The 72089-nt window shown below is 31.4% G+C and overlaps 1 protein-coding gene and 1 long non-coding RNA gene across 3 annotated transcripts; one reads left to right on the top strand and one right to left on the bottom strand.

Annotated features, from left to right (window-relative positions):
- Positions 1-29889: 29889 nt before the first annotated feature.
- LOC139522827 (uncharacterized) lies at positions 29890-32709 on the bottom strand. The gene is made up of 3 exons (XR_011664501.1): positions 31925-32709; positions 31214-31343; positions 29890-30820 (listed from the first exon to the last, which is right to left on the bottom strand). It is a non-coding gene; the product is annotated as an uncharacterized lncRNA (long non-coding RNA).
- Positions 32710-36373: 3664 nt separating this feature from the next.
- LOC139522814 (transcription factor AP-2-epsilon-like) lies at positions 36374-66875 on the top strand. Of its 2 annotated transcripts, none has more exons than XM_071316385.1 (7): positions 36374-36633; positions 54690-55154; positions 58632-58689; positions 62543-62744; positions 63753-63871; positions 64871-65018; positions 65824-66875. In XM_071316385.1, the coding sequence occupies exons 1-7, from the start codon at positions 36595-36597 to the stop codon at positions 66122-66124; spliced, it is 1332 nt and encodes a 443-aa protein (XP_071172486.1). In that variant the 5' UTR covers positions 36374-36594; the 3' UTR covers positions 66125-66875. The 2 variants fall into 2 exon arrangements, with proteins under 2 accessions (XP_071172486.1, XP_071172478.1); XM_071316377.1 differs by lacking the exon at positions 36374-36633 and adding an exon at positions 54235-54526 and having other exon boundaries at positions 65824-66263.
- Positions 66876-72089: the final 5214 nt, after the last annotated feature.

Below are 72089 nucleotides of genomic sequence, written 5' to 3'. Positions count from 1 at the left end.
ATTGGTTGCTCATTTTTAACCTGCTGGTTCTAAAGACAATATTAAAGGTATTTCCAGTTACTGAATGTTTTGGTTGATTTCTAAAAAAATAGTTTATGTATCAAATATGCATATTCAATTTACAATTTTCTGCATGTGTCATATACAAATATAGTGTCCATATTTGTCCCCAATATGTTACATACGAGGGGATGCCACGCTCGGCATTGCCTTGTTTGAACTGTAAAATCTGTGCACTAGTCTGAATAATCACCCATTATTATGCCCATGTTTACTGATCTATCTTAAAGGTAAGGTAATGGGTTCGTTGATCCCTTTTAAGAAGAAAAAAAGAGCTCTTTCCAGGAGAATATCATAATAATATAGACAAAAGGAAGGATGTGGGGAAAGCAACAAATGCGGCAAAATATGACATATAGAAAACAAAATGGTTATGGAGTAAACGTTCGTGTGACAACAACTCAGACGATACATAAAAAATCAGAAAAAGTTGGTTTCCCTATATACGTGTACCTGCAGTGTTGGTGTACGAGGCGCGTTTATGATTTTCATTATGTCACTTGATATGAAAAATTGACAAAAAATAATATTTTACTTGTAAAAGTAAATCCTGAGCCTGTAATAGCTGCTCTTCTTGTTCCATTTGAATTAATAGAATGTTCTTGTTCTCATAGAATCATATGATATGAGCTCCATATTTTGTGAACGTCTTTCTTAACTGTCGTATTAGACTGACCAGTGCATATCGCGCATGGCACTTTAAATGTATTTTAGCGCGAAAATTAACTTTTACATTTAGCTGGATTTATTGCCGTCGTAGTTCCATCTTGTCGCCTTCGTACTCTTATTCGATGGCAACACGACGGGATTACGAGGTCTTCACGAAGTCGTGTTGCCATCGTAAGACCTTCTGATATCTTCGTGATTCATTCGTGTAGACATCGCAATGTCAAAACTGCCCGATGGAAACGATGGAAACACGAATGCAATACGATGTGCAAAGATGCATTCCCGGTGACATTACGATGGTAAGGATGGGGATACGAACTCAATACGAACCCTCAACATCGGACGCACCTTCGGGGATTTTTTAACATGTTAAAAAATTTAGAACCCTTCCCGAAGTTGTCCCCGAAGGCTAGAAAAAGTGGCCGATGGTTAAAGATGGTTAAAGATGGCACTACGAATAGCCCGATCTGGATACGATCAGTCCCGATTTTGAAAATTTCCATTATCGTGTTGCCATCGGCGTAAAAATCGGGACAGTGTGACGCGGTCATTACAAAAACATTAATACAAACACACATCTTTTTAAAAGTATTTTAAACATTAAAGTATTCTAGCAAATATAGAAAGCACGATCAAAGTAGTGAACCTGTTGAAAGTAATCGTATTATAAACACTCTAATATCGGCGACTGTCTTTCTTGTGAGGTTTTATACAGTAACGTCATTAGCAGAACATGAAGACGAGATTTTGTCAATGCCATGAACAATCATGTACAGAATTCAGTACACAAAAAAACCTGGAATATTTAAGATTTGCTTAAAAATATGAATTAACGAATTGATGTTTATCCCTTAAAATGCCAGATACAATGGTTGAACAGCGATCTTATAATCATAACCTTAACCAAGAAGAGATACAATTAAAAGCAGCAAAAATTATACAAAAATGAACATGCATTTGTACTATCAAAATCATATCAACACAAACTCATATCTTTATATGGACATAAATTGAAAAGAATCATTTTACTAGATTTTAAAAGTGCTGTTTATGATAACTTTTCTTTGTAACTGAAATTTATAATTTCCTGCATCATTTAACTTTTTGTATCCTATTTTAAAGAAATACTAATAGTAACACATTTTATGCCACAATATTTTGTACCCTAAAGTCAAAAGATATTAAAACTGCTATTGTAGATCAAAACAAACACACTTAATATTATAGTATCATTAGCAAGCTCCTTAGGGACCACTTTAATCTTTTAGAACTATATCTTACTATCTTTCAACTTCTAAGCACTTTCGTCAATAGAAAATACAATTTTCATAACTACACTTCATATCTATAAAGCCATTAAAGGTGGATGGATATTATCGAGATTTTAAATAAATTAATAAATGAAAATATTTGCTTGCGATGGTCTTTCCATATTGTCTCCGTGAAGAAGTATTTAGAAACTTTGTATGTCAAATGTTGATTACTAATGATAAAATCTATTAAAATTCTGCCTTCAGCAAAGAGGCATATGGTGGCTAACTAATGTTTGTCATAAACTTTTATTATATTGTATATATTGTTATTAAATGTATTGAAATGAAATTCCCAGAGACAAATTTCATCACGTATTGTTTTACGCTGTGCTGACTATTTCAAAATGAATATTAGAAAAAAAAGAACTAATGATATAAAATGATAGAAATAAAATCCCTTCTTATATAAATATTGATAGCCTTGAATTTGTTTAGAATCACAGACGTAGCACGAAGTTCTTTGGTATGCAATCGTACGCTCAACACAAGAAAAGCTGATTTAACCACACACAAAAAAAATCATCGTATATGAATCAGTCTAATTATATTATAAGAAACTCTATTGTTACATCTGTCCGATCAAAGTTATTTAGTGATATACATTGATGTATATATGATGATTTTGATTTCTTTTAAACATTTTTTAAACAGTTGCACTGCAAGATTTTATGTCTGGTTTATTGATTTCTGTTGTTTGCTTAACGTTCAGTGACAATATTTCATGCATATTCTGAAAGACAACTAAGAAATATTTATACAATAGGCAGGTCCTGTAATGAAGGCCGAGTATGATAAATAGCGGGAAATTTGGACATATATTTGAAAGTTACGGGCCAAAGTTTTTGAATTCTACCGTTGTTTGGATTATTTTCAAATATTGTTTTAATGTCAAACTAATTAAATTGATGTATACAACAGTAAAATATATCTGAAATAATAAATGTGAGATAAAAACAAATGATAAGATACAAGCTTACCATAATGGGGTCATCTTACGAACTTGAAATTTAGGAAATCGAGAAGACTACATCATAAAAGCAATGATATGCCTTCTAACGAAAGTACATAACGGAAAATTCAGTTAATAGGCATTCTAAGATAATATTCTTAAAACTCCATTTTAAGTAAACCCTTTTGTCTGCTAATTTGAAATTTAGCATGAAGATCTGCGGAAGCAGTGAAAGTACTAGTAAAAAAGTGATGCATTGAAACCGTTTTTATCTTTTAATAATTTTCTTATATATATATATATATATATATATATATATATAACCATACGCCTCTGGGATGGAAAAGGAGGAAAGATGTATGTTACACGTTTTTCATTACAAAAAAAAAATACATATATATAGCTTTTACTAAACACCTATTTAAATGAAAGTGCTATTCTGTATTTTAGTCTCAACTGGCTTCCCGAGGCTGCAACTTGGATTTGATAACTATTAGTTTTTGGAGAAGAAACTCTTTACTATGCTCTTCAAAAAGGATTACAACAGTTAAGAGTTTATACAAGTTCGGGACGACCTTTAATTATAAAAAAAAAAAAGAAGATCTGGTATGATTGCCAATGAGACAACTCTTCACAAGAGATCAAATGAAACAGAAATTAGCAAATTAAGGTCATCATACGGCCTTCAATAATGAGCAAATCCCATTCCCCATAGTCACCTATAAAATGCCCCGAAAGACAAATGTAAAACAATTCAAACAACAAAAGTAACGGCCTAATTTATGTACAAAAGAATTAATGAACTTCAAATATGTAACACAGTATACCAAACGGCAACCTCAAATATGTAATAAAATTGAGAAAGGAAATGATGAATATGTCAAAGCGACAACCACCCGACCATAGAGCAAACAACAGCCGAAGGCAACCAATGGGTCTTCAATGTAGCGAGAATTCCCGCACCCGTAGGTGTCCTTCAGCTGGCCCCTAAAATATGCATAATAGTACAGTGATAATGGACGTCATACTTAACTCCGAATTATACACAAGAAACTAAAATTTAAAATCATACAAGACTAACAAAGGCCAGAGGCTCCTGACTTGGGACAGGCGCAAAATTGCGGCGGGGTTAAACATGTTTATGAGATCTCAACCCTCCCCCTATACCTCTAGCCAATGTAGAAAAGTAAAACAATAACAATACGCACATTAAAATTCAGTTCAAGAGAAGTCCGAGTCTGATGTCAAAAGATGTAACAAAAGAAAATAAATAAAATGACAATAATACATAAATAACAACAGACTACTAGCAGTTAACTGACATGCCAGCTCCAGACCTCAATTAAACTGATTGAAAGATTATGTCTTCATCATATGAATATCAGGTACAATCCCTCCCGTTAGGGGTTTAGTATCATACTATCATAAAATATATGAGAAGAACATAACCCGTGTCATGCCAACAACTGTTTTTTTTAGAAATAAATGTGTTTAGTTCCGATGCAAAGACCCTATCAGTGAATCAATGTTAAAGCCAAAATATGCAATCTTTAATGACCTGACAACAGTATCGTAACTATATCCCCTTTTAATAAGTCTATTTAAAGGTTTTGTTAGTTTCTGAGGAGAATACTGACATTTTTGTGCTTTATAAAGAATATTTCCATAAAATTTTGGATGTGAAATACCTGAACGTATAAGATGTCTGCATGTTGAGTTATATTTACGAATTATTTCCTTATACCGGTGATAAAATTTAGTAAATGTTTTGACCAGTTTGTGATATCGAAAACCCTGGTGTAATAATTTTTCAGTAATACATAAATTTCTCTCGCTAAAATCTAATACATTGTAACATACACGAGCGAATCGTACAAGTTGAGATATATAAACACCATAAGATGGTGACAAGGGAACGTCACCATCTAAAAATGGATAATTAACAATAGGAAATGAAAAATCATCTCTTTTATCATAAATTTTTGTATTAAGCTTCCCGTTTATGATATAGATATCAAGATCGAGGAAAGGGCAGTGGTCATTGTTATCATTAACTTTATTTAAAGTAAGTTCTACAGGATAAATTTCTTTAGTATACATACTGAAGTCGTCATTATTTAGAGCCAATATATCATCCAAATATCTAAAAGTATTGTTAAATTTTTGTATCAAATGTTGTTTTGATGGGTCTTTGCTAATTTTAGTCATAAATTGTAACTCATAACAATACAAAAACAGGTCCGCAATAAGTGGTGCACAGTTAGTCCCCATTGGAATTCCAATAACTTGACGATATACGGAATCTCCAAAGCGAACAAAAATGTTATCAAGTAAAAATTCAAGTGCATAAATAGTATCAAAGCATGTCCAATTGACATAGTTCTTTTGTTTATTGCTACTAAAAAATGATCTAAAAGAGTTTGAACATATGTACTCGCATTCCGACTTTTTAAATGCCCAGTTAATTAGGGATGTGAATTTTTTCTTAATAAGAATATGAGGCAAAGTGGTATATAGGGTAGAAAAATCAAAACTTTGAACACAATATACCAAACGACAACCTCTGATTTACACGATCCTGACTTGGGCCAGGAAAATACATACAGAATGTTGCGGGATTAAACTCGTTTGAAGACGCCCAACCCTCCCTTAACGAACTATGAGGATCAGTAGAACAAGACTATACTCATCAGATGGATACAATTAGAAAAACATCTAACAAAAACATAGGGTGGACGTAGCCGGGTACTTGTACATCCAAATAACATGCTTAAAAAGACACTTAGTATACAGTTTTGAGCGTACTCGCAGTATAACACTTGTTTGAGTAGCAGTTTTTGCCAGATACCGATAATAGATTTTAAATATATTTGTAAGTGCCTGTGCACTAGAGTACTATTATGATATATATTTAACATACGAACACAGAATATGATAGTTCTCTTTTTTGATGAACTCTCATTTTCTATGATCTATGCTGAGTTTAGTTCTTGATATATGATAGACAATTCTAATCCCACCATATCATATTCATTCGTGATGTTAATCTTATTACAGATATATTTTTTATATGATTGCTAGTTGTTTAATGTCCAGTGACCTATCCCAATTACGATGCTAATATGTTAATGTGAATTTAATATAATTATGCTTGAATGATTGATAGTTGGTCGACGCTACATTCAGCACTATTGGCAAAATCGTGGCGATCAGTTTTTATTGGTTGAGGAAGCCAATTTGCCCGAAGAGAATCAAAGATCTACGGTAGGAAAAATTATGTTCTTGGTCAATTATAATATTGGAGTCAAACTCACAGCCTCAGTGTTGACAGAAATCTATGAGTACGCAGAGGCGGTTAATCGTCGATAGGAAAAAAACGGATATTACCAAACAGTTTACAGTGGATTAATTCCTAATGTAACCAAAAATCTATTTTAGCTTGACGTTAGTTGCATGAATTTTTTTTGTGCATGGGAGTTGTTTTTTAAGTTTAAATAATAAGATGAAGTATGATCCTCAATAACTAAGTCAACTATCCACTACAGTACAAATGACTTGCATGTAAGCAACTATACGTCACCATTTGGCCTTCAACAATGATCAAACCTATTACCGTCTTTTTCCAATATATGTGTAGACTTGTGTTATACCTGGTTTCCATCTTTGTATTGGTAGATTGGTCTGTTTTGTTAGATTTTGTGTTCTAATTCATTTTTTTGTAATTTTTAATACTTGTTTTTTTCTCATATCTTTTCAAGAATACCATATTTACATATACGTTGTTAGGGGTTGAAACTTCAAAGTCCCTTCTATTATAGTAAAGGATGTTTATAAAAAATGTTTGCATTTTCATCTATTCCCACTTTCGAATTTTTAAAGACAATTAATAACAAACTGTCTCTTTATTTCTTTTATTTTAAAAAGAGACAGAATATACTAAGAGGGGAGATAAAAAACATATTTTGAACATACATCTCAAGCTTTATACCTTTTTTAACTTTGCTTCATTTCCCCTCAGTTTTCAATTCATTTCTCTCAATAAACAATCCAGTTGTATACTGTACCCGCCAAATATCATAGTTTTCGAAAGCTTATATCTAAAAATCAGCGAAGTATAAGCAATATTGTTCAATTTTGACTCAAGTCAAATTAACATTGCATATGTGCTTTGAGTTTCAAAGCCATTATGATTGATATAAACTGATAGACTATATATATATAGATTTGCCATACGAATATTTCAGACAGTTTGGACCATGTGAATAATATGAATAATGTTTTTGACAAAAAACAGTTTAATTTTATAGGGGAAAAACTACTGCCTACAGTTATATAATACCGATATATCCAGTAACAAAGTACAAAAACTGGGTATGGGAATCCATGGGAATGGGGTATACTTATAATAGATCCATTAAATGAGCATTTATTCGGAAAAATATCACGGTCGATGAATAAACAGTTGACCTATATACCGTTTCTCTGTAGAATGCTATTTAAGAATATCTAGAAAAGTTCTTGAACTTTTTTAATTCACGATTTTTGAACAAAATTTGATCAGGCAGCTACTGTGTGTACAAAGACATTGTTGAGTATATACAAAAATGATACGAATCAACGAGACAAAAAAATAAGGTCATCATCTAATAGAGCATTAAAACAAAAGACATGTCTATTCAATATTTTAAACCCTAAGGCAGCAACCATTTGATGATTTTCTGGGGGGGGGGGGGGGGGGGGGGGCTATGGTTTTTTTTTTCTGGACAAGGCGAAAAACAATTTATTTTTTTCACAAGTCAAAAACAATATTTTTCTTTCAATTTTAGCATTACATAAAATGGCAGTTGAGGGTGATACAAACAATTTTTTTTTCCTCAGAATCAAAAACAAATTATTTTTTTCTCCAAAAACTGGAAACAAACAACCCCCCCCCCCCCCCCCCCCCCCCCCCAGAAAATCAAATGGTTGCTGCCTAAATAGTTAAAATGTAGGGAGAAAAAAATCGAAAAAAACCACGAACACTTTTCAAAGAACTGCAATCAACAATAAACTCCATAAACAACAAAAAAGAACAGACATACACATGGACTTATAGCCAGACTAATTAGACTTTTAGCATTCAATGATCCCTCTTCTTTCGTCTGGGAAAACTATAAAAGTACAAAGGAAAATGTGCAATATATATATTTCAAAAAGCGAAAGAGTCAATAATATAGGTAGAAAAATAAAAAGCTGCAGGGGCCTGTTTTTATATTATGATTGTACATTTTAACTTTATTAAACAAAACATATGACAAAAAATAATAATATCTTTGTATATAAAATTGAACAAACTAATCGTAAATAGTTAAAATTAAATATGTAATCGGTAAAATCACTATATGCTAGAGTGAGCTGAATTCGAAGTGTCACGGTTTCATATTACTTAAAAAAATTCAAAGGCAAATCTCGTGCATCTTTCATATAAATCCTAATAGCGGAGAGCTTCGATAAACAGGCCCCTGGGTTGTTTTATTTTCGTTTTAAAATTGAAGATCGCAATTAAATAAGAATTAATCTTTTCTGTTTCATTTATTGGCTTCTATATGCAGAAGCTTTCAATTTCTATATATATACAATATTGTAGCTTTGAATATATATATACAAAAGCTGGGACTATAAGTATAATAGTCCCAGACAAAAGTAAGTTTAGGTAGAACTGTACTGGTTTTTTTTTTTGTTAAGAGAGGGGTTCGAGTTCTTTCAGTAAATTCATTAAGTGTTGTCTCTTTGGGTTTTTTTTCTCGACAAAAATAGAACATTGCATAAAAAAAATTAATTTTGAACATATAATAAATTTATTTTATGAAATCGGTATCTTATTAATTATCCCTGGTTTATTTGTTTCTTGGATTATATACTATTAGGTCTTAATCTAAATAAATAAATTATATACAAAGAGTAAAACGTTCAATTGTATGAAGTTATGTTCATATCCAAGTATCATTTCCTTGCAACAAAATAAATGCTCTCAATTTGCTATATATAGCCCCTTCATTTTATTTAAAGAAGAGATATTCAAGAACCTAAAAGAAAGTAAACAATATTGATATATAAATTGAACCAATTATTGAATTAACTTGTGGGTGATTTTCAGAAAATGTTTGTTATCTTCTTTAATCATTATAGATTGGGTTTTTTGGGGAATTTTTTTTAATTTTATATCAAAATATAAAGAGTAGAAAAAATGAAATGCAAACACTTTCCAATGATTTTATTCATTTACACTGATATAAACCACCATCAAAACATTAAAAAAATATCCATGTATATAATCGAAATTTGCATTTATGTACATTTTATAGTTTTTCATATTGTTTTACCCATTTTAGGAATTTTATCTCTGCGATATATACCTATTAAGAGACAGTGTGTATCCGGTGTCAAAGTACGAAACAGTGGCTATAAATCCTTATCGCAGCTTTTGCCTCCGGAAGTTCAGTTATGAGTTATCTCTCTAATGATTAAAACTAACAGATAATGATTGTTTTTACAGAAACAGAAGCAAGTATGCTTTGCCTGTGGACAAAAATGAGGTGTGTAACTGTTGTATGACATTTCTTCTAAAACTCCCTGCAGCTACATGATCTCTAATGACGGAGGTTTAGAAAAATGTTATTTTTCCAGTGTTTTTACATTTATTAAAACAATCATAACGCTAGATCAATTTTCTATTTTTTACAATATCAAAAGCTGCACCGGTAAATCATATGGAAAACTATTTTTAAGTTGTTTATTTGGTGCAAATCGCCAAAAAGATTATTTGGATATAATATATGTATTTCAGCCTATGCATTGCGATAACTATATTCAATTTATTACTTGATTTTTTAATTTTTTTATTATTCTGTAGTTGACCAAAAATTCGATTGCAATACATTTTTTTTTAATGTTAGCGGTTAATATTAATGTTCAAAGGCATAGTTTTATTGAACAGTTATTTTTCCAAAAGGTTTATACACATCTTACCTGCGAAAGCAGTTTATTACAAGAATATAAAAAAACTTTGTTTTCCTGTCCATCTGATAATCAAAGTCAAGCTTAAGGAATAAAACAATCTGATTATAGTATAATAAAACTTTACTAACAGTAAAGCACAGACGCGTGTGAAGCTTTGCATTTAAATGAAGTAAACCCCGTCCTTGATAAACTTATGTGTCTGTAAACTGTTGTTTTGATATTGGAAAAAAATACACCAACTGACAATAAGGGAGATGGTATACTCGCAGCTGAAATTGCATCAGTAGTTGTATCAAAATGTTAGAAATAGTTAAATTGAACCTAAATATTTCTTAACTTACACATGAACTTTTTATACTAACTTGTCCCGGACTTAAATTTGTAAATAATATCCCGGCTTTTGGCTTTAGTAGCTTTGGTCCTTTGCAGTTTCAATAGCTCTTCAACGTCTGTTTTAGGTTTTGGATTATAAACTATGTTATATCCTGGTACTTTTGATAACTATTTACACCACTGGGTCGATGCCACTGCTGGTGGACGTTTCGTCCCCGAGGGTATCACCAGCCCAGTAGTCAGCACTTCGGTGTTGACATGAATATCAATTATATGGTCATTTTTATAAATTTTCTGTTTACAAAACTTTGAATTTTTCGAAAAACTAAGGATTTTCTTACCCCAGGAGTAGATTACCTTAGCCGTATTTGGCACAACTTTTTGGAATTTTGGATCCTCAATGCTCTTCAACTTTGTATTTATTTGGCTTTTTAACTATTTGGATCTGAGCGTCACTGATGAGTCTTGTGTAGACGAAACGCGCGTCTGGCGTATAAAATTATAATCCTGGTACTTTTGATAACTATTTAGCCTCAAGCATCTGCAAGGGATATGTATTGGTGAAATGCTCATACCGGTATCAGGAACTATAGAATTGGTGACTTCAATTCCATACTACCATTGTTCTGACATCACTAAAGAAATATTTATTGTCGAAATGCGTAAATGGAACTGTTGTAGTGAACTAATGGGACATGATCTGCCTATCCTTCCGGGTAGGTGAGATCGCCCAGTTGATTTGTTGCTCAGTCTAAATTTATTTGGTACTGTGCTTTGTAAACTGTTCGTTTTCCGGTGATTCTTTTATTTATGCCATTGTATTTTTTTCAACCTATAAATTTTTATCATCTTGGTATCTTCTGTTTTGTTTTAACCGACATTTTCATATAATAACATCTCTCAAACTTCTTATATCATTGCATTTATTAATATTCAAAAATATATCAGCTACCCAATAATGCACTTTCCATTTCTATGAGCAATAAGCCAGCAGCATGCACCTGAAAACGGGGTACATATCTCCCATTTGATACGATATTCCAGGGTTTGTAATTCTTTGATAAAGGGTTGCTGCTCACACGTTAACTATTAAAGCAACAGTTCCAAGTGATGGATTTGAAATCATCCCTCTATAAATTTTCCGGACGCCACCACTAGTTGTTTTATTTTTTTTTTATGGAATATCTGTTTTACAGATAACGGATCTGTTTCAATCGGATTACGGATCTGTTTCAATTGTAACCACAATCCCCATCCGCTTTTGTACAAATGTGACACTACAGAGTTAGACTTATCACCGGGGTTTGTACTTACAGTTGGCAACATGATAGGTGTCACATGTGGAGCAGGATCCTTTCGGAGCACCTGAGATATCCCTTGTTTGTGGAGTTTGTGATGCTCAGTCGTTTGTTATCTATGTTGTGTGTTTTTTGGAGATGTTGTTTGTCTTTTTGTTATTTTTTTCTTTTTTTGCCATGGCGTTGTCAGTTTATTTTCGACCCATGAGTTCGATTATCCCTTTGGTATCTTTTGTCTCTCTTTTGAAATGAATCAAATCCCAAACATCTGATTGTGTTTCTCCTTTTCACATTCGTTATTGACTCACCTGGTCTAAATGGCAATGGACATACGGAATGGTAAGATAACATCTTCAATTTCACCACGGAAACAAGCGTTCAGTTAAACATCAAAATGTATCGAAATAAAAGATCATGTATAAATTCTGATCTGCTTGATATCGTTGCAGGTTTTGTTCTGACGGAATGTCTCTGTGTTTTTTTATTCGTTGTTGTTGATCAGTTCGCAAAATAAATATTGTGGTGTAATTCATTTTTTTTCAACATACCAAATTTAACACGATATAGATGCAATCTTTATAAACTGTTTGCCTTAAGACTGAGGAAAAGGTTTAATATATCATGAGAATATTGTGCATAAACACTCTTTCAAACAAAGGTTGCAAATTGTATCCTCGTTTTGGAGACACAATGTATGCGATATGTTCATTTGTAACCAGTCAAGTCGACAGAAACATCAGAATCTACTTTTACGTCACGTGTTTGTGGATCCATTTTCCCTGACAAATGTATGATACATTGTGAATCGATTAAAAAAAACAATCCCTGAATATCTATTATTATTTTTTCTTCTTGTTATTATTTTCGTATACACTTTTTGTAAAACAATATGCCTTTTCGATAGATTCTTGTTTTATACCAATGCTAAGTTTCTTATGGTTCTTTTTGTATCAATTTTATTGGGGACCTAAATAAGATAGAATTTATTTTTGTTTTCTATAATAGAATCTTACTGCTCTCAAAATCTGCATCACAAAGGAAATGGTATCTATGGTCAGAATTTTGATGGTTTTCAAAGTAATTCGGTTTATGGTTACAAATATCAAAAACTTTGATTAAAAGAGGTACTTGAATCTACAAAATAATCGAACGATATGATGCTTGAATTATAAACTCGTTAGGTATGTTCTTCTGATAAAATATTCAACGATAAACTGAATAGGTATGATCCATTGATATGATATACATCGATAAACTCGTTCGGTATGTTCTATCGATATGATATCTAACGAAGAATTAGGTCGCGCGACAACAGAAATAAGCGTCTCATACATCATTTTGTAGATGATTTCGTGTAGATTTACGACATATTAAACAAGTTTTAGTGAGCTAGACAACCGCGGAATTGAAATATTAAACAAAGTTCGCGACCGTGTGTCATTTCTCGATTTGGGTACCTTGTATGAAGGTATATAGGGTTTCAGAGACATTTTTGAATTAAAACGTACTCAAAAAATGAAATATTATTAACAAAAACATATGTAGAAAAGGCAATAAGAAAAACTTCGTGTAACATTTTATCTTGGAGATTTTGATTACCCTCTTTCGTTGAATTGACAAATAGGGGGAGGGGTATTTGTGCCAACATTTCTGATCAGTAGCGAACTTTCATAAATATGTCAACACCCCCAATGAAACTGGTTAACACCGTTATGCTGTAAATCTGTTACATTGCATTACCACTCTGTGAGAAATAGTTTACGGTTGACCTACTCGGAAAACCTGCTACGACTGATTCCGACAGCAGGAACGAGCGTGTCATACATCATTTTGTAGATGATTTCGTATAGATTTACGACATAACAAGTTTCGGTGAGCTAGACAACCGCGGAATTGATATATTAAACAAAGTTCGCGACCGTGTCTCATTTCTTAAAAATGAGAGTTGGTTACCTTGTGTGAAGTTAAGGTTTTATGTTTTCAGAGACATTATTGAATTAAAACGTACTCAAAAAAGGAAATACCATAAACAAAAATAAAAAAAATGCAATAAGAAAACTCATGTTGACAATTTTTTTTTTTTAATTTTAAGCAGACTTCGTGTAACATTTTATCTTGAAGATTTTGACCTCTTTCATTGGATTGACAAATAGGGGGAGGGGTATTTGTGTCAACATTTCTGATAATCTCCGTTAACAGACCATTTGGTATTATAAACAGCATTGACCGACAGCATCTGTTTTCTTTGTCTCCAGGAACATTTCAAGATTTTTATTTCATAATTTATTCATCTTTTTAATAATTACTTAAAAGGTTTAGTGACTTTCAAATCACTTTATCTAATATGAAGGAAAGAGTCTTTCCAAAACCTAGGGAAAAAATATAATTCATCAGAGGAATCTATTAAAAATTGAGTTCTTAGATTTTTATCATTTCTATTGAATGAGAAAGCTACAGACGCAGTCTCAAAAATCAAAGCTTATAATTAGAAGAAGTGGATGATATTTTCATGCCTACGGGATATGTGGTTCGGATTTGGTTGAATAATTCGTTGTCTTCGACACGAGAAACTTCCGTTCAATGTGGAGAATGAACCTCAAAACAGCACTAAACTAATATTCCCAATTATAGTGGTAAAACGTCTTATTAATTAAGCAAGGGATTACTATCGAAAGCTAAATTTCCCTCAAATTTGCACAATTACAGATGCTGAGAGAAGAAGTTCAATTAAAAATGACCAGCGGCAAAGACGGTATCACACCAAAGACGTGAGGAAAGAATGGACCATTTGTAAAAAATAAGGTTTAGAAGTATGTCTTTAAAGAAAAGGATAAAATTCCAACAATTTTAATCAGGCAGGGGTCCAATTTACAAGTGGAAGAAGTAATACAAAGGCTAAGGGCGTGAAATTCATACTAGTATCACTGCTATGTATAATAATCAGCCACACTTTTATTCCCTAAACCATATTTTATAGCGTTACAATAACGACTAATGGGGACACTTTCAAAAGATCAACAAAATGTTTTGTTCTTTGTGATCAAAACTTTTCTTTGTCTGTTTATAAAACGAAACTTTTCAAATTTTAAGGATTAAAATGTTGGACAAGGATATGTACTTGACAAATGATTTAAATGCTCAAGCGAACAATATTTATACATTTAAGCACTATATGTTGTATTCTTTTGATTATATACACTACGACAACTGTGTAGTGTCCACTTATCCTTGCTGAAGATCAGTGATAACGCATTCACTTCAAATATTCCTTTTTTCCTGTTTAAAACGTCTGAGGTCAATATGTACATGATGATTTGCAAAATAACATTGATGGCGGGTACTTATGTTAAGCTTTCATATAACGAGCATTGATACATTTTTGTTTAGTATCTTCGAATTTAGTAGATCACTCTCTCATGCATTTTTTATCCTTTTTGTAGCCGATTCTGCATTCATACTCGATGTAAAAATAATGACCAGTATGAACATGGAGATAAGATAAGACTTGAAGCTATGGTTAAACTGTAAAAAATGAAAAAGTATGAAAGTTATTGTGATTATCAATACAATTTAGTGTGAGCTTTCCATGTGGATACAATATTAAATAATTACATAAAGACTAACTTTTACATAATACATTATAATAACGGACATTACTGCAAAAAAATCTTTGTAAAGTCTCAAGATAACGAAAAGTATGAGTGGATAATGGTTTTTTTTTATTTATAATTTTTTTTTTTTCAACTTTCTTCATAAAAAATCTGTGTTGAAAATAAATATTTCAAAGGTATTGTTGACAAACCATCGCAAAAATGTATAAAAAAAAACAAATGAACAGACTCGAACTAAGATTTCGGCGTGAATATCAAACTTTATTACGATGCAGAATTTTAAAGTAACGTCCATATTTATAGAGGGATTGTCTAAATTTTTGGAAATAATAAAACCGTGGTCGTAGTACGGTATGGTATGCACCAAATTATAAACATTCTGAAAAATATTAAACGATCAAAATACTTTTGACACTTTTTAAAACCCTTTTTTAATTAAAGTGTATCCTAAAATAATTATTTTCCTTAAGAACTTACGCCACATTACACAAAATAAATATGATCAACACTTAGTAATTACATTTGAATATGGCGAACTGGAATTAAAGTTGGATTTACAACACCAAAGGTATCAGAGACAATCTGGATATACTTAACTTCTGTCGAGTACCATTATGACGGATAACACAGATTATCCCTGGTTTTATATTCAACTTTAATTGAACATAAGTAAATACTTTATAATTGAATCAAAAATAAATCAAGTTTAAAAGGGTCTCCGTTATTTAATGGTGTTGGACGTTTACTATTTTACTGTTTATTTCTCTATCTGTGCAATGTTTTACCCTAGCTGTAGTTTCATGAAGTTTAAATTCCCATCATCTAAAGTATGTATTGTGTGTTTACATTTCCTCACATTGTAATTTGTATGCACTTATATAGTCATTTCATTAATTGTCATAATTTATATGACATAGCCCCGTTTATTTTGCTACATCCTACCATGTTTTTAACCGTATGTCTTTCGTAGTAATATAGTAATGCCATCGTAGTCCGTCTTAACGTTTCGTGAAATTATCAGGCTAGAGTTTGTTAATCACAATGTCCATTCGTAATAATATATTTGCTACATTCAGTCTTATATTTCTACATTTTTTAAATTACGGACTTTTTCAAAACTTGCAAATCACGGCATGTTAAGTTAAATATGTAAACGCCTCTTTCTTCACTTGGAAGGTTTTAATCGTCTGAATGCCTTTTCGTCTGTCTAAGCTAAGGATTAATTCACAGATCATACGAAATTGTGACTCTGATATTTAACATTAGGTTAATGCTAGATATCTGCTTCTCTACCGCACAAGGGCTTGCTCATGTACATATTTTGCTCTTTTTTTTTTAAATAAGAGATCAACAAATTGATATAGAAAATTAAAATGACATGTTTAAATTTCTTTTTTGTTTTTACACAATAAAGCTTGATTAAAGTAAATTACAAAATAAGCTAAAAGAGGGACGAAAGATACCAAAGGGACAGTCAAACTCGTAAATTTAAAACAAACTGACAACGCCATGGCTAAAAATGAAAAAGACAAACAAGCAACAGCACACACGATACAACATAGAAAACTAAAGAATAAACAACACGAACCCCACCAAAAAACTAGGGGTGATCTCAGGTGCTCCGGAAGGGTAAGCAGGGAAAATGAAAACAACACTTTATAAAGGCATTCGTTCAAAGCACTTTTCGGGATTGATCTGCATTAGAATGTTCATAGCCGTTCGTTCAAAGCACCTTTCGGGATTGATCTGCCTTAGAATGTTCATAGCCGAATATTTGAAAGCCAAGGATGTATACGAAACAACACAGTTGAAGCGCTATATGACCAAAACGATCTTATATAATATCCAAATCTGTTTTAGATTAACTTTGCCTGAAGAAGTTGAAACCTTATAGCTTCTTAAGAAAAGTTGAATTAGAACATGTCAGTACAGGACTTGTGATATCAGTGCATTGCAATTGCGCTTATTGTCATTACATTTGCGCGAAAATATTACCTCGGGGGATAATAGTTTACCGACAGCGTTATTGATCCAGTGCTATCAAAATGAAAACACCACATAAGTTACAAAAGAAGGAAAGCAGCAGTAATGTTAATATTTAACCCCTACGCCCCCTGCCTGTAGTCGTAATGGTGACTACAATTCTTTGATGACACTTTCGACCCTCCATACTTTTTGGGAACCATTTTCCGGTAAGAAAATAGGGTTCAAACCAATCCTTTATGTCAGTTATAAATCTTTTACTTTTTAATTTATGTCTTCGGATTGCTGTCAGGTTGAACTATTCCTATAACTTGTTTAGTTGTAAGGAATACGGACAAATATAGAAACAACATTGAAGGCAACACAATCATCGAAATATGTCTTCCATTATATAACATGTATTTCTGGTCATTAAACCACATATGTAATATATTGATTTTAAAAACCTTGATAAGTGTACACGTTCTGAGATTTTTGATTTTTTTCTTCGTGACTTCCTTATAACTATAGTTTGTAGATGATCGACATCCATCAAACAATCTGCTAGATACCTCATACCTCAGGCTAGTATACTACATGTATCTGTCACCCTGGGTGATATCACTTCCGGACTTATTCTGTTTTCAACATTTATGTTTTATCTTAAAAAAAAGTTTTAGTTCATTCACTTATTTCACTCATTTAAACAAAATTCCGGTAAAACAATTCCTTTTACGCATATTGTGGTTTTATGCATTTCCTTTTAAAATTACTTGGAAATATAAAAAAAAATAGCCATACAATATTACGGTTACTTCTAATCGATCTTCGTCAATAATCGATTTTATGTAAAAACCAAGACAATCAGATGTTTTCTTACCGACTAAAGTTTTTCTGTGGTGTTTCCTACGATATAAGTAATTTGGTGATTTTAAAACAACCTAACTGTTTTCAGTGATTACCGGATGGTTTACAAAATTTAGAAGGAAAGTTTTCGACACAACAAAATATTAAAACAAGAAACAAACATCTATTGCAGGAAAATATTGAGATTTGTCAAGGCCTTATTCAATTATGTTAGCAGTTATGTTTAAATTTAATGGAGAGTCCTCTTGATATTTATGTAATACTAAATTACGATGTGTATCTTAAATTGCAATGTAATATTTTGGTTTCAAAACCTCAGGTTAGGGTTGTAGAAATATTTTTATTTACAAATAATTAATAAAAAGATTAAATAAATAATGGTTTGAAACCAAAAGTTAGAGAAAAAAGCGAAGAAGACTCAATTATAAATTGATTACGACAATAAAATTCATAATTGAGTATTTTCATCGCAATTACAGTAACAACATAGAAATATGATTGACATGATAATTATAATCATTATTCTAATAATTTTTCTCTACTTTCATTTTTCATTGTAGTATTTGAAATGTTTATGTTTAAAACTATTAACTTTTATATTTATTTGATTTTCCTGTCCTGGGGTAAAAAGTGACTGTTGGTTTTGATGTTCTGTCGTCTGATCCAAATCATTTTTCATGCAACATCTTTCTCCTATTTATCATTTGAGCTCAGCTGACTGAGCCCGGAGTTCTACATGACATTTAGTGTAGTAATATCCCCAGTCTGTAGTATTATGCTTCACCTTTCATAAAGGTTAATTTTTCGTAACATTTGGCTGTTAAACTGCTTACAGATTTCCAAGATTTTCTACTAAAACCAATCAATTACAGAATTAAGCCTGAGAACACACATATTTCAAGAAGAAAACTGACAATACACAGTTTCATTGATGTATGGTGTAGCCAAACTGTACAGATGTTATCGGGATCTGATAAAACTTTATTCTCATTGGTTTACATGCATTAAATGTGAAGGAAATTGACAAATTTAAATAATGGAGCTATGTTATCTCCAATGGTCCAATAGATATAATGCAGAATAAGCTTTTTACCCGTCATATATAAGTCTCTCTCTTAAAAACAATTGGTCATTTACCACCTATCCTATTTCCGGTATCTAAGTAAAAGACATGTTTATATATACTTTATAAATCAAAACTGAAGTGTTAAGATAGTAACATAACTGCCTGACAAAAAGTTGTCGATTTCTGGGGGTTCTCCATCCTCCTTAAACTATAAACACTGGCCATCTAAGTTGCCTAACACTTACAAAAAAGGAACTAACAATTTGTGTTTGATGCTATTTGCTTACAGTTATTCTATACTGTGTCTGTTTACATCTGACTGCACTAATACGATCACTGATTCAATTCACACAATCATCTCATATTAACATAAGCAATAGATTTCTTCACAAATGTTTGATCTCTGTAATAGGAAAACAGCAAAGTTAATGGTATCTGGTTATTTTATAAACGATTTGATTTGTTATGACTATTGTTTATTAATTGTGTCAACCTAATTTTCACAATGCAGATGCCTCTCAATCAGACATTCTTTTATTTTCCTATTATATGTACAAAACTGTCGTTATCAAACGTCCCTTAGGCTTCGAAATTCAATCACATTTGAACAGACTACCACATGCTCCCCATTTAAACACCATGTGACTTTTCGAAAGAAAAATTAAACTGTCGACACTCTATTAACTCCAATTTACAAGTCATCAAATTCTATTTCCAAATCCAGATTAACATTGTTTACATGGATGTTGAAACTGATTGTTAGAATAATGAATATTAAGCAATGCTTTAGTTTATGAAAGTCCCTTATTTTTATTCCTGTTTCATAATTGGGTTGGTCTTCATTTAGTTGTATAAAAATGCATATGAAATAGACTTAAGCAATTGATATACATGACCTTAACTAGTAAATTTACAGTGGGGTAAGTAGGCAGTGACATTTAATGTTTCTGTGCGCCGAACTCTATGTTTCTGGAATAACCTCATTCATGTATAGATATAGATATGTATATATGATTAGGCCCTGTATGTTTGTTCCTCCTAGAAAAAGTTCGTCTGGAGACTTTGTTATTCACATAGCCATAACATTAGAACGTGTTGAAATTAAAAATATATGGAGTTTTTTCCGTTATGAAAATATATCTCCCAGTGGAAATAACATTTCAAAAAATGTCTTCCATTTGACATTTTATAAAGTTCCTTAACCCTTATTTGAATGTCAATCCAAATTAACAGGCGTTTATGTAAGAAGAGAACTTTCCTTGTTAAGATTAAGGTCACCTAATGACCAACATATAAATGCAAAAGAGCAGAATACTGGCAGCAGGACATACACGGAAATTCTCTGTCATATTTGTATTTGTGATCCCTTTCATGTATAATCAATTTCAATTCGCCTACAAACAGTAATTTTTCATAGGTCTCAGATGAAATATGGTAAAACCGCCGTTTATAACCAAAAAAAAACGTAAAACAACGTACAGCATCTGGACAAGCACTCATAAACTCTGATCGACATTCGTTTCAAAGTTTTACCAATTATACGTTGATGCATATGTACTTAGGGGCAGGAAATTTAGTTTTGCAAATAAATTAATATCACTAGACACAAATTGATAACACAGTTGAGTTTTAGTTTTATGTGAAAACTGTTTAATTTCAGTCCTCAAGTCACACACGTTGATGAAAATCGTAAAATTGAATTGTTAGAGCTCTTTGATTCATGTGCAAACATATATCGTATTTCTTGTTCATTGATTGAACACTTGGCTCGAATACGTGTGAGCTTAACCTATACCCATAAAACACTCCCTTAACGACTATAAAGGCATATGACTTGAAGACTAGCAGGATTATTTTTCAAAATTATCCATTTTAATCTAAATTTGCAGGAGCTTGTTGTTCATTTGTTGTCTTTGATTCGTGTCTATCATATGTGTTGTACATAAATTGTTTTTCTGTAATTAGGCCGTTAGTTATCAAGTCGAATCGTTTCAATTTTTTCACATCGGGGTCTTTTATAGTTTTTTTAGGGCCTTACATCCACTGTTTTAAAACTTTGGTAGATAGTTGTCAAATTGGCTATCATACCACATCTCCTTATCTTTACATTACAAATGCGGTATATGGGTTGTTCACATTGTTGAAGACCTTATGGTGACCAATATGTATACGTCCTTCGGTCTCTGGTAAAGAATTGTCTAATTGGCAATCAAACCATATCTTCTAATTTTTATAATATATGGTATTATCACAAGACAGACAAGACAAGACAAGACAATATTTTATTTAAGTCTCACCTCTTCATTATATAAAACATACAAATAGTTGATAAAACAACATCATAAAACATACAAGAGCCACTCTAAAAAGAGTTATGAGAGTCTATCTAAAATGTATATACAATATTTACACTAAAATTAGCTATATAAAATACATTTTCTTTTCAATAAAATGTCATTGCAGATTTTGGCAGTATAAAAGTACATATTTTCATTTGTGAATAAAAATATAAATTTATCGTCATCAGACAATTGCATAAAATTAACATTAAATAGAGATGCTTGATAAAACAAATAACAACGCAAATCTTCATACACAGGACAATTCATTAAAACATGTTTTTCATCTTCAATTAAAAGATTTTCATTACAAATACTGTTATAACAAATTCTATTTTCAACTAAAAGACCTTCATACCTTCCGGTCTCAATTTTCAAAGGAGCCGTACCACTTCTAAATTTGGCATAGGCACTCCTATATTTACCAGGTATAATTTTTAATAAATAATTTTCTTCACCAAATTCATTTTTGAACAGTCTATAAGTACGTAGTTTACTACGCTCGTTTGACATTAAATCAATATACCATTGCTCTTTAAATCTATTGAAACAGATATTCTCAATATTTTTTATAACATGTTTATCAATAATCAAATTAGTATCACAAAAATGTTCCATATCAAGTTCTTTAAACTTTGTGTGTACTCTGAAATTCCAATTTTTCAGTCTATTATTGCATATATTATTTGCCCATATAAAAACTTTTTTGTTTATTCTATTATCACACATTTTTGTAAATCTACTATAAGTTCTAAAAATACATGTCCATTGTTTTACAATACATGGCATCCAGCCCATATCACCATATAGGGCTAAATTAGGTGTATACTTTCCAACACCCATGAAAAAACGCATTGCCCTATTTTTCACAGCATTTATACAAGAGTATTCTTTACTTCCCCATATCGCAGCACCATATTCAATTACAGACATAACAAGAGTGTCAAAAAGCTTAGTAAAAGTAGAATATTCAAAACCACCATTTGCTTTGCATTTAGCAATTAGTAAACCTAACGATCTGCTGGCTGATTTTGCTACAATTTTCGCCATCTCGTTATAATCCATAAACTCATTTAATAATAAACCAAGATACATATATTCATGTGTACATCTTATTATTTAGCAGTAATAATGAAAATAATAAGGTACATTTCCTTTGTTTTTTCTAAATATTAAATTTTAAAATGTTAGATATCCTTTACATTCCTCTGAGTCTAGGGTTCAGATGTTTTTAAATCAACGCAGTAATTCGAGCAGAAATAAATGATTTGGTTAGATATTTCTTTTGATTAACATAAAAACGTAAATGAGACAGACTTTTGTTTGACAATATACCTGTTTCCCTTCATATGACGACACATGCATCCCCAAACAACAGATGCCTCCAACAGATAAAGTATAGCTGTAGGAAAAATATCACTAATTACTGAATAAATAAATAATATCATATATTCGAAACTAAAATAATGTATATGCGTTAGATGTTGTGATTTAATTGTTAATATAGTATTGCTTCAAATATTTTGCACCTGTACAATAGCGTAATCTCAAAATTATTTGCTAGAATTGCTCCAATAAAATCCTATTTAATGATATATTTTTGCGACATATCAATAGTTTGAAAATGTTAAAAAAAAACATTCTAAATTATAATATAGTAACAATATAAGAATAAGTAAATATGTAGCTTCCTATTCTTGATAGATTGCTTTCAATAGTGGTAGTAGAAGTAGCAGAAGTAGTACTATTTCATTTCATTTCAATTTAACATTATATAATTCTGTTTTATGTTATCTTAATAAATTTTCTGTTGCGTTGGTAATAATTGTGATATTATTGAAATACTGTTTTTAATGTTAAAAATAGCAGACAGATATTTGATAGAACTTAGCCTTCTGCATGTATATAATAGTTTTGTCACAAAACTAGCTTACCCATAAAAATACAAACACCAGAGATAGTAAGAAGATAGCTGGAAAAGCATTATTTATATAATGTATACTGCATGCTTGAAGCTCAATATGATAGTTCATGGTCATTTAGCAAAAGAAAATTGATTGCGATGAGGACAAAATATGAATGTCTTATTTAATTAAGTTTGGCAAAAGAACACATAAGGACTATAGCTTTTACTTTTTTAAAAATAATTCTAATATCGATGAAAAAACCATAATAGTGTACTATCATGCCAACCATTCGCGAAACAAAGCAAGTCTGATGAAAATAAGTCAAATCATTCAAAATTTACAAATCGGCAAATGCTTGCAACATGCCAACGACTTTGTCTACAAACATCCTAAAGGAATTTAAGATAGCATTGTTTTGAATGTTCTAAGAAAAACTGATTCATGTAAATCGTTTGCCTTACAGTACAATATCTCACGAAAAAACACCAAATTTCATCAGCATGCATGTGTACCCCAACTAACTTCACAGCCTATATCGTAGTATTCAGAATGTTCTGCTTATCAGCAAGACGAATACATTATGTGTCATTGCCGAATGTATAGGATAAGTTTTGGGGACTGATATGGGTGTAGCATGTGCAATTCAGTATTAATAATTTGAGTATAGTGGTCATACCTTTAATTAATAAAGCGGTTATAAAATGACAAAAAGACTGGGTCAAGTAACATTTGGTGTAACGGATAACACCCTCCCACGACGATGGTGTGTAGTGGTCGGAGTTTGATGACAGTTTATCACCTTGTCTTATTGTCTGGCCCTGCAGCATTGCAACTGTTGTAACATAGGGTGTTTACAGTAATTACTTCTAATAAACACTTGTCAAATATACGTCACATCTATCAGGTGAAGGTTTCTTTATCAGTTTCTGTGAGTGTTCAAAAAGTGTTCTCCTGAGTTTTTTTATTTCCTTATTCTGAACAAATAAGTGATTTTAGACAACAATATATTCCTTAGTCTATAATTGGTTATACTGAATTTTAAATGATTTTTCCATATCTACATCATTCTGAATGATTATAAACTGATTTTACACAGTAGTGTGTTTTCTACATTTGAAAATGCCTGTACCAAGTCAGGAATATGACAGTTCTTGTCCATTCGTTTTTGATGCGTTTTGTTATTTGATTTTGCCATGTAATTATGGACTTTCCGAATTGATTTTCCTCTAAGTTCAGTATTTTTGTGATTTTACTTTTCCCCTTAGTTTATAATATCTAGCTTTTGTAAAACATGCAGATATTTTTACACTATTTCTCTTCTTGGTTGATTGTGACCTTTATCTGTAACATATCCGTGATTGTTCAAATAGAGAGAAAGAGGGTATAAAGCTATTGTCAAAGAAGAACTGAAAATGCCATAGCAAACAAAAATGCGCAAGACAAGCAACAACCTGTTCTTTACAGATAAAATATATGAGCAAGCCCACAGCTCTCTTTAAAATATTCTTTCAAGTTTATTTATAATTACATATTGTCAACACCAGTTAGCTTTGTGGTTGCATCATCTGACTCAAACCAGTATTGACCTCATACCTTCAGCTACATAATTCATATATCATAACATGAACATCTTTGACCAAGTTTACATTTGTACAGAAACCAAACACATAAATTAAACAGTAACAATGCTGTCTAACACCCACAACATAACGAGTATAGATGTTCAGAGGTTAGAACTTTGGTTAACATTACCTCCAGTCTTACTGACATAATTCTGAGCAACTAGAGTAATTAGTACATAAAGTGTAAACAATAAAAGCTGTTACTAAATGTTTATAAAAAGTAACTTAACAAAAATACCGAACTTCGAGGAAAATGGAAAATGGAAAGTTCCTAACCAAATGGCAAAATCAAAAGTTCAATCACACCTCGCAAATGGGAATCAACTGCCGCATTTCTGACTTGCAACAGACATTTCCTTTTTTTCTATACTTCAAGACCATCATATATTATTTGTGAAGTTGATTCGGAATATTCATCAGCAAGGTCTTGGTATCTTCCGATGAAGCGTTTAGAAAAAGTACAAGAACAAATTAACAGGTTAAAACTCTTATAAGAATTGAGCTCATTACTCTTCGTGTACTTTTTATGCTTTTTGGAGGTCAGCTATAATAAGAGAATAATTCATTAATTGCATTTACCCTTTAACATGGCAACTATATTATATACAATTTAAAAGATGTATATTGTTTTTCATTCAGGGATGTCTGTTAAAGATTTCAAGATAATTAGGTGCTTGTTTTATTTTAATTCTTCAACCTATTTGTAATAATCTCAGAAACAAGTTTATGGTGAACCATATACTAGCAATAGTATTCTAACCTGTTGTCTAATTCTATAGGTCCGAGTATAGATTTACATTTCTTGACTAAATAATAATCTTACCTACTAACTTCTGTAAAATAATTGCACACCGACTGAAACAGATTAATTATAAACTTGTAAAATTCTAACTTTTGCAATGTATAATCGCAATTTGCTTGTTTGCAGTTATAACGTTTCATATTGAAGACCTCTGTTTAGTTGTGTTTACGTAGAGAAAATCTTGTTTTCAATCACGTGACTTACGTCAACTATGGCAATGACAGCTACATAATCAAGAAATGTTCCAATCTGAAACAAATAACCCGGTGAACTTTAATTCTATACTCTATTAATTTACAAGTCACAGTAGCTATAAATTCTATGCCAAAAAACGCTTTCCAAGATTAATAACTTCCATTAGTAAAAAAGATGAACACTAAAGGACATTAAGACACCAAACCAACAGCTAAACGTAAGTGAAAATCATAGAGCTAGAAGTATGTTCATAATCAAATTGTTTTGAAAATAAAAGAAACATATATAGCATTCATTTCAACAAGCCAAACATATAATGATTTACTTTTACAAATTGTGACTTGGATTGAGAGTTGTCTCATAGCACTCATACCACATCTTATCATATCTATATCCACATATCTAACGTATACTTAAACCACAGAAAGCAAAGACGCAATTAAAACGGCAACATGTTTATCATCCGCCTACACCACAATGAGTATGTTTGGTGGTTAGCACATTCAGCCGTTAATCACCCTGTCTTTATACCTAAACCCTGCAGCACTGCAACATGTAATACAGGGTGTTTACACTGATTATCACAGATAGTTATATTTATCAAAGTGTATACCAATAAGTAAACAAACAAAAAGAAGATCGGGCATGTTGACACGTGCTTCATTATTATTAGTCAGATTTATAATAGATGGAGACACTGGCAAGTGCGACAGAAACTGTGTATATTTCAACAAGTATCTTTGTCTTTTGATTGATATAACTTCATTTTCACTAATTGGATGTGGTCAAGTTATTGCAACACCTTGTTGGTCACTTGTCATATTGACATAAATGTTATATTTAAATTTATGTCCTTTCAACTTAAACAACATGTTGTACATCATGGTTACATATATTTTAGGAATTTGTTATTATTCCATGAAATCTTTTTACACCATTTTCTAGTGAACATTCAACCAGATGTATTTTGTACGGGCGTTTCACGTGCCAATTGCTGTTTCATCAACCAAATTTCTAAACACTGCTTTTTTGTTTTTTGTTCTTTAAATTTCCAGTTATCTATTATTATAGTTAATTTATATTTCTACAATTATACATTATTTACAAATACACGAAAACAAATCTAAAAAAGAAAGTTAGTCGAACCCGGTCCAAAATTATTATAAATGTACTTTCCATATTCTTATTATTCATTCAGAGGAGCGAGCGAGTCCCAGAACTGCATCATATGAGTGTAGCTTTGTTTTAACTTTATAATTGATTGATTGACAGTTTGTTTCTGATACTGACGAATATTTTGAAATATACGTATATACGATGATAACAGTAGCACTAATTAGTTTTGATAGATTATACATTTATATGTTTATGATAAGTCAGTTGATAATTCCACCTACAAGTTAAAAAAAATTCTTCTATTGAGAATAGCAAGAGACTGTTTTCTCGGATGTATACTGTATAAAAGACTGTAAACTAATTGTTTAATGATAAACTGTAAGCCATAATGTTTCATATTAAAGTAAAATTTCTTAATTTCTATTTCCAAATATTTCATATCTTATCTATTGTATTTTGATTTTCATTCATCAATTCTAAACGATATGATGATGTTACCCTCCGAGAACCCAACTCCGGTAACATTTGATATTTTTCCTTAAATAAGTTCATGTGGGATAACTTCAACAATGCACACAAAAATAACGATGCATATCATTTATCTATAGGTCCAGACATGCCACGGGTGCTTCCGGTTATTCGGATTTCCTTGTGAATTATCAGTTAATAGTGCTGTAGATATTTTACAGATTTTTGAACTTTTTTACGTCTTCCATTTTATTTTCATCAGCATTCGCATGTGAAACTAAATATTCTTAAAGTCAAAAACATATCAAAATTATATTGAAATTAATAGTAATATCCCACATACAAATATACAGAATAGTCGATTACCAACAAAGAAACCTAAGACGACGTCATTTGCTCGATAGCTTTATGTTATTAAGGAATAATTGAAATTTGACGTTACGTCGTTTAACTTGTTTTGATCAAAGAGGAAAAATTAATAAAGAATTAAGTTCAGGTAGCATGCTATTTTAATGAAGAGTATCTTCTGTTCCAACACCTCCAGGCAAAGATACTACAAATCGTCGTTTTGTATTTCAAATAAGGTTTTATTAAAAGTTATTGACACGGCTGCTTCTTGATGAGAAACGTATGAAGTTTAAATGATGTAACATGTAAAGATGTCAAATCGTGCGGGAATAATGCAACAATGCCCATATTCAATACTTATTTCATCTTTAAATTCTGCAGTTAGACGGCTTCTTGCTTTATTTGTGGACAAAAGAGAGGGCGTTTATTGATCCCACCAAATATATCAAAAGGTACTGCGTTTTTTTTGGAGAACATTGTTTGTATGCTTTATCGCTACACTGGCCACTGTGTTAATGTAATGTACTCGTTTCCTCTGGATGTTCCTATTTCACCATCAACCTAATTGTTATCTCACTATAAAGTACATTAATACCACAGCTAGTTGTTACTTTTATCAGAATATTGAAGAATTGAGGTAGCTGTACATTTATGTTTTGAATTCATCTTTTATCGTCGTTTTCAGGCAAGAGTTGACCTAAACCCTTCCCAAAAATTTAGAGCTAACATGGGCAACACGACGGGGGCTACATGTGGAAAGATTCTGCTTACCATTCCGTTGCATCTATAAATAACCCCAGTTGTTTTAGTGGGTCCGTGTTGCTCAGTCTTTCCTATGTTGTGTTTTGTGTGCTGTAGTTGGACTGTTTGTCTTTTGTCTTTTTTGATTTATGGCGTTGTCAGTTTATTGTCGGCTTAGGAGTTTGAATGTTCCTTTTGTATCGCTCGCTTCTTTTTTAAAATGGAAATATTTCCCAGTGCATTTTGGTCAACAACTTGGTATAGATGCCACTTGGAACAAAATGTATGATTACTAATAAATGTTATAAATCGAATTGGGACCCTATAAAACATATACAACTTATGGAGGTGTGGTATGATTGCCTATGAGAAAAATATCCACCAAACTTTAAATAAAGTGTATATAAGTTGTTTGCAATTATAGGTAACTATGGTCTTACACAATGAGAAAGAAAAAACATACCATACAGTCGCAATTATGTAACAATTCAATGAAAATATACTAACTGCCTTTTTTATAACGTCTACTTTTTTTTACGAATAACAAATAGGATAGACAAGAACCAACGGCAACCAATGAACTATATAATATACAGACTCCATACTCCTGACAGGCACACGAAGAATGTGCTGATTAAACATCTTTGAAACCCTCTCCTAACATGAGACAGTATTGTAACCGTACAACATAAGAACAATCTATATAAAATCAGTTGAAAAGTTCTTAACTGGTCAGGTCGATACAAAACAGAAAAAAACATAACAAAACTACCTCACAACTAAAAAGACTTACGTATATATGTTTCATGCTTACAAACTTCCCCATGCAATGAGGTATATATTTTCTTTCTCCAGAGAATGGAAATTCTTTTTCATTTTTGTATCTATCAGTTTTTAATTTGCAATATTCCTTTAAAATTTCCAATTGTGTTCAGGACAGGTTATGTTGTTTGGTTGTTAGAGGGCGTAGTTTTGTAAGTTTAGTACATGCATATATGTAGTCTTTTTTGGGGTTGTATTTTGGTTTTTGTTTTTTGTTTGTTCGTATTAACCTTTTTGTGGTTTGGTTCTTCCAAAAAGTTTTAAAAATCAGTCAATATATTCACAAAATAGAAATGCAGAAAAGCACATCCTTATATATTTAAGCTGATGTTCTGTATATTTATGTATCGTTCGTTCTTTGTATAGCTTGTTTCAATGTGTCCTAACTTGACTTGCACACACTGTAAAAACAGTGTTTAGATCCTAAACACTTATCTAAACACTTTTTCTGTGTACGTTTTGAAACGCGTTTAGCATCTAAACATGTTTAGATTTTAACAAGTGTTTAGATTTCAACAAGTGTTTAGATGTTATATGTTTAGAAATATATGGTGTTTAGACCTTCCAACGGTTAGCCTACTAGTACTATGATTTCACAGGAACTACTTGTGGTACAGCACTACAGGTTGAATAGTCCACACGGTATTGTAGAATATACAATGCACGTGTACATTTCTGCTTAATGTTCTTGCAATGATTTTTACCATAATAAAATTATTTGACTTGTCTATATAGTATATTAAAGCTGGAAAACTTCAGTAATGATTATTATAATATTAACAATAATGGGTTTACACATTTTATTCTTCCTGGAGACCAAAGAAAAGTTTGTAAACAATAGGACCAAGTTAAGAAAAGTCTGTAAACAATAAGACCAAGTTTTGAAAAGTCTGTAAACAATTACACAAAGTTAAACCCTCCATTATTTTTTAAGGAAAAGCCTGTACCAAGTCAGGAATATGACTTTTTTTTTGTTCCTTTTGATTGTTTATGTTGTCAAGCGTTTGATTTTTTTAACGTTTTATGGACCTGCCACCTTTTTATACAACTTGGAGTCTGGTTCTTTTGTTTTTCTTTTTTCTGATCTAGTCTTAAACATAACATACAATCTATTCAAATTATTTCAATAATTTATTTTTTAGTCTCACTAAATCATGTAAATGCAAACAAAAAATAAAATTATAAAATTTGATGATTTTTATCCTCAACAAAACAGAAATTGTCAGTCCATCTCCTATCATACAGGAATTTTTCATTGCGGAACAATCTTCTTTTGAATGATAAAGGCTCTTGGTGTGCAGTTCCCGTTGGTTGTCAGGTGAACTTTTGTATCCTGAAATGAAAAAATGAAACCTTCATGTACATTTGTATGCAACAGTCACTTATTCTTAGATCATGTTTATTAAAATACATTAAACAAGCTTCTTGAAAAAGATTCTTACAAATTGTAGTTAAAAAGACAATACTTTACACCTTGTACAAATGTACACATCAAAAGACAAACAAATAAAAGGGAACAATATTTTGAGCAAAACAAGCATGCAAGTTTTTTTTATATTATGAAACAAAATCCTTGATTTCTGAGAACTATGAATATATTTTTGTTAAATTGACCATTTTTACCTATTCAACAGGATAAATATTAGAGGATGATTTAACTTCCATTTTTCAATCATATTATAGTTCTATTGGCAACTTAATAATATACTTATATATTTTTACTTACATCTGCTCTTGAAATTAAGTCATCCTTTTCTTTCTTCGTTGCTTTCTTTCTGATCTGTTCTTCAATTTGACCTATGATATGGATTTATTCTAGCTCTTTTCATTCCCACTACATGTACAGTGTCACAGTCCTATAAATGCATACATACAAATAATTATTATAGGTTTATATGAAAAAGAACAACTTGACAGTTTATTTTTGACATTGGAGTTTGAATGTCAGTTTATTTACAACTTTTTAGTCATGGCTTAGTCAGTTTATTTTCAACTTTTTAGCCATGACGTGGTCAGTTTATTTTCAACTAATGAGTTTGAATGTCCTTTTGTATGTTTGGTATTCTTTGTTTCTCTTTGACAAATGAAGTGAAACTATAATTTCAGTGTTTGTGTAAAGGATGTTGCACTATGGGCCATTGGGATCTTATTCCTTGCAAAGTTAAAATACTTGAAACTATGATTTTATGACATTATGTACAGTGACAGTTAAGACTATTCAACTGTTCAATCTCATTTTAAATTTCCGAACTAGCTCATTCTTCTTTTATGCTTGGTCCCTGCGACTGATTATGTGTGTATATTATATGATTCATACCACAACAGTGAACTTGAAATAGCATATAGGTTAACAGTTTAATGCACATATTCCTTTTATTAGTTTGTTAAATTATGGTTTGTGCCCCTCCCCCTTTTTACGAAATCTGGATCTGCTTACCTTCCGCTGCTGTAATAACTGTTAAGGTGGCTTTTGATTCCGTCAATATTCTAATATGAAGTTCTGTATCTGTTGCATCGTCAATAGATATATATACTTGATAGATGGGATCCATTGTTTTAAATGTTGTTTGTCTTTGGCGGGTCCGAAGGTGTCCGTATCAAATTACCACGATAGATAACTCTGTTCGTTAATTAATATAAGATCATATTCGGACAACGACTCCGGAAATTAGAGAAAATATTCACTCACATCTTCCTTATAAATACTATAAAAGATTATTTTAATTATATGTCCCTGGTATAAACAACTAATTGCTTAACTTATAAAAAAAAAAATTGAAAGTAATTTAATAATCTTACAACACAAAAAGGGAAACTCAGTTGGGGAAGAGTGATATGATTTGTTCTCATAAATAAAGAAGCTCCGCATAATTGGGACTGAAGTTTGAAAACAATTTTAATTTCAAGACAGCCACGATATCATAGTTTCACAAAATATGCTGGAATATGTAGGAACATCGGGTAAAAAAGTGAAACCAGGACTGAAATATTATAAAGTGTTTAGGTGTTTAGGAAAGTGTTTCAGAAGTGTTTAGATGCCATTTAATGTTTAGCTTAATGATAACATTCACTGATAATTACCCTGCAACACGTTTAAATTCTAAACACGTTTAGGTTTTTATGTGTTTAGATAACTATCCGTTTAGATCCTAAACGCTTTCCTAAACACGTTTAGACCTAAACATGTTGTAGATCCGTTTCAAATCTAAACGCTGTTTTTACAGTGCAGTTTAGTATATGTTTCTCAAAGTATATTGTGTGTATCCAACTCACACTTTCTTGTGACATAAAACTGACTTGCTGTTGCTTTTGTCTCTATGGAGTTCTAGATATACTTTGTTTGGACTAACACAGTTTGGTTATTTGAAAAATAAAGCGGTTAGCACCGGATCGCTGAATCGCATGGTATTACTTCTTGACAAGGCACATAACTGAGTCTAGAAAAGAACTGGTGTAAAAATACATTTGAACAAAATATAGTTCTTAGTTTATTGCTCACACACAATACAAATAAGGAGGAGTGGTATTAACACCAATGACTGCATGTATAAATACAAGTGATATAATTTGAAATCTCCAGTGCAAATATTCTTTATGTACCACATAAAGAGACGGTTTTGTGCATTTAGTATCCGTCAAGGGTTTCTTTTTCTCAAAACATGACACCTCATTCCTGTCTAGTTCTTCAGTCAAATTAATGTTGTCTTTTTCTTAAATTTCAGATTAGTATGAAATTATTTAAAAACCGATACTTTTGATTTCAATACAAGTAATCAACACTGGGTGAACGAAGGTCGTCCGTAATTCTGTTTGAAAAGAGAATTAAGGTAACGGAAGAAGTTAAAAAGTTTTTAATTTTGGTGTCTATCAAATTTTAATTTTAAATAACACCTGAAGAGGTTTCAATTTTGATTTGTCTTTGTTGTTATTTTACAAAGTGAACTAACATTTCTCGGGTAAATGTTTATGAGTAATATGGTATAGATTTACAAGGAAAAGGATAAAAGGTTTTGGTTATAAATATATATTAGTCATACAGTTCTAGTATCCTATATTCCGATGAAAAAATGTTGTATGTGCGTTTAGAAAAAATGCAATGGTAGAATTTGGCAAAATAAGTACATGTATTATAAATTCTCGGATTCCAATAAGTGCTCGAGTCTATTTCTTTTGGTTTTGTCAGTCTTAATTCTAGGTTTGTCAGTAATAACGGAAGTGTTTAGTTGTGATTCTTTTCTTAGGAAACGTTTTTTTCAAGGAATAAACAACTGGTTTAGATTAAGTCAAGTTGAAAAAAAATAACATTTAAGTTCCCCTAAAATATATATATACAATACAAATTCAAATAAGAAACTTTAGGCTGACTATTTTGGTTTTAAAAAATGACATTATTACATGTCTATTATTAACCTTTCGTGGTTCTAAAAATGTTCAATAATTCATTGCTGCTTTTTCAGCAAAAAGTTTATGATCAGCCAAAAACAACATAAACCAATCCAATCTAGGTTTCTTACAGTCCTATTGTCAAACAATTATTTTTTATAAGGACAATACCATTTAATTACTTAAGACAATGGAAACAAACTCATAAATCATGCTCGTAAGTTATACATCCAATTATGGAAATGAAACTATTTCCTATTTTTCATTTCTCAAATGGAATCTGAAAGCCTATTCCTATATGCATTCTTAGTGCATATGCAAATCGTTTTAATAAATTATTAAATATTTTTTTTTGTTTCCGTGATTGATAACCCCATGAATTATTTCATTTCCAAAGTAAACAGATAATTCTTGTCAAACTTGCACCTGCTTTCAGTCTTAATTCAGACTCATTTCTCTATAATTATTGAGCTAGATGACAGTAATTTTAATTGCTCCGCTCAACAACGGTCAATTCTAAAACAATGAAACGTCCGGTAAAACAATGACTCTATTCCGGAGATTAATCGTTAATATTTAATCTAAGAAATCAATTTTTGTGGCTAACTTATCGAAAGGAAAATCTAATAATGTACATAACGATGAAGAGACTTCTATACAAAGCAATCAGTTTCTTCATTGGAAAACCAGTGGGTGTTAAATTGTTAAGTAAAAGAGAAGCAATTGATACGATTGGCTTCTTATTGAGAAGTAATGGAGCCGGGTCTGAACATGAAGTCACATGTCCAATACATTTTTGAAACAATAAACGCACAAATAAAAACTATTTAAAAAATAATAATTGACAGTTTTTGTATACGAATAGTCCGTAAAATACTAAAAAGTGAAATATTCCGTATTCGAAAGGTTGAAGACTTTATTTTCACTTTTTATTTCCACTTTCTTCATGTTTTTCTGTTACAAATCATGATGTTTTGTTTTATGTGTACATGTTATGCTGCCCATCAAGGGCCCTTGATTGGAAAAATAAATATTCTTATTCTTGTTCTTTAATGTTCGAAAAAAATCTAAATTTTATGTTTCTTTCTTTGAAGACATGAAACTTCCCACTTACCTGATGAATTTGTTAAAAAAAAAAAAACGAAGAAAAAAGTTCATGTTTTTTTATTCTTTATTCCAGATTCTAAATTTTTATATCCAACAAAAAAACATTTTCTGAGACAAGTATGATATCCAAATACGATTCGGCTTCTCCAACGTTTCACGCTTATTTTTTTTCAAGGTGCACATTTAAATCCAAATAAAATTCACAGAACTTTCCTCAAACCCCATATATATTTCGGCTTTGGTGGATCTTACTCCTTAGAAGGAAAAGATTATTATAAAAGAAATCTCTTCGGGAAAATAATCTTATAAAACATGAAATGTCCCTTTGGCACAAGAGCAAAACCATCTTGATTTTTCGACCTTCTAAGACGTAACCCCCGGCCCTTGAAGAAACGAGTGTTGTCTGAGCCCCGTTAGGTAAAATAACATGTTTATTTTGATAATGTTGTAAAACTATTTTTCCCTTTTTAATATTACTACTCTTAAGACTTTGGGGTATTTTAATATTTGACTTATTGGTAAATGACAAATGTGGTCAGATGGTCTTTAGACGTTTTGTAAACATTTCAAAGTGTTCAAATTTCACGCTTTTAATAGCGAAGAAGGCAAAAGTATAAGCTAGAAAATTGAATATAATTATGATTTTGGTGTATAATTACCACTTTTAACTACTAAGCTGACAAAAATGTGTGAAATAGAGAGAACGTGTAATTTATTCTTCATACAATAGGAAGGAAACGTGTTCAAAGCAGCATAAAATATTCCTCGTCAGTGTATCGTTCTTATTCGGTCCGAGTCCGTCAACAGTTTATGATAAAAGGAGCACAACGGGAGAGGTGCGATTTTCCGTGTTATTTTATAGTAATTTGAGGGGAAAACAAACGTCTACAGAACTACTTGGTCCGACCCTTCTATTAATGTTATTCAAATAAACTGAAAGGATGAAGTCGTGTGGAAAATGAGTATTTAAGAATTTGGTACGGTACAGATTGAGGACGGAATTAATCCTATCCATGTTTACTTTTTGGTTTATTCTGTTATTATTTACGCCGTGTCAGTTTAATGCTATAATTTCATTATTTCTTTCGCTCTGTATTGAGTTTTGTGTGAAATTGAAAAATTATTGTAAGAATTTATAAGTTATATAATATCTTGTATTATTTACTTTAATCGGTGATACAGGTGTTATATTCTGACAAATGTTGAATAGAAATAAAACATGCGTATAGATGATGAACTGTGATATTGTATTTATATCATCCTAAACATCGGTTAACACCCCCTGGTAGATAGAACTAACCACTCAACCAATCAGAACGCTCCATTCATGTGCAACAAAAAACAAACTTTAAGAATCAGATTCACATTCAATTAGAAATGTTAACGAAGTTGCGATATATGCTTTAGGACAAGACAGTAAAGTTTGCTTTTGGACATTCTCTTACGAACAAGGAGACTGCTTTCTACACTGTGTATTGCTTCATTGCTTTAAGCACCAAGAAAGTTGATATGGAGCTGTGAAGTATCTATCGAAGCTAACTTAATTCATTGATCGGTCATTTTAGAAGTTTTTCTGGCAGCATTTTTGGTGATTTTTAACAACTACTTGGGGCAGCCATGTCATTCTTAGCGATAGAATCAAACAATCCGTGGCAGGTAGGCATTTTTATTTACCCCTCACGTAATTTTTTAATTGTCTCTTTTTTCCCTTAGCGATTAATTCTCGTAATTGTTTCTGTTTATCTACATATCATTTCTTTAAAATAATAATATACTTATTGTATTTTGTAAAAACATTATGTACAAATTGTCCGAAGGAGTTTTTAAATAAATGAATGTAGATTTTATATATACTGCTCCGCTATTTCTTCAAGTACCTATTTAGTAAGTGTACATATTTTGCCAGTGGTTGTTTTATTTTTTAAATAATTATGAAAGTGTTTTCTAACACATAATAATAATTTGTTACAATGTCCAACATCAATCTTTATTTTAACAAGGTAAATAAAATTTAATATAACTATATGTTACCACCTAGAGGAACGGCAAGTGGTTTCTCTCCTGTCCAAATAAGATATATTATGTTACATATATGTACGTTCAAACATCGCGTCAAAATATGTTGAACTTGTGACTGGTTATAAGTTCAGATACATGAGAAACTGACCCATTTTGACTTCCCTATATGATTGTGTATCTAATAGCTTATTCTTTAACTTTCACATACTAAAAATATTTGCCTAGCCTATTAGATATTAACTGTTGTACATCTTGTGAAAATTGATGAAAATTGGTACCACTAACGTTATTTTTAAATGAAGTCTTCATTAATTTTTATTCCGGCTTGCATCTGGTGATGTAAAAATTGGTCCCATTTTAGGTTTAAAATTTAACCGAAGTCTCCAATAATTTTATTCCGGCTTTCGTGCAGTTCAGTTTAACTATTCCATCATAGTTCTATCAAATTTACCAACAATTTATTTCCTTACATAACAGACATGCAATTACAGGTTTTGTTTTTACAAGAAAACGAGGGAGAATCTGTAAATCTGTGTATTTACTCTAGATTAAAAGCATAAAGCAGATTAGGCTTCGATTTCAGATTAATATAATATATCACCACTTTATCATGCCTAGGGTTCTTTTTCGCTCCCTCGTGCCTGTTTGTTTGTACATTTCACAGACATAGGGATTACAAATACAAAATCCAGGAATAAATACGTATCAATATTATTTTTGTTAGATGAATTCACGTGAAGTTATAATTAATTTTTCAAAACATTTCCATTTTAATGTCTTTTGAAATTTATACTACTTCAAAAAAATATTAAACCTTTAATTCCTTTTAAAAATAAGACAGAGATTAAGAAAAGAGTTGATTGGAACCTAATATTTAAGATGACATCGCTCAGAAATTACCATTTTTTATTAAAAGAAGTCTTTTACTAATCAGATGCGATTATACTTTCATTTCTGGAAATTATGTATTTTTAATAAGTTGATGACACAAAGTTTGATATATCTAAACATCTCAAATGGCGGGAATGAATTATTTATCATGTTTGAAGCGTTATACAAGATAATATTCAAGCACTCAATTAGCTTTCAAAGCGCACTGTTAAATACGATCATTTATATTAAAAAGGATAACAGTAATTATTAATAATCATTTGATAATCTGTTTTTATCTGTCACTATTGAAGCTACCTTTGTGTACAAATCGTCGTAATATTTCACTTAACGATGGTAATTGGTCGATTTTATTTCTAATTTCACCCAAATTGAATAAAAGTGCTGTTTTATCAGGATAATCACATCTTATAAATTCTATGGATGCATCATACTCTTTTGCATACAAAAAAAACAGTATCTAGTTAATCGTCCACACAGTACAATGAAAAATTACCTTGAACAACAAACTGTTGTTTGTCAACATTTGTCCTTTTTATGAAATAACTAAAATATTGAACTCAATTTATATATTTCATTCATAAATTTATTAATTTCAAACTAAAGAAAAAACAAGAGTAAAAACAGAAAATATATGTCAATATTGTAAAACATTATGTTGATTATTTTCGTTTTTAATATTTCATGGATAAATAAATGGTCTGTTAAATTTATACATTAATTCAGAATAAATGTCGCAGTATTATTGAAATAGCAGCAGATGTCTCCTAGAACTTCTGTGTGGAATATCAAACATTTCATTATCTTTTTTCATTTAATTACTAAATTATAATATTCTTTTGTTTTAAAATGTAATAAAATATTAGTTGATCGACGCTAGTTGAATGTACAATATATTCAAATATAGCTCATTCTTGTAAATTGTCTCGGCATCAAACAAGCAAAAATAATTTCATGACGCATTTTGAATAAATATTGCTTTAAAAGTTACTCCTATAAAATTTCAAATCCAAACAAATGAAATTTGAAATAACTTTTATTTTAAATGAAATATAAATTGAAAAGTAAAAATGCCATGGCAATAAAAAATCAATTGACAAGATAAAGCATCCGTTTAATTTTGTTATTTAAAACTGTTTCCACTTAAATTCAATTACATTAAGTAAACTTTTACTAAATAACTTCATTCTAAAAAGATTTTATCTGACCTCCAATTCATCGAATAAAGATTTGAAGAATCTAGTTTTTCTAGTTTTAAAAGAAACCGTGTTGATGACAGTGGTTGATAAAAATGACACTTTAAGTAGTTAAAATGACATAACTTAATTTAAAATAGACATTACAAATTATTACTTATTTCTTTTGTCTTTTTTCTCCTTTTTCCCGGGAGCTGTTTCCTTTTTTATTTTACAAATGTTTTCTGTGTATTATACAGCGCCTATTTCATTAAAACTTCAACGAAATATAATTCTATCAATATCAAAATTAAACTATATTTATAAAATTGAAGACCGTTAACTTATTGTTTTTCTCTTAAAGTATTAATAATACTTTGACAAAATGAAGGCAAAGTGGGATATTTTTTATCACTGGAACTTTGTAAATTATAAAAATATATTCAGTAAAACATTGATAAAAAAATAGAATCATTTAAAATGTAAAAGGATCAGTGTATCCGTATATAAACTGAAATATCATATGTTTGTACAAGGATCTGTGTAACTCCTTGGTTTTTGAACGTCATGTTTGTCTCTCCATAGGTTTTGCAAGTGCACACGTTGAATCTTTCAGAACGTCATTCAAATACGGTGGCCTAACGTGTGGATAAAAATAATTTGTCATTAAAAACCTATAAAACCTGCTCCGAGATTGTTTAAATCAAATGATCTGACAGAGATTGGTATATCAAATATCAATAAATGAAACAATAATACGAAAACATCAAATTAGTTATATTATTTTGACAGATTGCGAGACTGTCACAAAACGTACGGAGGACGGTTTAATCGTCGTTAAACCTAACGGAAGACGGTTAAGCAGTCGTTCCGTCGTATCCGTCAAAGACACTAAAATTAAAATCATATATCAGCATCTTTGACGAAAACGGTCATGGATAAGATGACAACTTCATTCCACTTGTATAAATGGAATTCTGCACGTGTTATTGTCAAAATGAGACTACACATCAAAAAGTAAAAATAAAAATATTTGATTAAATCACAATAAAATCACCTTCCTTCCACGTTGTTAATTCTTTTTAATGACATTCATCAGGTTTTAACGAGAAATAAAGTAATAGATTTTTGAATAAGATTTCTATAATTCAGCAATGAAAGAAATGTATGCACAAGCATGCACACTTACCGGAAAGTAGAAATGAAATGGCTAAAAGATTAGTTAAGTTTCATATTATAGTAATTTGTGTGTATTTGATAAAAGGTTTTGCAATGTATCATACGGTATTTATTGGTATTACTGTTTTATATTAAGGAAACGTTTTTGTGTTGTGAATCTTTATACCCTGCATGTGAAATTATACTAACTGAAAATCAGATATGATGATAAAATGTTAATTTGTATCTATTTGAAAGACTTTTAGTTAAGTTAGCTATTTTTTTCTGTAAAATTTTCAAATTATTTCAAGGAGAGATACAATGATAGAGTTTACATAGTTTAAAAGTACTCCAAAATATATCGCATTTTAAAGCAACATGTATGTGTAAATAAATCACATGTGTTGAGCAGATCGTATGTGTTGCAGCCAAAACTCCTCTTATCCCCTGATGAATTACATCCCGGTAATACAAACCCCACAAATGCTGCACTGCATGTATGTATTCTCTCTTGTTTATTCGATGCTAATGTCTGGATGGTTATACATTTTCGTAAACATATCTTGCCATTGCCATTATTAAAGACGTATTCAAATACCACGCAAAGCTCCTCTGAGGCATATTTGAAGCAGTAAACAATACATCGGTCTCAGGATTAATTGGAGCAGCCAAAGTTCTAACGGTTGCTGATCTCATTTAGATGTGGTCATTTTTTATAAATTTACTGTTTACAAAACTTTGAATTTTGGATCCTCAATGCTCTTCAACTTTGTACTTGTTGGGATTTATAAATATTTTGATATGAGCGTTACTGATGAGTCTTATGTAGACGAAACGCGCGTCTGGCGTACTAAATTATAATCCTGGTACCTTTGATAACTATTGGACAACGAATATGCATAAAACATCGTCAATTTGATCAATAATCTGACATGGGGAGGGAAAAGAGAGAGCCGGAGAGAGAGAAATGTCCAGTATTTCTGTGTGTGATAAAAAAAAAATACAGTAAATTTTGAATCATGTCAACCACAAATATTTTTAAATTATTTCTGCAACTATTAGAAAATTTTCTATACCACATTTTTATTTCCTTTACCTGTATAATTTGTCATTTTATCAAAGACTTGATGATGTATTAGATGTTTTAAGTCAATATGAAGAATCGTGATTCCACGACAACCGATTCATCATCTACGTGTTACTCAATAAACGGGGTAAATATACCTAGCTGGTGCTTACAAATTATTTATCCTAATAACTTCATGTTCTATAGGCGAGTATTCCCAAACTATGCACAAATCCTTTTTATCCATTGTTGTTAGGTTATAACCTTCTAATGAACTTGTTGCCCTTTGTGTTTAATAACAAGTAACACATTTAACTTTACAGAAATACATTTCACGTTTTTATTTCTGGGTATATACATTTGTTTACAGGTAATTTTTCTGTTTGAAATCAAAATTGAAATATATATGGGTTTGAGAATACTTTTGCAGATCAAGAAATTTTACCAATGTATTTTTCAATTTCTTTATAAGTAAGTGCATATGAGTATAGTTATACATTAAACATTGTTAAAGAGAAATAACATTTATATGACAAGTGAGGTCATGCATACTTCAATTCCTGTCGCTGTGTGTCTGTCGCATTAAAATCCTTTTCTCGAGTCAAATTAAGATTCGAACCAAAGAAGACTGCATTTATTAACCAACCATATATTATTCAACATGAATGCCTGATTGGTTGTTCTATGAATTTCTCATTATCAGGACCCAAAACGATAAATTTTGATAACCAATATTCTGACGATCAGATGTATCCCTTTACTGAAGCAAAATTTTCAAAATAACCACACAAAAATATTTACTAAAATAAAATTATCATCTTGTATAGTTGGACATTCTAATGAGTAACGTTTATTGAAGTTGAGATTATTTGGATAGAATGCTTATTTATTACGATTGAAATTTGTTAAAAAAAAAAGTATACTTCCAAACGAATTACATGTTGTCCCCCGTTGCAAACCCTTTACAAATTCTTACATTTTCTATTTCCTTTGTGTCAATATTAAAATAATAGCTGATAAACTATAACATAGTACTTGAAGGTTGTAAAACTAGATTACGACAATAAGGTGAAAAACTCTTATGAAGAGAATGCTACTACTACTAAAACAAACAGTAAAACCAAAACCAAACCTTCCGATTGACGACGTCAGACATATAAGCATCTGTATGTCCCAAAACCAAACCTCACGATTGACGACGTCAGACATATAAGCATCTGTATGTCCCAAAACCAAACCTCCCGATTGACGACTTCAGACATATAATCATATGTATGTCCCTTTCCTTCATTCACATTCAAAAACAGAATATTAACGAATTCCCAAAATGAAAATATTTCAAAAATAGTTTCAACTTCATTTCATTAAGTTTAAGTGAGATATAGTTTTGTCAAAAATTGTTAAACAATTGTCAAAGAACTAAAATCAAACACTAATTCCAGTAATTCTTTTTAACCATATAGGTATACTTCATAAATGCATTGATTAGCTAGAGAACAAAATCCAATATAAAAGTGACTGTTTTTGCATTGAAAGAAATCATTCGATTAATTGTTTTATAGGTGATTTTGCATACCATTCACATGACTTCATTAACTGTTACTTGAGCATCTGAAATCAGTGCCTAAGTTTTCTTTGTTGTCTTATCTTTCTGTATTTTTCGTTTTGCCATTGCATTTTTAGAATGTCTTCGACGTATTAGTTTGAATCTCCTTTTTATACTGTCTTCCGCCTCTCTTTGGTCTTTATACTGTCTTCCGCCTCTCTTTGGTCTTTATACTGTCTTCCGCCTCTCTTTGGTCTTTTATACTGTCTTCCGCCTCTCTTTGGTCTTTTATACTGTCTTCCGCCTCTCTTTGGTCTTTATACTGTCTTCCGCCTCTCTTTGGTCTTTATACTGTCTTCCGCCTCTCTTTGGTCTTTTATACTGTCTTCCACCTCTCTTTGGTCTATTATACTGTCTTCCGCCTCTCTTTGGTCTTTATACTGTCTTCCGCCTCTCTTTGGTCTTTTATACTGTCTACCGCCTCTCTTTGGTCTTTTATACTGTCTTCCGCCTCTCTTTGGTCTTTATACTGTCTTCCGCCTCTCTTTGGTCTTTATACTGTCTTCCGCCTCTCTTTGGTCTTTTATACTGTCTTCCGCCTCTCTTTGGTCTATTATACTGTCTTCCGCCTCTCTTTGGTCTTTATACTGTCTTCCGCCTCTCTTTGGTCTATTATACTGTCTTCCGCCTCTCTTTGGTCTATTATACTGTCTTCCGCCTCTCTTTGGTCTTTTATACTGTCTACCGCCTCTCTTTGGTCTTTTATACTGTCTTCCGCCTCTCTTTGGTCTTTTATACTGTCTACCGCCTCTCTTTGGTCTTTATACTGTCTTCCGCCTCTCTTTGGTCTTTTATACTGTCTTCCGCCTCTCTTTGGTCTATTATAATTGTTTATACTGTCTTCCACCTCTCTTTGGTCTATTATAATTGTTTATACTGTCTTCCGCCTCTCTTTGGTCTATTATAATTGTTTATAGTTGAATGCAAAAGAGGCTTGTAACACTCATATTTGAAAGAGGTATGTCCATATTTGTAACATGTTGATAAGAAAACCTAGAAAATATATCACAAAGTATGAAAAGGTCTTTCAATACATTCACTTAAAATTTTTATATACGATTACATTTTTGTCGTCATAAGCATGTTTCAAAAACAAGGTCAGAGTACACCGGTCTACTCGACGCAGTTCCCGGCTAGATAATTAGTATAATAATTGAAACGACCTAAAGAAATAATTTAGTTAACCTATTTCTTTCGATTATTTCGATTATTGCACTAATAATTTTGCCCTGACTTATAGAGTCATTTGCATTAGATTTGCGTGTCCAGAATAACCCTTGGAATTTACCTATAAATCTGTCTTTTTTCAAAGCATACCGACAAGAAATATAGTATTGAAGTGGTTCTGTTACAGTGGGTAGATAACTACAATTGTTGGCACGTCAGTGCAGTTTTACTATAGACACATTATAAACTAATTTTATTATAAACTAATTTTACACAAAACTTCGTTATCCAACTAATCTATTTGCTTTGTATATATATATATATATTCAGTGGATAAGATATAATTTTTGTCGAGCCTTCGACTTTAGTCGAAAAAGCGAGACTAAGCGATCCTACATTCCGTCGTCGTCGGCGGCGGCGTCCACAAATATTCACTCTGTGGTTAAAGTTTTTGAAATTTTAATAACTTTCTTAAACTATACTGAATTTCTACCAAACTTGGACAGAAGCTTGTTTATGATCATAAGAAAGTATCCAGAAGTAAATTTTGTAAAAATAAAATTCCATTTTTTCCATATTTTACTTATAAATGGACTTGGAAACATTACATTTACTCTGGTTAAAGTTTTTAAAATTTTAATCACTTTCATAAACTATCCTTGATTTGTACCAAACTTGGACAGAAGCTTGTTTATGATCATAAGATAGTATCAAGAAGAAAATTTTGTAAAAATAAATTTCCACTTTTCCGTATTTTACTTATAAATGGACTTAGTTTTTTTGCCAGAAACAAAACATTCACTCTGTGGTTTAAGTTTTAATTTTTTTTATAATGTTCTTAAACTATCCTGATTTCTACCAAACTTAGACCATAGATGTTATACCCATGGGTATTACATCTATGCTTAGACAAAGGCTTGTTTCTGATCATAAGATATTATTCAGAAGTAAATTTTGTAAAAAAAAATATCACTTTTTCCGTATTTTACTTATAAATGGACTTAGTTTTTCTTCCAGTTAACATTACATACAGTCTGCAGTTAAAGTTTATAAAACATTTATTAGATTTTTTACCAAACTTGGAAGCTTCTTTCAATCAAAAGACAGTATCGAGAGGGAAATTTTTATTGATGTTTTTCCTCATTTTTGTTGAGTCTGCGATTAACAGCAAAAGTAGGCGAGACACTGGGTTCCGTGGAACCCTTACGAATTTTTTATGTTATTGTCTATTGATTTTTGTTTGTTTTCTTTATAACTACTTACCATAATTCTTTTCATTTCTTACTATCAAACTAATAGAGTCCCTTAAGACTACGTACCAAGCATTTAAGAGATCCTTTTTGAAGTGCAATGATTTATCTCACCAAATTTCCTTCTGTATGTTTGAAGATAACGTAAAAATTATTAAATCACAAAAAATAAGATACACAAAGGACCATGAAAGTTTATTAAAAAGTCCTAAATTGGTGTCCATGGTCCGTTAAATTTCTCAAAATTCTACTCATCGGGAATTAGTGGGCCAATGATAGAACCAAGTAAGGCTACAATAACACTGGGTATATTTATTGTAAAACTATGTCCGATGATCCCGCCTGCCAACAAAATAGCCACAATGGCTAAAATTGGAACATATATATAATATATATATATATATATAAAGAGGGCAATCAAATACAAGTATTATCTTGAAAACTATTATGAATAGAGGAACTGAAAATATCGTCAAAATGACGTCAATTGAAAGTTTCAAAATATTATTTTACATTGCAGAAAATTAAAAACGCCATGCAGTCAATTCGTTATGGGAGTTATTGCCCTCGAATGGCGATTTGTACCCCTGTTTTGCATATTTATGGAAAATACAACAGACAGAAAGTTTAGGAGCTGTAAAAAGTAAAATGGATAAGCAAAATAAGAAAATATGCCCGAAATCAAACGTTGACTCATGTATAACTAATATAGTGTCCTTGACGATTTGTGCCGATTGTATTTTCTGTTTTGTGTAAACTGTTATAGACGGAGAGAAACTGCTACAGTATGAAATTATCAGAAAATAAGATTGACAAATAGGTCAACTCATCATTGAAGTTATTGACCTTAAATGACGATATTTATTGCACAAACTAATGTATAAATAGCGAGAAATCAGTAGGGCAAAAATGAACAGCAAAATATAGACTAGAAGAATACAAAGTAAAATTACCGAAATTATTAGTTTTAATTTAACACAAATATTTGCATTGCATTGTATCAATTTGATGCAAAAATGACAGCTGAGCGATGCATGTACATTGGAGCCTCTTGTTCCTTTATTATTAGTATTATGTTTAGAATCTCACTTAGTGAAACTTAATAAGCACTCACTTACTTATGAATGTGGATGACTTCATTTGTCATATTTGTCCTCCGTTCCAGTCGAGATATATTTGGAATACAGCATGAGTCATGTATGACTGTATTCCAATTTCTCAGTTTAAAATATTGCTACCAGAAGACATTTTGGACTTGATTCGTAGCATTAAGTCATGGTGGTGGTAGAGCATCTATGTCAATTTGACGTTTTTGTTTACCTCATTTTGACCTGTCTCCTAAAGATCGTAACAGTTCACAGAAATGTCATTTGTATTTGTCTAGTTTGCAAGGTTATAATCATATTTAACACCTATGACTCAATGGATAAACTAATGGTTTACGTTTTAATTGTACTCATTTACAATTATGTCCTTTTATCCAGTTGCCACTTAATTGTTCTCTACGTTGTACCGTAGCAGATGAAACGATTTCCAGGAACTTATGTACTGCTCGGAAGGAAGCTGATTTAGTGTCTTTAATTAGAAATTTAAGGTGTATATAGTCCAATACGGTACTTATTATTCCCTCGATAAAAGCAATAGTAGTGCAAAGACTGTCTCATTTTTTTCCCGTGCCTGTAATGTACATTTCAATTGAGCGTATGAAGATGATGATCAGCAGGTTTAAATATAAAAAATGTCCCAATAAATGTCTTTTTCTCAACCCCTGGCATTGACTAAAGGTTCCTTTAAAGTATTGTTCCGAAAGGGAGAAATATTAACAAGTGCAATTTGTTTGTTTGTACGTTTGAATTTTGCCTACAATACCAATGGCGAGCAGAAAAAGCTCCATATCTTCTTACCGTTGTTTTTATTTTTGGTTAACATTTCCCATACCCTTCTATTTAAGCATTCCCATTATAATTTATTTTTCATTTCTAAAGGAGGTTTACATCTGATTATATTTTTTTTTCGTGTTTTTTTTACGTCAATTCAATTTCTAGTATACGTGACGGAAAAAACACATCCCACAACTGATTTGACTTTTTGGGCATTCTACAAAAATACAACTCCTGCATATACTACACATAACCCATATATTAAGTGAGCAAAAAAAAAATGAGTGAGGGAAGACATATTTCTTCTTTGCATTATCTCCCTTTCATTGTGGTATCATTTTTACATCATGTCTCTTGTGACATCTGTCATTCATCCCTTAATTTACATAGTTTACTCCCATTACCTTATATGTACATAATTATTTTGAAGATGAAATATTTTCTGGTTTAGTAAATATATACTAACGGTTGATAAAATGTCCTTTTAATTATGTAATTCGTTTAATTTGATAAACATTAAGATCACTTAAAGATGTGAGTCACAAGGTGGAAAACTAGTTCCGTACCGTCCTCATGGTTTCATTTGAATCAGAAATTGTTAAGGTAACATTATTTTAAAGACACCAAGTTTTATCAAACTTCCAATCTGTTAGCAAATTACTTCGAACTTATTATATCGTTTTTACAGCATTAAAAGATGTTGAAACATTTTAACAAAACTATTTGCACTGATTTTCTCTTTGGTTTTCGCTTTTTAATTCTTATATTTTTTTTATGGTTTTCTAGTAGTTCTTATTTTTATCTTCATTGGACAGCTTCAATTTTTGTGAATATATTTGCTTGAATAAATAACCTTTTTTCAAGTTCAATTTAAATATTTTATTAAATTAATGTTTTAAATCATTTTCATTTGATGAAAGTCTTAAAGCAAATTTAAAACTTATCAAATGTTGAAATTGTTTGACCCACAACAAAATTTCGTCACATTTTAAAATTTCAAGTAATTGACAGTGAATATAAAAAAAAAATGTTAAATAATTTATTCCAGGTTTTTTCGGATTGAAACGAAGTTCCCATGATCTTCAGAATATTAGCTTCCGTTCATTGAAAAGAGATGTCAGTTGCATGTAGAGATGATTTATTCAGTTGATCAAAATTACGAATTCAAAAAAGACTTGAAATTGACGGGTGTCTGGTTACCGGTTTATGATTGTCACTCTTTTTACCAGTTGTAACAAGTAATTCTCCTCCAACATTAAATGATATCCTTTAAGATGTTGTCACTTTACTTTTCACAAAAACTGATAATACCCGCGTGATAACAAATTACAAGCTATTCGGTAGGTCTAGATTTTCACATAAAACGACCGACCATGGCACACAACATCTCAATTTACAATGCTGGCTACAGGACAGCTATTGATGACATTTACCCGCCATAATTGTATTTGTTCATCTGAAGACACCGAACATCTTGAGAACCATTTTGAGCAAATATTCCGATAATTTCTAACCAATATGGTCAATGATATCGGTAAAATAATTCTGTCTATTCTTAGCACGAAAACCCTGTCATATCCAATGTTGCTCAAAACAGCAGAAAAGCGTTTGGCATCATGTGGTTCGCTCATGTGTTATGAATTGTCTATGGGAAATAATTGTCTCTGAATCCAATAGTAAAATCTGTCTCACTTTCATTTAGTTTTCGTGATATAATTGCCACGTCCTTTTCATGCGTTTTGATTTGATAAAGATAACGAGTTTGTATTCCCGACCTGAATTCACTGAGATGACAGTTGCTGACTCCATTGGCGTGCTCGCTTGTGTATTCTCCTCTTGGTCGGTTTCTTTTGTAGTCAGTCCGTATTAATACTTAAATACAATAAAGGATATACAGCATGTCGTGCTGTAGAGTTCCGGAACCACAATATTTATATAAATAAGATTTGTTGATTTAGAATTGTAATTGGAATTTATAGAAATTTTCATCTCGAGATTGGAAAAAATGTCGTTAAAACATTCCTATAGTCATCAAGAAGCTTTTGAAGATAAAGCTATTAAAGAGCTATAAGGAAAAAGAAAAAAATAATGTTTCTTACTGTTTAAACAATTCAACGAGTACAATTAACTTGGTCAGGAATGAAATTAAATTAACCAAAGACACTTCTGTGAAAAAAAAATTATTTGAAGTATTGGCAGTCGGGAGAACAATTCGTATAATATATCTGCTCTCAAAATTTTAATTTATCAAAAAATTATTATTTGCAGAGCACACTTATCAATTCTTATATAAAAAAAAATAATTTTACCATTTTCACATGAAGATACTATGAAAACTATATAACATATATTACATTTTACATATTACAATATATGCATTTATGATAAATTCACAGATCTTCACTTTATATGATTCTTTCTGTAAACATCGTTCTTGTATTTTGATTTAACCATATACATATGTTATATTAATAAAGCACGAAGCTGGCTGACGTAACTTGTATGTTAACATGTTTACCACACACAAACAAAACAATTCTTAAAGACCCGATCTCTTTGTAGCAGGTGTTCTATAAACAGGGGTCATCATGTGATCCTTTTTGTCGTTTATATATGTGTATGGTTCATTATATGTTGTGGACATTATATATTTTTGTGACGGTTCTTTGGTTTTCGTTAGTTAAGATAAATGATACAGTCTTGTAGTATATATAACGAATGAGAGGTAAGGATGAAAGAACCTTGTTGTTCATCTGATGACGAAACCCTGACATCTTATCATGTTACACCCACAAAACTTAGACAAGCAACAAATTATAGGTACTAGACCAAAATGGTCAAATTAATTTCAGTTATCAAAACAGACGTACAAAGTGTTGTGATCAATGGGAGGGTTGATTCATCCCTATATGTAAACTTGATTAATGGGGTATGTTGTTATTTACAATAATACCAAAATACATATCTTATCTAATTTAGCCTTGGATTATATGTACTTTTAATAAGCTATAATTTCCTTTTGTATTTTGTCCGTCTTTAAATCTAGGTGCAACAGGTTTTTTTTTTTCATTGCAGATACCATTTTGATTCAAATTAATTAATTTGTCAATAATATACTATAAATAAAGTGCTTGTTAAACGTTCTGTACTTGAAATTTCCAAATACAATTGATAGTTGGGTCTTCGTTGAGTTTTGAATGTGTGGACCTTAAGGCTTTCAAGAAAGAAACGCGTTACACTTTTACTGTTTTGATAGAAATAGAAATAAGGACCAATGAATTATTTTGCAGAGAAATTATGAAATATTAAAACTTTTCTGTTGATCCAGAAACTGACATATTAATCGAGTTAATGTGTAGGTAATTTTATTATAAATGTGTTATATATATTTATGTCTTAACAATATATCGCCAATGTTATCAAAAGGTTATGGACATTTTATAACAGTCTTTTTTTCAAGTTTTATTAAAGCAAAAGGTGCCAACTTATTTTTTACTGGTGCTTAAATGGCACCAACACATTTTAAATGGTTTCAATTGAATTAACAGATTTTTCCATAATATATACCAACCAATTAAAAGATAAGAAAATCGTAGCTTTTCACTCCTTTTAAATTGCTATTCATTAAAAAGGATAAGTCGTTTGTTTCTTATTTAAATGGAAACTTTAATTTGTTCAGAATGTATTTTTACAACATTGAACGGTAGCGCCAGTCTGTCTCGAGTTTACTAATCCGCTTTGTTCATGAAATACCGATCCACACTTCAACCTATGTAACAATTGCAAAAGCAACACCAAACCACTTAACCGATGATACGTTGTTTAAATGAAGTACCTGTTTTACATTCAAAACATGAAAGTAATAAACGGTCAGCAAAATGGACGTAAAATCGTCTTATGACCACTATTCTTTTCTTAATCTCATCTCTAAACATCCTCACTACAGTGGTAATGAAATGTTTTAGGTTACATAATGTTCACAGTTTAAAACGCAAAGCCAGGGAACCAACTCGGAGTTCATATTACATTTTTGAATAGTACTTCAAAAGTATTTAAATAAATAATAGTAATTTTAAGTTAATTTTAGGATAAACACTTAAAACAACAATATAAGACTTCGTATAAAAAAACTACGCTTATATTTTATAAAATAGCTAACGTTATGAAGTCAAAATCAATATTCTTCCTCCAGCTATTTGCAAAATCTGGAGATTTAAAACATTTTATGTTTGCTTTGTGAAAATGATATTCTACGATTAGATGTAATTCTGAATTCTAAATTTTGATTTTTTTTTCTTTTTTATATAAAAAAAACCTCACTGAGTAATGCTTTATTTGTTGAAACGCATTCAAAATTCTATGTAGACCCGACTAACTTGAATATCAAACTGCAAGGACTTTTATCAAGCACAATTCACATAGTTTTATATTAACAAAATAACCAGTACCAGCGTCAAACAATTACATTTTTTTTTGGTACTTTTAAAATCGGTCCTCGGTGAAATTCTGTTTTGAATGCCTTTTCGCGTTTATATAGACGTGTGAAACTGTTATATGTTCTTAAATAATCTTTATATAAAAATAACTGTACATGCTGTATGATTGCAAATAAGACAGCCCTCCACCAATGGTGGATCATTCAGTAACATCATAGGGTTTCAACAATGAGTAAAACACATACTGCACAATAAGCTATAAAAAAAAACAGGGTTAAACGCGTCTACGACAGATCACCCCTCCTCTAACATCGCTCAGTATGTAAGAGGCTGAGGACTACATTTTGACAACACAATACCATCTTTTGTAGAGGCATTTACTTATCAGATTTGCACAAAGATCAACTTACAAAAAGTCAAAAGACACACATTACTGATTCAATAGTACTGGACTTAACTGAAAGCTATTCCTAAGTCAATAACCACTTATAAATAAACAACGTTTCTCAGAATAAAATATCAATCAGTACACATCCAACAGGTTTTACTAAAAAAAATGAAAACAGAACATTTTGCAATTAGTTAAAATGCATCAACTTAATAACTTCCCCATTTTCTGTTATCCTCCTTCATTTTATCATATGAAACATAATGTTTATGTGTCGTGGCACAATTTGTGCAATCAGTAAGACAAATATCTACATACTGGTATATGCATTGGTACATAATTTTTGTTACTTTTTTGAACTTGATTTAGAATATTAATGAATATTTTTAGCCGAAACACAAATTGACTTCGATCGTGAACGTTTAAACAATCCGAAGTTACAGAACAAAGAAAGCATTCAAGATGTTGCATGTACTTCTAAGTTTCCTTTATAAAGCTTAAGAAATAAAAGTTTCATCGTAAAAGCTTTAATGTTTACATGACAGAGATGATAGAACCATTTAATGCAGATTTGACCGTTCTGACGGATGATGTAGATTGCAATTTAAAAAAATAACAAGTTGATATAATTAATTACAGTTAAAAATTATGTGTAAGCCACAGCCAGTAACCATACAGGCAAAACGAATGTGCAACAAAGAGTCAGTAGTATAAAAATAATAATCTTTCAATAAACATATCTTATGAATTATTTTTTCGGAATCATAGCGATATTTATTTATAAAACTTTAATTCCACAGGAATATTGAAAGGCATTGATTATTTATATATTTATATATCAACGTGTGCATATTATTTCTATTATTTTTGAAAGATTTTATCGGGGTTTTTTTTTGTGTCTTTTTTTTTTATAATAATAAATATGTTTAATTATTGTCATTGACAGAGACCGTTCGTATACATAAATTCAAAAGCAAAATCCGTTTTTTTTATATTATCTTTGGGTAAACTTTAATTTATGAAAAAGTAAATTAAAGTTTAGGTAACGGATTTAAGATTTATTGGATTAACGTACTATATTGAAAAATGTATAATATTGTCTTTAAATGGATTAATTATTTATACAAATACGACTTTCCATTTTTCAATGTTTATTTTGATGGCGGCATTGTTTTTTCACATGGCCATGATAAGAGGCCAACATATTCAACAAAATTCCGATTTATCTTAAATCCGTGTAAGATTTAGCTAAAAAAAATCGAAGGCGTCAAAATTCCATTACAGAAATACTGTCAAGCCATTAAAAGCGTAAACTACTATAAGATAGTTAGTCCTTTACATAAATATACTAATGAATCAATTCTCTACATAAATCCTGTGGATTTGTATAAAAAAGTTTGAGAAACATACTGTTAATTAAAAAGTAAACACAAAACAAAATATCTTTACACTGTTGGAATTAAGTCTATAATCTTTTTGTAGAAATTGATTGTTTGGATGACAAAAATAATTTCTCACAATGGGATAAATGGAGAATTAATCCTGAATATACACAAAAAAGATCCAAATTACTTGACACCGGTGAAATGGAAAATATTCCAAAATATGTATCATTTAATTAAAAATATAAGGACTATCATTTTATTTAGAATCAATTTCCTTTTTATTGTGGATTTGTTTGTGTCAGCTATCACTGAACAATAGTTTAAAGTTTTCAATTGAATTTGAAATAATTCAAATAGACAGTTTCATATACGAGAAATTTCAACCGTGAAAATTCCTTCGTCCACCCTCTTCCTAGAGTCGACACGGAAAAGTTCATTGAGAAAATTGAGTAAACATCACTAATTGTACAAAATCTCCTCTCAATGTTTTCCATTCATTGGTTTTAAAAAAGACTAATTCAATTGAAAAAATTCTGTTGAGTTCTACTCGAGGAACTGAGTGGTGTTAAATTTAGGGCGGAGCTAAAACCTGTCTATTAAAACCGTATTTACCTTAAACAGAAATACAGACTGAAAAATTACTCATTAATCCCGCCTTTTCGTCTCGGTATATTATTTTTGGTCAGTGAACCATGGTATGATAGGCTTGTCCTATAATACACTTAAAACAGTGCTCCAGGTTTATTTTGGATATGTGCCTTACGGCTAGTTGTTTACACACTGATATTGGACTGTGATCTTATTTGAAGATTTTTTCTGCATTTTTGTATCAGATTTAATTTATAATTTGTATTTTCTTGGACTAGTAATACAGACTGTGTTAAATTTAATGTTATATGGAATAGATTTTCGACCAGCGATTAACGAAGATAACATATCCCAGGGTAATTTATTAGCGAGTAGCTAGTAATGGCCCAAGTCAGTCCCGTGGGTCATAATCACGTCGCCACAGCAGAAGAAACAGGACAAGCCGAAGTTAACGGAACTTCTATCACCGATCTCGACCAATCACCGAATTATTACAAACGAGACATGCCATCGGCATACACTGGCAATGTTGAAACGGAGGTATCTATATAATTATTATATGATAGTTATGTTTTGTAGCCTTACTGATACATATTTATTTTATTTTCCGGTTGCTTAGAGCTAAGTTCGTCAATTAAGCTTCGCAAATATATCTCAATTATTATTATAGTATATTGCAATTTATTTCATTTTATTATTTCAGGATAGACGCGATGTTTCTAGCCATGGAGGACTTGGTCAACTGGTCAGTTCTATGTCTACAACAGGAACATTTCCGCCGGCTCCAAGACTATCCCATACTCCAACATCTGATTTCCAGCCTCCATACTTTCCTCCGCCATATAACCTCCAGGCACAACAAGGAATGGAATTTCATCATGCTCATTTTAACACAGACTCATATTCTCATTTAAGTAATTTCCATCCAGGATCCCAAAATTATCAACAAATTCATGTTCCTGACAGTAGAGCTATCCGTTATAAAGAAGAACCCATTCATAACATGCATGGACTTACGGCACCTAATGATTCCCGGAGGTTAGACTATGGAGGATTTAGACGCTCTGATGTTTTAGTACCCGGTGGCCATTTAGGATTTGGTGAACACGATGGGGGTTTTGCGCACCATAATTCGGTTACACAGGCCATTGAAGATGCTGTTCATCAAGTAAGTCTTTACGTTTGTTAAGCTTTGGTTTTACACAAAATTCGTTTTTAAATTTTGAATATTTGTTACCTATTACTTTGTTCGGGTTCTGATTAATCGTAAATTTGTCTTTTTTGGATAAAATATAATTAACTAAAGTGAGTTTTAAAATAAAATCCATTTGATAAAGATATACTTAAAAACTATTTAACATTTCTTGAATTTGACGAAGTGTAGTTAGAATAAAATTAGAGTTTAAATGTTGTTTCTATAAAATTAATGGTTATAAAAGTCGTAGATCTGTAAATACTGTCATTATAAGTTATTTGAATAGTTTCAAATTACTATCGCTTACTAAGAGTTTTCAGAATTCTTGAATAATCGAAACCATTATGACATTTTGAATAGCTTCAATTCAATGTAACTTTATCATTCTTTTGAAATTTCTCCATCAACCAGGGTGGGAAAATTTAGTCCCGCTACTTTTCCATGATTTTCTAAAACAAGTGTAAATAAAATATTTGCTGTAAGAATTAAAGGTAAAAATCAGAAGCGGAATTGAATAAATTTGAATATTTGTTTTCATTCTTTAAATGAAAATACAAATAAACTTATTGACTCCGGTATTGTTACAAGTACCCTGGGGGATTTTACAAGTGCAAGCTATACCGCATAATAGATAAAGCCATTCAAAACCGTGGAGTGCACCCCGGGCTAAACTAAACGGCACGCGTTAGCTAGACTATTAAATGACTTATAATAGACATAACAGTTATGGAAAATGAATCGTAGATAGGATTTGTTCCGTTTTGTAAGTAATTTAACCGCTTCTTTATTTTTCATAGTTTGCTTTTGCTTACTTTTTCTTTTGAAAATTTTCAATGTGCCGCACCATTTTCTTTAATGTTTTCGCAATAAAATTTCGGATAGGAATTTTAAATTTCATTTACAGTCACAATTTGTCAAAAAATAAAGCATAAATCAGAAATATATTTTATACATATTAATATTATGATGTACCTGGTCGTTCCAGGTTGACGGATTTTTTCTTTCAGAAATGTATTTTACCAAAAGACATTTTTATGTACAACATATCATATACTTGTACTTATCACATAACATTAATTTTTCTTAAAATTTCTAGTAATGATGTGAACATCCGCCCATTACTGAACGATTTTAAGTAAATTATTACTTTACAATTTCAAGATGTTAAAAAAGATTTTTTTTCAAATGAAATTTTAATGTAAACATTTGTTTAGGTGTTAAACAGGTAACAAAATACTTTCGGATCAACAGAATTTAAAACATTTTTATATACATTTATTTTTTCTCACTTCGGTTTTACTAGAATTACAACAAGCGAAAAAATGCTTTTTTTCTTAAAAGCCTCTAAAACTAATCTTTTATAGGTGTCATGACACCTATTCAAATTTGTAAGTAGGGGTCTGAATTCACGCATAGCCATAGATTTCTAACATAGTGTCCAACAAAGAAATGGCCACGTTTACAATATAATTTAATCTATCCCGCGTTCCTGAATAACATTTAGTGAGAAAATCTATATTTGATGACCTTTTTCTGGACAATAATACTTAATGGGAAATTATGCAACGGTGGTCAAAATATAATTATCAGACGGAATTAGTTAAACTTTAAATCAACATTTCATTTTATATATTCTCTATTCTTAAAATGGGGCCATGTTTCCATTCAAGGTTAGTGTGTAAGGAAGGGTTTGGCATTACCTAGCTTTCAATAAGGCAAGTGCTCTGTCTTAAGGATCAATTTGCAAGTATGCAGAGTAGACCAAAATATATTTTAATGCCTATGGTTAATGCCGAAGTTTGTTTTTAGACCAGACAAGGCGAGCATCCATAAATTGAGTAGCACACAGCAGAGTATACATTAACATTTCTGAACTTAATATAGTTATTTCCATCTTACGCAGATCTGACCTAGAAATAAATTATTTGAAACATGGACATATTAGAAAATCTATTGCCTTCATCTAGTCGGCCATGCATCATATAAATGATCATTTTACAACTCTTTTATCACTCATTCCCATCAAAAAATCAACAACCCTCTGACAGATGAGCAATGTGTAGTTATTTACCGAGAAAGGTGCAGTTTGTCACTTTCTGTAAAGTATTTTTATCTAAAATTCATACACGTAAGACAATATTACATAGATCAGAAATATTAATGCTAGATACTTCCAAGAAAATTTTGTACTGGTTATATAATATTTATATAAATTACATGTAAACCGACAATGACAACATATTGATGACAGTAAAAAGGGTTGAAATAAACATATTGAAACTTCTATTCAATCAAAATGTCTTGAAGATTTCGCAACAAAAAAAACCATGAACTTATCCTATAACTTTGCTATGACGATGAGGCACAAGGCCATGTTTTTATTTTTACTTTTATTTTTACAACTTGAGTCCTTATATCTGTACACTAAATCCATAAGAGGTGTTCAGATTGATAATTTAGTTTGCGAAATGAAAAATTATTAATTGATTGATATTAGATTTGAATAACTAGCTTTCGGTATAAATGCGAGTACATTAAATCTGTACCTTGTGGGTTTGTAAGTAAGTGTAATGATAACTTTGAATTATATATATATAGGGGGGCATTAATGTCTGTTTGTTTTACTTGTTACTAAGTACTCGCTATAAAGCCCTGTGTTTGAACTTTTTGTGCACATTTTTTAGGCTAAATTCTGTTTATTATCTGCATAATGAGATCTATTTGTTTCTGGTTTTTGTTTTAATCGTTTTAAGGAGTTCGGATGTAGCATTTTGACTATTGAAAGTAGCCCTTCGATAGTTAGGTCTCTGTAAAATTGGATGCGGTTTAGTTTTCAGAAATTAATTTCAATTTATTCCAAATTGGAATTTAAGCCGGAAAATGATCCAACACCTATTAAACCCACGACATTTGTAGGTCAGCCCACAATGACATTCCTTTGGCATTGCACAATAAGATGACCATTACTAGCCGGTACTGGCCTTCACTTCTATCCAAACACATTTAATGTCTATTTAATTGACCATTCTCACAAATCTGAAATTGCAAATGAATAGTTTCGGGTGGGTGAATAGTAATTTTAACTATAAAAGATTTGATAGTGTAGATTTAAATTTGATAAAACAACCCATCGAAATGGAAGATATTTATCTATGATTTTTATATATCTTTGTTTTTGAAATTTAGAGTGAAAGTCAATTACGTGTTACTTTGTCGCCATTACAGGTCCATGTTGATACAATTTTTTGATTGATGGCATATAGCCGACATCTTGGCAAGTGACAGATTATAGTTACCTTTCATTTCAGAAATTACGACAGTTATACTATGTTGTCATGGTGACCATAATACTGATTACCGTTTTAGTTTTTCACAACACATTTCCCTTTAACATCAATTAATTAGATAATGTTCTTTTATAGAATTAATTTTTGTCCCTTTCTCTTTCAGAACATTATAGAGGATACCAATAATTACATTGCTGATAGTCATGGAGTCATCAGAAAAGGTAAGCAGACGATAGAAAACTATTGAATCTGTAACCCATATATGAGCTCACATGCAATCCTCCATGATATGTCCATAGACAGCGCAAACAACTATTGAATCTGTAACCCATATTGAGCACACATGCAATCCTCCAGTCAGTAGAGGAAAATCATAATATGTCCATAGACAACGTTAGCAACATTTGGAATCCTCTACTGTAAGGTCCATTGGAGTTAAAATTTCCAAGATCCATTGTAGTTATAATTTTTCCAAAAAAGGGTCATTAAAGTTAGTTTTTTAAAAAGGTCCATAGTAGTTACAGCTTCCAAACACTTTTGTATTACGTTTGTGATTGAAGCAAACAAATGAATCAAATATGTAAGAGAAAATTCCCAGATTTTGGATTTTTTATTGAAAAAAACTTTAACATGAAAGTGGAAGAAAGATCACCCTTTGTCATGTGATATCATGGAATAGGCATTTCATTATTGATATGGTCTTGCATTTCAAGATTAATAGTGTTATGATATGTTCTACAAACTGCTTTTGAAGCAATCTACCTTTCACATCTTGGAATCAAAGTCTTGTAATTATTTGTAACAGAAATTGATGTGTTTTATCATTACCTTGGACATAATGTCTTGGAACCAAACCACAAGAGAAGACTACTTTCCTGTAACAACTTTACCGTTTATTGTGAGCACCTCCCTTCGCGGGCTGACATCCATTAGAAAAATATTAACTTTAATTTCAGCGTAATAAAATTCCAATTTCTGTTGAAAATTTGACGTATTATTAAATCTGTGCAACCTAACAGCATGGTACGTCAAAAGAAACATGAACTTCGGAGGCAGGTGGCCTTGTTATTTAATTGGTGTTAGTATAATAGAGATATCCAGAAAACGATTTCATGGTTTCTGATCCCGGTTACACATTACTGGTTCTACCCACATGTAAACCAGGTAGACGTGTGAATTACTTTGCTTAATTTGGTACATCGGATAATATATACCTGCTTCCTCTATTCATAAATTCATAAATGTTTTAACCACATGTAGTATATGTTTTTTTAGTATGAAAATTGGAAAAGATATAGATGAGTAATTCTTGTTTAAGTTTTAAGTTACCGCTGTGATTTTGAAAGGGCTTTTAAAATTTTAGGTATCTAAGGAATCATTATTCCAAGTAAAATTAGCTTACTTTAAGACATCTAGCTTTCTTATCCGTCATTCAAAAGACTGTCATGTAAATCATGCCTTGTCTCAATACTTATGTATTGCTGACTTTATTGTTAGGTTTTTCTTTCTTTTTTTTTGACAACTGTAAATCTGTTCGATTTTTACTTGAGTGTTTTTTTATCCTTTGTTTTTGAGCGAAATAAAGAAATGGTAACGTTTACCACGACACAACTCTTCTCCAAAGATCATGCATAAAAATTTGAAAATAGTTGAGTTCAAATTAAACACAACCAATAACATTGCGTTAATGATCAACTCGATCAAATGAAAATGTGGAAAAAACTTGAAACTTGTTGTACTATTTGAACTGTAGTAATGATGATAAATTGAATAATACAATAGAATCAAGATGCATCATTTGGATTCACCAGTAAAAAGATATAAAGCCTTTCTTTAGCGAGCCTATGTGGACTTGATTTTGTGATTCACCTACATAGCTACTTATTTTTCTCTAATATTTCTTATTTTTCCAAATTATTCTGGTTTCCGAACTTATTGTCAAGGTTGTATGAGTTACTTTGATTGGAGACTAATATAATACCATCTCCCGGGTTTTTTTCCCTTTTGAACTTCTTGTTTTCTATTTTTCTTTTTTTTTTCTATCCCCTCCTGGTATCTTGTCTTTCGTTACCCCCATAATTATATTTCTTGCAGACAAGATGAGCTACTATATAAAAGAAATTAAACACCACGATAAAAAGCTGATGTTATCTGTATGAAATGAGTACCAAAATCCATTTACTTCATGTGAAATTGACGACATAAAATTATCCCGATTTACAAGGAAACAGGAAAAAAATCATTCGGTTCAACTGTTCGTTAATTTAATGACGAAAAACATTGAATAAATAAAGTACTCCATTTTAGAAATAGTTTTTGGAATTGATGTGACAAGGAGCATTCACGACCGTCTTGTTTTATCAATGTCAAAACACACTTAACCAATTACACATCAAACGAATGCTGTCTTTTTTAACCTATAAGGTCAATGTGAACTTTTGACAATCTTTTTTCTATGCTAAGACTTTTACTAAGAGATATTCTGCTTAAACGTACACAGCCTATTTAAAACTCCTAAATTTCATTGTCTAGTTGAATAATTCCCATTAGGTACATTCCATACTACAAGTTTGAAAAGCCTAAAAAATAACAAGTTGGATGTTTAAAAACCAGAATGACAATGATAAAACTGGACAAAAGACTGTCCAAGGTCAACTTCCCGGCGAGGTTGCAACCTAAGCTTAATTTATGAACTGTAAATGTGAAGACAAAGTGCATCATTTTCAATATTGTTTATATATGCATTCTTTTTTCTCTTATTTATAATACATTCTCCGATGTACATGTCCAATATCAAACATTTCCTTTTTGCATTTGTCTGGATACAAAACAAAAAAGAGAAGAATCTTCTGTAAGCGTTTAGTCACCATAATGTTCGCTGAATTGCAATGAGCCTTATTTGAGAAAAAATCCAAGAACACAATTTTCATCGTAATTAGCAAATCATTTGAGAGGAGAGCCGAATAAGAGATAAATTATATTACTTCACTCAAGCTAAATATCATCAGATCTGCAGATAATGACCCAAAATTGTATTTAAATTGGTCGTCATAGACAGATTTGTGCAATTAAGACGAGCTGAGTAGTTGGACGGGATTCTTCTGCCGTTGTCAGATTTCCAGAACGTTTAAGAATTTCTACAAATTGAATATACAACAAATTGATTTTTCCTTAAGTCCCTTTTTACAACACAACAGCAAATCATTTAGTTAATATGTCAGAATTAGAAGTATTGTCTTTTAACACTGCCGGTCGCGATAGAGGAGGCTTATCTGATATAGTTAGCATTTATATGTTTGTTTTCGGCTGTGTTCGTTCTATGTGTGTTCTTGGTTGAATTTGTTCTGTGTGTTTTCGGTTGTGTTCGTGTTATCTGTGTTTTCGTTGTTTCTGCCCATGTAAGGTACTTTCAATTCGCATTTCAAATACCATCGCACATACCGGTACTTCAGCCAATGATTAGTGGTAATTGTAAACCAGATTTGGAGTTCGCTTCCAGCATCCTAATTTGATATTTGAAAACATGTCAAATGGGAGAGGAAATCCTGAAATGTCATGTAAATGCAACCTGTCTCTTTTAACCCATAATGGATTCTAGCTAAGCTCTGTTTTTCTTTCTGTTCAAATTCCCCCTTTTGATCCATCTTTAGTTTCTTTGCGGAACTTACCAATACCTGTTTACTTCATTTATTCATTATTTAATATTTTATCGCCCTTAAAATGTACGGAATGGGAAGGAAGCAACCAACGAACAATTATTCTTTTGTTCTCTTTGGAGTGTTATGTACATGTGTAATTTGTCTTCTACATTCAATTTTCCATTCAGAGATTTTATTTAAAAGTTAAATTTGTATATTCCCTCGGTAAGAATATGTGTAACACGTTTTTCGTGCTATATCACTACATGTAGTCCACCCAAACATACATCATTCACTGTCCATGTTGTTTTGAGCACCTCAGTTTGTTTGAAGGTGCTTGCAGGAGAACTATCTTTCTTCGGGCTGTTGCATTTAATAGTATTTGATGGCTGGGCTTGTATTGATTTAATTCTAATTTATTTCAATTTGGTTGCAGGAATTCGACCTAAAACAGAAAATGGTAAAGAATTAATTATATCAGGAATAACCTCCCCAGGAGACATATTCTGTTCAGTGCCAGGGCGACTGTCCTTACTGAGTTCAACTTCAAAGTATAAAGTAACTGTTGCTGAAGTCCAAAGACGATTATCTCCTCCTGAATGTTTAAACGCTTCTCTGTTAGGTGGCGTTCTTCGTCGGTAAGTAAAAACATAAAACTTATTGAGTATACTTTTACATGTTAATGGTTATCCGCTAAAAGCAGAATAGGAACTGTTTTCGTGGAATCAGAATGGTAAATCTTTTGTCTGACCGTTTTACATAATAGATTCATCCAGCTGTACAAGATGTCCGTCCACTTTTATTCATATGTTTAAATTACTATAATTTCGTCCATAAATTTAAATTTATGAAACAAACTCAAATCTTAATATAATCAAAAGACACAATGGACGAACTCTCAGTTTAGAAGTCGCTAACAGACTGACATTAACGATTAGTTGTTGGTCTTTCATTATGTCAGCGGGAGCGCTCCATACGTTCACAAATATGATGTTTTGCAGATTGTTGACCTTTTGAAACTTCCATTTAAGTTTGAGCTTTATAAAATATTTTGATGTTTAAATTTGTAAAAGATAAAAGAAATGTGCATCTCTTTGATGTGAACTTTTCTTAATTAATGTCTCATTAGTATGTACTGTGGTCTGAATTTTTAAACTGCAAAGAAAGTTAGGACCGTCTATAAGACCGCATACAAACAGAGTAAGCCAAGCGTATTTCGATTTTACGCGCTTTCACCTTTTCGTGACCTAAGAAGGTTTAAAGAGGCATTATGATATATCGCGTAAGGTCAGGTAATCTCAGAACGACAAAGCTGTCAAAAGTTGTCCGAAAGAGGATTTTAGATTACAGAGCTCTAGGCTATAACATATAAGTATTATGAAGTCTAAGTATTATGACTGGTTAAATTGAAAAGTCAGACGTCAAGTACCGATTACTTCAAGTCTTAAAACCCAATTAAGAAATGCAGTACTAATACATAAATGTATATATTAAGTGAAACAATATCTCGTGATATCGTGATATCAACGGCCCATTTTCAGAAGCATCATTTTTATTTTTGACCCAAATATTTTTTGTTGTTTCGATTGGACAATGAGTCTGTCTTAACCCTCTGTATAAAAGGATATATATGTTTCGTCTTGTAGAGCTAAATCTAAAAATGGAGGTAGATCACTTAGAGAAAAGTTAGATAAAATTGGTTTGAGCTTACCGGCCGGAAGACGTAAGGCTGCAAATGTCACGCTTCTGACGTCACTAGTCGAGGGTAAGTAAAGAAAACAGAGATAAGAAATATACATAAAACAGTTTTATTTCCAAAAGATCATTCAACAAACGAAAAATCACCCAAAATGCATTTACACAGAGAAATAACGACCACAAGCGGTATTCAGACGTCATTTGACAACGATTAAGACAACCAAGGGAAGTTATCATCATTAACTTAAACAATGAACTTACGTTGGTGTGTGTACTTGTGGTATCACACTATTTCAAAATGTTTTAAAAATTAAAAAAATAATGTAAAAATGACCACATGAAGAAGTAAGAATAATATATACATTGGTAGGAAAACACACAACACCTCGATGTGAATAAAAATGTTTGAATACATTAGTGAGACAGCTACCCAACTACACATGACACAAAAATAGACACAGATAACTAGGGGTATTTAATGATCCCCAAACGATCATATCGTATGACAAGATATAAACCACTCACACACACTTTCTTTTTTCTGATAAAGAATGAAAAGTAATTTCAATACGAAAGACACGATTAGACGGTTAATAAGATAGAAAAACTATGTCACGGTTTCTTGAATATAGCGAGAAGACATTTACAAAATAAGTACTGGAGTGACATATATACTTAATAAGTATATAAATATTATTAGTTAACGAATTGACATTCCTAAGAGGTAATGCTTTCCTCGGTGGTGAGACGTGTAAGCTTTTCCTTGTTGTCAACTATAGTGATAGATGGATGACAATCTATACCTACTCATCAGACCACTCAACCGTGTCCATTACCTTCAAATATATACATGTTTATCATTCATTAGGCGACATGGATGATGATTTAATATAGATTTTACTGTCCCAATTCAATTTAACATTTTAGGATTAATCTGAGCATTTTCCCACATTGTGATGACGCCATTCATGGTTTTTAACTACTTCACTTTGACAATCTTTTATCACTTTAAATATATTACATTAACTAGTGTAATTGGTTACCTTTTTTTACTTTTTTTTTATAGGAGAGGCAGTAAGGTTAGCACGAGATTACGGGTACCTGTGTGAGACTGAATTCCCAGGCAGACAGTGTGCAGAATATAACAGTCGACAATATAATACACAAGATCCTTCAGAACTTGTAACGAGAAAAAATATGATTTTAGCTACAAAGTAAGCATAGACTTCTGTTCTTGTTCTATAAATGCAGCTTTGATATTAGTATGCATGTCAATGTTCAAAATTCCTTATTGTTCTTTTAACACGTAAAACATGTTAAATTTAGACTGTGGTAAATTTTGCGGAGTCACTGAGAGATAAATATGTTTTGTATTGCATTGTATAATTGTATAAAATAATCTGATCGGTCAGAGCTATCTTACTCTGAACTCTTTTCTGAGAGCAAAATTGGTTATCAGCAAATCATGGAGTCGTGCTGTATACAGAAGTAGGAAATTAAGATTAGTAGCTATGAATATGAATTCCATTTGAAGGTTTTTCAGAAAAAAATGACAAATGAAAGTTTTATTTAAAGGTATGACAATCAAGAGAAAAACTCGACTTAGATATATTTAAAGCTATTTGTCTGTGTGGAAGGTTGAGTTTCAAGCCTTAACCTTTTTAAACTGAAGACTACGTTTGGCTGCTGCTTGCCTTCATCTAAGATACAATTCGTCGACTAGGAGTCAAACTTTTAATTATTCGTGGTATACTACCCATGTTTGATGTCTACTAGATGTTACTTTCTTTGTTATAGCTACTCTGCTTGTTGGTAAATACAACACAATTTTTATTCATATAAAATTAACATGTTATAATTTTGAATAAGTAGGTTAAATGTGCCACTGAATTTAAAGCACTCCTGGTGTGTGCTCATGTTGTGTACATTCAATTGTTAAATTTGATAATATTTATTGTTGTTTAATAGTATTTTTTGTCTTGTTTTAATTAACACATATATATATTTTTACTTCTGTAGGCAAATCTTGAAAGAATTCATGGATCTTCTCAATCAAGACCGATCTCCCCTAGGAAATACTCGACCACAGACCATTCTAGAACCTGGAATACAAAGACATCTTACACATTTCAGTTTAATAACACATGGCTTCGGTTCTCCCGCCATTGTTGCTTCACTGACTGCTGTTCAGAACTATTTAAATGAAATGTTAAAAGTTATTGACAAAAATTTTACATCACAAAATACACAAGTTTCCTCGGCCAATCAAGTGGATGTTAAATCAAAATTACAAGAAAAGGACGATAATATCCGAGATTGAAATTTAAATATTTATTTAAAATCATCTATTTACATATCATCTGGTTGAGGTATGATGAAGAGATGTTCCGAATGACTAAAAGTGCTGATAATTCCAAAAGACAAATGTGCTTAGTTTGTTTCCAGTGTAAGGTAACCAGACTTTGCTAATTCCAAGGAAATCCAGAGAACTGCGAGAACATTTATATTAACTTTTATCATAGCTGACAATAAATTCAGCGTGACGATATTGTTTTATGCCATTGCCCGTGTTTGTTCATTGTGTTTGTTGTTTATAGTAATGAATTCAAACGGTTGTGGCATTACCAGAAATCAAAACAACAGTGCCTGATAATTCTTATTTTCTTGCCATTCTTTTCTCTTTATTTCTTGTATGGATGCGAGTGACTGATAGTAAACAAAATCATTGTGGCATTCCATTGTCTCATATTTTACACGGGTCAAATTAGTCATTCTTTGAAAGCCTTACTTATTAATCAAAAGAGTTCAAATATGTTATGTAGTCTCTTTCTAGTCGAACTAAAATCAAAATATTTGGAGAAATGTTATATTATTTGTTTTTTTATATTTTGTGAGAGCATATATAAGCGAATTTAATGTGTTCATTGGATATAAGTACATTCCTAACTTATGTGATGTCCAGTGAAGGAGTTATTGTACATGTTATAAATATGAAAAATTAATATGTTTATGTATTATGATATTGTATGAACATGTGGTTCATATATTAAAAAAAGAAACAATTATTATAATGTTGGTATATATTTATCAGGAGCCTATATGACATGCATGGAAATAAGTTTCATGTTATTACTTCAGTGTTGATATACATTTATCAGGAGCCCATATAAGATAAATGGAAATAAGTTTCATGTCATTGGTGTAATGTATGACTCAACCCAACACGACAATCGTGCAACCTCTTTATTGAAAGGGTACAGGATACATGAACAATTGCATTTAATGGTCTGTCATAAGTAAGAAAAATTAGTGTATGTTGTCCAAAATATTACTTAAGTAATAAGTCTCTATTAAAAATGAATCATTAATAAATTACACGTGAAAAATTAAAATTCTTGAAATAATCTGGTAACCCAAAACATGCCGAATTTGCAAAGTTTAAAATTCCTTTCTACGTGTAATATCACTGAGAGATAGTGCACACGTAACTGTGGTGACCCCTTTAACTATTACATCACACAATAAAATTGTAATCGTCAAGACTGTAATTTTCGTGCATTTAAGTGACCTGACTAATTTAGACTCGGGTGCATCTGGTACAAGATAGAAATCTGAAATGTCCGATCATAATTATTTTTAGTTAAAGAAATTTTTAGATCTTTTCTGGTAAATTCAATACTGCTATGTCATTATGCTTGCGGTTGATTGAAAACCATCCAGTCACTTAACAGGAGATAACAACTTCTGATTGTTCTAAAAATAGTATTGACAAATCTTATTTGACCACATATAAATATGTCTGCAAAAACACTACATACTACATTATTATTCCGTCTAACAAGACAATATAGAAAGTCATGACCGTTACAGTTCAAAATCGATTATCTTTATAACGAATAAATAGACATGAAGGTCCCCTTTTCTGTATTCCATAGTTTTAAACTACTAGTAATATGGAGCTTCTCAGCTAGATCTTTAAAAAAATATTCTACCTGACAGATCGATGGAACTTAAACCTATGATTGACATTACGAAAAAATCTTTTCTTGTCGATTTATAAAATGAGCGATTTATAAAATGAGAATGGAAATGGGGAATGGGTCAAAAAGACAACCCGACAAAAGATCATTTCATGTTATATATGTTGTAAAAAAGTACGTGTTGGGACATGTAGGTGGTGTACCTAACAGCTTGACTGGTTGCTTTGTCTGCATGTCGTAAAGAAAGATACTGTTAATACTTGTCATGCAGTACCATTATTAGATTTATTACGAACTAAGTCTGAATATGGTAAGCTTTACAACCGGACCAGCTTGTTTGATACAAGACAACAATTAAATGTATAAAACTATGATGATTGGGTAGGTTTGCGAATGAGACAACTGTTTCGGTCAACAGTGTTAAACCTTCATCGATGGAATAATATCATGCCTTTTTACCTTCGTGACAACACCCCATGTACTGATTCCCCATCACAATTCTTCTATCTAGACTATAACGGAATAGCTTTCGTTAATGTAGTATGTCTTTCTTTGTTCATCATGTACGGTGGATGGAATGTACATGCTATATCTTGAATATCAGCTGTGTTTGTATGGCTTAAGGATGATTATATTTGCTATGCAACCTCACCAATACCATTTTATGATAGCTATAGCTTCATGTGTACATTTGAGGTTTTGTGTGCATCGTCGTTATCATCATGAGATTTGACATAGTACTGCTACAGACCGACGCCACATCTTTTGCATTGTATGATTGCCCCATTTAAAGTCCCAATGTAAATGCCCCAAGCTTATTTAGTTATATTGTGTTGTATGTATTGATTGTGCTGATGTAAGTCTATTTTGGGATAGTTTTGTATTTGACGTATTGTCTCGTGAATATTCCATATATTTATTACACTTAACCATCCTGATGTTAAAAAAGAAGATAAATAAAAAAAACATAGTATTAATTTCAAATGAAGATTTGTTCCAGGATCCACTTTTACAGGAAAACATTGCATTTTGTAAAGCAAGTATGGTGCATGTCCTGGTTTGAAAGAATGTTAGATTTGCATATTTTAAAGACATACTAAAACTTTTACACTGAGAACGTACATACGTCATGTATTGGAAAACAGTTCCAAACAAACTTTGCCAAACAATGAATGTACAGAATCTCAAGTCATCGAATAAAGATCTATGGCTTTATGTAACTAACTTAAATACAAAAGCGCTGAACATACCTGTCATAAAAACAATTTAAATAGGGAAATGGTGTATGATTGTCAAAGAGAAATGTATCAACTAGGGACCAACAGACAAGGATAAATATAACAGTGGGTTTCATCAATCGTCAAAGTTCAAACCGCTTAGTAAGCTTTTCAAAATTCTCCATCGGACCATATTGTGTGATACAAGACTAACACCACAATTAAATGCATACAATTTGTAAAATGGGTATGCCTGCCAATGAGACAACTGTTTAGCCCAACAATCTTTGAAATCGCGAAAACACCACATACACTGCATCCAACAACCTATACCACTCAGCTAATTATGGTATAATAATACAGCTTTAGTTAGTAAAGTGTTGTAATAAACCGACGATTTATATAAGGTTGTAGCATGTACTGTGGCTGGTATGTACATGATATGTCCTGCAGATCAGCTGTGTTTGTATGACTTAAGGATGATTATACTTGCCATGTAACCACACCAATGCCGTTTCATTATATAGCTCTATATGTATATTTGGGGTTTTGTGTGCATCATCGTTATCATGAGCTTTGATACACTGCAGCATATGATATATCACTGCTACAAACCGATACCACATCTTTTGCAGTGTATGATTGCCAATTAAAGTCCAATGTAAATGCCCCAAGCTTATCTAGTGATATTGTGGTGTATGCATTGATTTTGCTGATGTTAGTATATTTATATAACTATGGGTTTTAACAATCACCAAAATTCATAGTAATTGTTGTTTTGACAAACTGTGAACAATTCAAAAGAGGAAACCAACGGCCTGTTTTATGAAAAAGCAATAAACAATAAACACATATTTCAAAAAGCACATAAGACAACCCCGAGAAAACATGCTCCTGACTTGGTGCCGGTACATACATGTGGCGATGGTTAACATGTTTATGACAGCTTAACCTTCTAACCTGTGATAGTGGTTTAGCAGCACCACATTAGGAAAATCAGTCATAAAACATTGATGTATCAATAGTAAAACGTTCCAGGTTATAAAAAAATATTCAGTGATAAATGGCATTGTATAAAGGGCGTTTTGAAGGAAATGTGCCAAATGAAAAGGAGTTGAAATGATAACAGAAGATTAACAGCTTTAACACTAGTTGTTATCTTATAGTTCGTTCCTGTGTGTGTTGCATCCTCGATTGTTTTTTGTTGCACTTCAGTGTTCTGTTTAGATATGTTTCCCTCGGTTTTAGTTTGTAACCCGGATTTGTTTTCTCTCAATCGATTTAAGACTTTTGAACAGTGGTATACTATTGTTGCTCTTATATACCGAACGGGTTCGGTCTGAAAGATCAACCGATTACTACTATCACTGTGAAAACAACAATAAACATCGTACAAAGTCAAAGTAACTAAAAACGAAAATGTTATTTTCTGAATGTATTCACAACCATTAATAAGAGTATTGAAAAATAATGTTAAATAGTTTCCTATTGTCTGACAAGAGTAGAGACTTTCACAGAAACATGTTTGAAATAAATAATAAATATTTACAAGATATCAAGATTTTAAACATTTATTAGTTATCTTTTCCGGCATCAGTGTTTTTGTACTATTGATGTTAAAACAAATTAAACTTCACTAAAAGAGAAAGGACCAAATGTTCTTAGTATGCATTTCATAATATGCAGACTGCACTTTCATCAACTTTGCATTATTGACTCCATGAGTAAAATAAATACATGTACAAGGTAAAGTGATTATGCTGTCGTAAACTGTATGTTAATTACAGATGAATACATATACATATATATATCATAAGACTATTTTAACCTCAAAACATATTTATGTGCCCTCCCAAGTCAAAAACATCGTCAGCTGTTGTTGTAAGAAACATCCTCAGTTTTTGGTATTGATAGAAATCGTTGTTCGTTGCAGATTTTCGAGAAGTTTCTGTGTAAGTTAGTCCCAACTTTCTATGGTTAAGAGCGTGGTCTATATTGTATAGACACGTTTGTATTGTTGAAAACTGTATTGAGGTTGTCCTCTAGATGTATTTTTTTGTAATTTTGTTATCGTCATTTACTGTCTCATTGGCATATACCTAAATCTCTAACTATTCGTGTAAATTAACATTGAATATATCTGTTATATTTATTGATAAACAAACTCATTATACATATTACTAGTAAAATAAAAATAAAAATTGTACGCCAGGCGCGTGGTTCGTCTCAAAAGCCCACGAGAAATTAAAAAACCGTCTAAAATAAATAATCCATAATGATATACATTTATTGATTTTGGATATCATACGGCGTATTTTGTTAATAATGAACAAAAATGTAAAACACGCTACACAGATTAACAAGTGACAGTTATTTAATGACAACATATAATTGTGATTGGAGGTAGAGGTTTGCAACAAATTGTCGGTATTCCCATGGGAACGAACTGTGCACCTCTCCTTATCTACCTCTTCTTATTTTCATATTAGTTACCCCTTTAGACACTTGTTTAAACAACGTGATCAAGGAAACCAGATAACTTATATCCTTTCAGATACATTGATGATGTTCTTTTCATTAACAATCCAAACTTTTCTGATTGGGTTCCATTAATATACCCTTCAGAACTAGAAATTAATGAGAAAAAAATCTTTCTCTCCCTGCGCCTTATTTTTAAACTTATACATCGAATTCAACATACGATGTATCTCGGTACCAGAATCTATGACAAAAGTGACGATTTTGCTTTTGAAATTATCAATTTCTCCCACCTTAGTAGCAATAAACCAACTTCACCTGCATATGAAGTGTACATTTCCCAACTAATTCGGTATTCAAAGATTTGCAGCTGCTACCCAACCTTTTACAAAGTCACCAGTATCTGACCAGAAAGTTGACGTACCAGGGTTATGTCAAAGAACGTCTCGTCCTTTAAAAAAAAAAATCATCGGAAGATACAAGGAACTTGGTGATAAATATTCCTTATAAAAAAAATACATAATGGTCTTGAAATATAAATTCTATGTACTGACGTTGTTTGTCATTTTATATGTTTTGGGTTTCTGTTATCTGTGTTAGTAAATTAATA

The sequence above is a fragment of the Mytilus edulis genome, chromosome 1 (genome assembly GCF_963676685.1).
Source record: "Mytilus edulis chromosome 1, xbMytEdul2.2, whole genome shotgun sequence".
In the NCBI taxonomy this organism is placed as follows: Eukaryota; Metazoa; Mollusca; class Bivalvia; order Mytilida; family Mytilidae; genus Mytilus; species Mytilus edulis.
Note: the sequence above shows the minus strand (reverse complement) of the source record. Positions and strands in the feature narration are given on the sequence as shown.

What these genes read in the sequence shown, in the direction of transcription:
- LOC139522814 (XM_071316377.1), top strand. Translation starts at nt 54,368, where the DNA reads ATGGCCCAAGTCAGTCCCGTGGGTCATAATCACGTCGCCACAGCAGAA. An exon ending in TCATGGAGTCATCAGAAAAG is followed by an intron (nt 58,690 to 62,542) that starts GTAAGCAGACGA and finishes ATTTGGTTGCAG; the next exon opens with GAATTCGACCTAAAACAGAA. An exon ending in AATATGATTTTAGCTACAAA is followed by an intron (nt 65,019 to 65,823) that starts GTAAGCATAGAC and finishes TTACTTCTGTAG; the next exon opens with GCAAATCTTGAAAGAATTCA.